The following is a 56,356-nucleotide window of genomic DNA, read 5'->3' as shown; positions in this document are numbered from 1 at the left end:
TAAATACGAGTCAATGTGGAGATTTGTAAGGTGTGCCCCACATTTACTGGATATGTTACGAGCACTTAAGATGAGAATCGCCATGAAATCGAAGGGGAGCAGAAAATCGCGCGACGTTGAGATAAGGAGGTCCTAGACGTCAAGACGATGCGACACTTTTGGCAACCGGGTAAAGTTACAATGTCGTGACAAACAGGTAGGCGATGTCACGACAAGACGATGTTTCCTGCACAAATACAGCTACGATTTTTTACTCTCAGCAAGATTTCTTTTCCCAATCGAACTCTATTTCCTACAGTGTTATTTTAGTCATATTGGACCCATGTCCCAAACCTATTTAAAGGGCCTTTGGAACCTTAGATTCAGAGAATCAGATTTGTATTAATATTTTTTGTGTGAGATTTTTTAGAGAATTTTTGGGAAAAGTTTTTTAGAGAGCTTTTGTATTTGGGATATTAGGGTTTCTTTTGGATTTTCTCTTTGTATTCGGGTTTTGGATACTCTCTATCGTTGTACTCTTTTTTTTGTTTAGTGAAAAGTCAAAGCCTCCTTTGCCTGTGGTTTTTTATCCCTCAGTGAGGGTTTTCCACTTAAATACTTGTGGTCATTCTTCTGTACTTTTACTATCTCATTGTTTATACGGGTTGATCCCCAATAAAATGAGACTTTTGATGAATAATAAAATATAAGTGTTGAAAACCATAGATTGGGTTAAACTATTATTGCGTACGTATATTTTGATTTTCTTTTTATGTCAAAGATATAAAATGACAAAACACACACAAAATAATATTATTTACATTGTAAAGTAAGGGTACTTTCATCATTACCCAATCGAGTTGGTGCCCGGTTGACTTATGACACCAACTCAGTCAAGTGTTTAACATATAGTACAAATATAAATAGATAATAGAGATACTATTTACTACCTAACTAAATTGATATCATGAGCAAGGAAGTCAATTTCATACTGATACCATCATACTTGCCTTAATGTCCTATTATGGTAGTAAAGTGGAGCAACAAACTCCAATTTCAATTCCAGTGTAAATTTTAGTTGGTATTGGTTGTACTAGTGCGTCTCGGTCCATTTTCAATTTGTACGAGTGTGTACCATCTCGTGCCAATCTATACCAATTGGTAGAAAACATTATTATTTTAAATTAAGTTTAATATTTTTATCTTAATTATTTTTAATTTTTTATAATTACAATTAAAAATAAAAAATCATTTAATTAAGTTATTGAACATGACTAGAGCTATGCAAAGACCAAGCTATCTGTCGAAGTCCGAAATCCCATCCGAAATATGAAAGGGCTTGGACAAAAATGTAGGCCCATTTTCTATTCGGGCCAAGCTTTGGACAAATTTTTAAGCTTGAGCCCGGTCTAACCCAATTATATATATTATTTTAAATATATAAATAAAAATAATAAAACCCAATGATACAAGTATGTGTTGGAAAAAATCCGATTTAAAATGATTTTTTGTCAAAGCAAAAAAATAAAATTTTGAAAATCGAGTCGGTTTGTGATATTTATAGCAATAAAATTTTCCCAAAAAGTACCTATTCTTTTAGTGAGACAGATTCTAGATGTTCCTGACTTTCAATCGAATGACTTTCTCTGCTATCCTCTTTCCACTAATCGCTTCGAGTGTGAGCTTGAACATGTAATGACCTGATTTTTAGTGGTGTTGAAAAATACGATTTCGAAACCCCATTTTCGTAAATCAAGTCCATAAATATAAAATAGGAATATTTACGGAGTTATTATTATAATATAATAAAGTTTAGTTAAGTAATTTAACTGAGAATTCAGTTAATTAAAGTTCGAGACTAAATTGTAAAAGTCCAATCGCTATTGAGTTTTAATTAAGAAAAGACTTGGGAACCTAGATAATAATTATCCGAAGGATCAAAATGATAAATAAACCAATATTAAATAGCAGATAGTTGATGATGATGGTGTTCACACTTAGTTTAAATCATAATTAAATTATGTATATTAATATGTTATTTAAACTAATTAAACTTGATTAAATTAATTAAACTAAAGTTAATTAAGGTATAAATAACATCGTAGTGGAAAGAAAGATGATAATCTCATCTTCTTCCACAAATTCTTGAAGATAAAAAGAAAGAAAAAGCTTGAAACATCCTATACATATTTTAATAAGTGAAATATTTTAATAAGTGAAAGACGACGTCAAGTCATCGCGAGAGAAAGAAAAAGCGAGAGTCGTTGTTGAGTAGCTGAATTATCGATTTGTACTTTTATAATTCGAGTAATATATACATGCATGATTGTGGCATATCAAATATTGAAGTAAGATGATTTATTGTCTTATGACTTGATTCATGATTGGTGAAATTGAATATTGAGAAATTGGACCGAATTGAATAAAATCAAAATAAGTAAGATATAAATTGATAATTGACTTATATTATGAATTAATGATAGAAATGGTATGGAACAATAATGTGAATATGTTATGATATGAATTTGATAATAATAAGTTATATGAATTGATTTGTGTTGATAATATTGAATGATATTAAATATTGGGAATTTAGATTGAATTGAATATAGTATAAAACAGTGTGATATTATTGATATATGATATGTTATATGAATTATGCTATATAATATTGAATATATATGTATGAATTGCTGATGAAATGAAATGAGATTATGATATATGAATGGTTAATTCCGATGTGAACTAAGTAAAAGGCTAGGATACAGTTGGCATGCCAATAGGGTCATATGCGCGTGTATGTATAGGGTAGCTGATGATGTTGAAATTATGATATGTTATTTCCAGATCTAGCATATGTTGCAGATCATAGAGTATTTAGTGTCTCTCAGGAGACCTTGGTGTGGTGGAAAGATGTATTTGAATACGTATATGCATATGATGCCCACGAGCTTTGCACTTCAGAGCCCTGGTGTGGTGTAGTTTATTCTCAGATGAGTTATCTTAGTGTGGTGTAGTTCATTCGCATGTTCAAGTCTTTTTTTTACTAAGATTGCACTAGGCGAAATTTTAAATTAAATTTTGAAATTGTATTATAAAATGTGAGTTAGTTAAATGATATTTGAAATGATTTGATAGTACGAAATGATATTAAAAATGCATATATGCAATATAAGACTATCAATAGCATGTGAAAAACATGCGAATTGGTTTAAAATAAGCCCTAGGGGCTGGTTTGAATATGTACAAGTCAAAAGACTTGAGAGAGAATAAGATAGTAAAATGAGTTGGGTATCAAATTGGCATATATTATATACATGAATAATGAATTGAATTGACATGAATTCCAAATGAAAGTGATTATATTTTGTTGTTAGAAAGTATAGCATGAAATGTATACATTGAGTTACCAATTGAGATAATATATGAAATTGGCATATGAATTATGAATATATGAATTGAAATGGTAATGTATGCATCATTGAAGGTATAATGTTAATATGATATGTCCATTTTATTTGCTAATTGTGGCAATGTATATGTAACAACTCGATTTTCAATGGCGTTAGAAAAGACGGTTTCAAAATCTCATTTCTATAAACTAAATCTGTAAATATTAAATATAAATATTTATGGAGATAGTATAAAAGTTTATTCCTTCAATTTTGCCTATTAATTGCTTAATTAAGGTATAAGGACTAAATTGTAAAAGTCTTATCGCTATAGACTTTTAAATAGCTAAAGGTTCCAAATGGCAAATAAACCATTTTATTTTATGAGATAGTGGAAAATGATGTTTTCATCCACTAAGTTAAGTTAATTATGATTCATGTTAATTAATTAAGGTTAATTAACTTTTAATTTAAGTATATAAGACAAAATAAAAATAAAAAAGATGACATGTTTTCTTCATCTTCTTCATTCTTGTTGAAAGGAAGAAAACCCTTTTGAATTTCAAAACATTCAACCCTTGATTGGTAAGAAATTTTAAGTCATTTTCTTGTAATTTATTTGTTTTTGAGGTCACGAGAGCTTGATTTAACTAGCCCATGTACCAATTTGCAAAACTGTTGAAGTTTTTGAAAGTTTTCACTTTTTATTTCTTGATGAAATTGGTGTTAAATTGATAGATTTTAAACATGGATGTGAAAAACGACTAGATTGTAATGTTTAACTGTTAGTTTTATACAAAAAGGACTAAAGTGAATAAATTATGAAATTGATGTGAAATTTCAGTAATACTAGATAGTAGGGAGTCCCTAATGGATGTGATTGATATTGATTTTGAAATAAAAGCTCAAAATTGAAAGATATTTCTATTTCGAATTTAGGGACTAAATTAAATAACATGCAAAACTTAAGAGCCATTCAAAAAATGGAATTAAATAGGTTCATGCATATCATGGAATGATAAAAAAATGTTTGGTATTGATGAATTGTCTAAAATAATTGTTTAGATCAAGAATTGAATCAAACTAGAGATAATCAAGGAAAAGCCAAAATTGTTGAATAGTCCCTGAGGATTCAACTTGCTTGCTATTTTGACCAGGTAAGTTCATATGATATTTATGTGTTTAAATAATTATTTGTTTGATTTGTATAAGTATAATTGATTGTGAATTAATTGGTGGTAAATTGATATGAAAGGTAAGATTTGGACTAAATTGTAAAAAAAGGTCAATTTGTGTAATAGATGCCCATTTGAACTTAGTAAAGGTTAGGAGACGAATGACATGCAAATAGGTGTTTATGTGCGCTTGTATGAGATTGGTTACAGATGTTACCAAGATCCAACATTAGTTGCGGATTCGAAGATACATGTGACATAAGTTTAGCTTGGACTAATAACCTGATGTCATTTTAAAGGTTTAGCCCGAAAGGGTAACCTGACATGTGTATTTTTAGCTTGGACAAGAAATTGAATGTGTTGTTATAAAGTTTTAGCCCGGATTGGTAACTTGACATGAATATACTTAGCTTGTACGAGCAACTCTGTGAGGTAGATACTCATGTATCCGAGTCCGTTTACGAGGGTTCATCAGGCGAAAATGTTTACAAGAATTGAGAGATTGAAATGAGATATAATGTTCTTGATATTCACTTGGGAAAATGTTAAATCTGAGCTTGAACAAGGCATTGAAATTTTAAAATTTGGTATATATGCAATTGTGTTATTTCATGATTGACTAAGCTTTGAACTTTGTTAAGCAAAATGACATGAAGTGGTATGATATGTGATTGTGGTATCATATGTTTTAATTACAAGTTAATACTCACCTTATTGATCTGTGATTTGCCATGCCTAGCCAATCTATGCCATGCTTAAGATCTTAGTGTATCTAATTGAATGATAAGGTAAGTTTTTGTATTTTGCTTATAAACTTACTAAGCGTTTTATATGCTTACCTAGTTGTTTTTGTTTTTCCTTGTAGATCGTTACCTTATGGAACATGTCAAACTGTGTAACACCCTCTACCCTACCCGAATCACCAAAATCGAATAGCGAATGTTACACTACAAAAACACTTAACCAAAATTTTACAACTAGCGTATAATATTCTAAACATACCTCTTATTCGATTATTTACTGTTTTATAATAGGAAAGAGGATGTTTAATAATTACATTCCAATATTAAATAGAATACAAAGTTACAACATAAAAATTTATTAAAATAGACTATTCATAGCGTAGTGTACTATACGTTATACTCCTATGATGCCCTTTGTATGCATAATATCGCAACTCACAATACTACTATGGCGACATCCTGGCTTGGCCCCTCTTGGTATATCCACTATGATAACAATAACCTAAAACGTGAAAAAACACCTATAATTTCAAGCGAACTTAGTGAGTCTTAACCCAGATTACCTTGAAGCATTTCTAGTTGAAATCCTCATCATGAAGGTTTCAGATTTCATCTCTATCCTTGGTGGATACTTTCCTAAATCAACATATACATATTCACCAATTTCCATACCTGACCAATCTATTCACAAGTCTCTCTTTGGATTGATGCTAGTTTTCACCAATCACTACAGATCTCATTTCTTTTCTAGAAAAAAAATGTCCTTTTCAGCAGAAAATCCATAGAGAGCCTACGTTCAACGAATTCTCCTTCAAATAGACATTAAATACATTTCCCCAGGACGACTACTCTCATATACCATTCTTGGAAAATAACTAACTTACTGATCTTTTATAAAGAACTCCATATTGATCTTACCTTTGGCGGATTCTCATACTGGCTTTGGTAACTATAAGGATACTAGACAGATCCTCAATTAACCCAAACCACAACTTATTTTGATAGGTGACACAATCTAAAATTTTCAGACAAACTTGTAATATGTCATGAGTACGCCCATCTTGGTGGATAGCTTAGACTCCAAACAACACCATTTGTAATATTATGTATAATGCTCAGATTTGAGGGATACCATTTAATTTTAATACTTCCTTTCATAGTGTAAATAAACCTGGATTTAACAAATACATAAACCATCCATATCTAAGATTATACCAAGTTCTCTATACTTACAAAATATTATGGCGGATTCCCTCTTTAGAAACACTGATGCAAACTCTTTCAGAGGATATGCCATATGGGCTTTACTGAATACGCCATAAAGGCCTTACACAGAATTATGACAGCCCGTTTTCAGTGGTGTCAGAGACAGTGGTTTTAGGACTACAATTTCGACAAGTGAGTTATTATTTCATTATTTATTCAATGTCTGCGAGATTATATTAAGGTTGTAATAAAATTTCGTTAAGAAATTTTGAAGTTTAAATGGTTAATTAAGTAAAAAGGACTAAATCATAAAAGGTGTAAAAGTTGAGTTCTATTAGTTAAAAGGGCTAAATGGCTATGGAAATGAAATTTAATGGACTTGAGTGGTAAATATACCATATTTAAAGTTAGTGGATGTGCATGGATAGGTTTTATTGAAGTTTTGATTAATAATAAGGTTAAAGTAGTAAATTGGTAAATAAAAGAAAAACTAAGTAAATAAAAAACAAAATAAAGATGATATCTTCTTCATTTTTGTTTCAAACCCTAAAATAGCCATTAGAGAAGAAGAAATATTCGGCCAAGCTCCTTTTGATGCATGTAAGTGAATTCAAGCTCCATTTTTAATGATTTTTATGTTTTTGAGTTCGTTTTAGCTTAATCTATCTAGCCTGGGGGTTAATTTGCAAAATTGTTAAATGTTGAAGGACTTTCCATGGATGCTTCTGAATTTTTTTTGATGTTAGTTGATAGATTATTAATCTTTGTTTTAAAATAAACATGTTTTGTTAAGTGATTTTTGATAAATTTTGAAAATAGGGATTAAATTGTTAAAAGTATAAATCCATGGGTTTTGTTGTGAATTTTTGGTAATTATGGGTTGTTTCAAGGTCCTTTGTAACATTAGTTAAGTTGGATTTAGGCTAAAATGTGTTATATTCTAGTTATGAGCTTAAGGACTAAATTGTAAAAATTTAAAACGTTATGGGTAATTTTGTAATTTTATAGAAAAATGAATTATGAATTAAATTATTTATTTAGATCAAGAAAAACCATAATCGGATTTAAATTGAGGAAAAGCTAAAGCTTCGGATTAGTTCGACTCTACTACTACGACTCTAGTTATCGAGGTAAGTTCGTATGAACTATAATCGTTATAATGTTAGTTAAACTGACTATTTGCTATGTTGTTTTAATATAAATGAATTTGAATATAAGTGTATCAATGCTATGATGGATTGAAGGATAACGAAACCCATTTGAACCTTAAGAATTCTTAGGAAACTAATGACATGTCATTAGGGATTTTATGTTCCAGGTGCTGGTCTTGAATGTCCTATCGATGGATGAGGTTCTGCATTTGTTGCAAATTCTCCACAACTCGTGTGAGCAGCATCGTATAGCTTACATTTCGACCCATAGCTCATGTGAGCATTAATGTAAAAGAAAGGTTACGGTTATATAGAAAGGCACACTATGTGTGAACATTCTCGAGTATCCGGTGTAATTCTAAATGGTTCAATGGGTAAGAAAAAGGAAATGAAATGGTAAGTATGCAAATGGTAAGTATGCAAAATCTTATGAACATATTGATGAGTCAAATGATGTGTTGATTTATAGAAATCTACTTATCTTATGGTTGAATTCATTTGTATCATGGACAAGTATACTAACTTGTGAGTTTGATGATGTTGTATAGGCTTATCCTAAGCTTATGGCATTGGTAATGATTTATACTTAATCTATGATTTGTATAAATTAAATGGTAAGTTATTTTTAAGTTTATTCAAGCTCACTAAGCACTCGTTGCTTACGTAGTTACTTTCCTTTGTTTTATAGAAAATCAAAAGCTCGATTGGTTGGAAGCTCGTTGGAGACCTATTACCCTATCTAGCAACCATTTCGTAGTATTTGAGTATTTTGGACAAGGTTAATAATGACATGTATAGGTCATTTTGTAATGGTAGTTCATGGATATATAATGGTTGATTTAGTATGTTTATGCCATTGAAGTTTATGTTTGGTTGATGGACTTGTAATGCTTGTTAAGTTAGGTCATCTTGACCACTTTTAGGTAATTGAAATGCATGGTATTTTGGTATGTTTGTGATAACTTGATTTTAGGTCAATTTTTGGGATCATATAGCTTGGGACATGAACTGTCACACAACCATGTGTCATTTGAAAATTCTTAGTGTTTCAAGCCAGTGAGTTATACGGCCTAATAGACGGGCATGTGACCCTACTCAATGAGTTACACGGGTGAAGACACGGGCTGAGACACAACCATGTGCCCCTTTGTTTGAATTTTACATGGCTTAGGCTATATCATACGGCCATGTGACCCTTATTTTTAAATTTTTACATATTTTTCTTAAAACTTATGTTTTGTTTCGATTTTGTCTCAATTCCTATGTCTTGGCTTGGAAAGGCAAGTATAAATATACACAAACTAAATGCACACGGCTAGAAGAGGAGCATAATTTGCTAAAAGATAGAGAGTCCTCTTAGGAGGAGAAGTTTAAGTCCCAAGAACAACGCCACAAAGCAGAGTTAGAAAGTCTACACCAATCCAATGAAGAAGATTTAAGGAAATACCAAGAGGATACCAAGAAGAATCTAACTGAGGCTTTGCTAAAACTAAAGTCTAACATGGTTCTCCATGCCCAAGTAACTGTTGTCCCTCTGAATCTGAGTCAGGTAGATTTTAAATTTCTTTAAAATATCTCTACTGAGTCCCTGAAGTTCAACGTCTATAACCATGAGGGTAAAGACTGGGAAAATTTCCAGAAGGAATGGAAACAATCACCTGGCTTTTTCATTCCTATTGCGCAAGAAGTAGAGGACAATGAGGAGGACTTAGAAGACTCAATAGATTTGAAGGAAGACCTTGAAGAGTGTCCCCAAATAGGGGAAGCCCATACTGAAACAACTAATCAACTAGTTAAGGGAGGGGATTGAGAATTTTGCTTCTCCTTGTACTAGCACTTTTATTTCCCCTTTTGTAATATCAATGAACTTATCATTTTCTTCCCACTTGTCTTTCTCACTATAATTCCAACAATATTCCAAAGTCTGTCATAAACAAAAGTATTTAACTTACTTTAGGGACTAATCCAGGTCTGACATATTATACATACATGGCTGACTTTCACTTATCTTCTAGAGGATTGGCTAAACTGAAAGCTCTGATACAAATTCATTGTAACACCTTCTACTCGACCCAAATCACTAGATTTGGATATTAGATGTTACATCACAAAAACACTTAGCCAAAATTTTACAACCAACGTATAATATTCTAAACATACTTCTTATTTGATTATTTATTGTTCTTTAATATGAAAGAGGATGTTTAATAATTACATTCCAGTATTATACATAATACAACGTTACAACATAAAACCTTATTAAAAACATACACTTCATAGCGTAGTGTACTATATGCCATACTTCTATGATGCCCTCTATCACAACTCACACTACTACTCTGGCGACATCCTCGCTTAGCCCCTCCTGGCGTATCCATTTTAACAACAGAGCCTGAAACATGAACAAACAATTGTAAGTTCAAGTAAACTTAGTAAGTCTTAAACCAGATTAACTTAAAGTATTTCTAGTTGAATTCTTCATCATGAAGGTTTCAGATTCATTTCTATCCTTAACTTCCTAAACCAGTGTATACATATTCACCACCTTCCATACCTGACCAATCTATTCACAAGTCCCTTTTTGGATTGATTCCAGATTTCACTAATCATGACAAATCTCATTTATTTTTCAAAAAAGAAATGTACTTCTCAATATAATATCCATATAGAGCCGACGTTCAACAAATTTTCCTTCAACTAGACACTGAATACCTCTCCCCTAGGATGGGAACTCACAAATATTGTTCTTGGCAAATAACTAACTAACTGATCTTTTATAAAGAACTCTATACTGATCTTACCTTTGGCAGATTCTTATATTGACTTTGGTAACTATAAGGATACCAGACAGATCCTCAATTAACCCAAACCACAGCTTATTTTGATAGGTGACATAATTCCAATTTTTCAGAAAAACTTGTAATATGTCATGAGTACGCCCATCTTGGCAGATAGCTCAGACTCCAGACAACCCCATTTGTAATATTACGTATAATGCTCAGATTTGACGGATACCGAATAATTTTTAATACTTCTTTTCATAACGTAAATAAACCTAGATTTAACAAATACATAAATCATCCATATCTACGATTATACCAAATTATCTGTACTGATGAATTGTTATGGTGGATTCTCTCTTTAGAAACACTGTTGCAAACTCTTTCAGAAGTTTTCCTGTTAGGTCATTTTCAAAATTCTACCATAAGACTAACCAAATAGAGATATTATCAACTTACCAGTTCTTTCTCATAACATCAATCAACAAAGAAGTCTCAAGCTTACAGAGATCACGACACAGAAGCATTTAACCAAACTTCGCCTCAAGGATGTTACAAAATACATCACACAAATATCACAGAATACGCCACACGGGCTTCACTAAATATGCCATAAAGGCCCTATAAAGTAACATTTCAATGTCGCAATGTCGATCGACAGTGAGTCACGTCGTAATGTCGAGTGGCTGTAGGTCACAACGTGACATACTATTTTGGTGAAGTTCTGACGTGGAATAAATGACATCACGATGTTGTCCTTAAACTTTTAAAACTTTTCAATTTGGTCCTATTTCGTACTTGGGTTGACAAAAGAGCTTTTGTAAGCTCAATTAAGACCCAAGACTGATGTATTATTATAATATAGTCATGATTGATGTTTGAATGCTTGTGAAAATGATTATTTTACTATGGATTTAACTGTAGTTGTGTCATTCTATAGTTTAGACCTAGATATCAGGTGGGCAATGGGTGTTACATTTAGTGGTATTAGAGCTACAGTTTAATCAATTCTAGGATTGAAATGTATTGCATATTAAGTCTAGAAATACATGTCACAATAACATGTGATAGTGTAATGTCTTTTTTCCAAATTGACTCTATTTTCTTATATAGATAAACCATATCATCCGTATCCAATCGAACTGTATCTGATAGCAGTGAGCAAAATTCGATTCGACTCAAAAAAACTGATTTTTTTTCAAATTTTGAATTATTCGAATCGAGTTAATTGAATCAACTTGAATTGTTTTAAAATTTTGAGCTCGAATCGAGTAAATTTTTGAATTCGAATAAATCAAATATTAATCTATATTATTTTAAATTTCAAATTTATATTATTATTTAGTTTAAAAACTACGCCGTTTCAATTTTTTCCCTTTTAAACACTTTCGCTTTACCACCCATCACCCCACCATTTCCCCAAATCAAAAATTTAAAATCTCTAAATCAATTATAAAACCCCTTAAAATTTTATCTTATTGGCCTTCTTTCTATTTCTCTAGGGCTTTGCTTTAATGGCTCCAATTCTAAGTAGAAGCTTAGTTACTTCATCTTTAGTCTCTCTCCCTTTGATAAACCCCAACAAGGCCTTCAATATTAGAAACACTTTTGTACCTCTCAATACCCTCAACAAGGCCTTATCTTGCTCTAGATTGAGGTGGAAACTTAAGAAGAGAAACAACCAGATAGTGGTTTAATGTGAGGCTTCAGTTGTAACTGAGAAAGAGGCTGAAATGTCCTCCAGGGAGAAATTTGAGTACCAAGTAGAGGTGTGTTTCTTCTGCTTTTCCTAGTTTTGCTCTTCTAATTATGCTTTTAGTGGAATATTTAGGGATTGACCTACTGGTTTTATGAGAAAATTAAGGAAAAAATTATGTTTGGAAATTACACTAATTATTATTGGATAAAGCTTTGGTTAGATAAAAGTAAATGCTTGTTTATATTGAAAGTTTTTATCCTATATTTTCTATTCCAAAATTAATAGTTTACAAATGGTTGCAGGTTAGTTGACAGTTGGATTTGATTGTTCACAGTCTATACAGTCATAAAAAGGTCTTTTTGAGAGAGCTTGTGAGGTGAGCATATTTTTTCTTGCTAAAACCATGCTCTTTTTAAATGAAGAATTACATTACTTTTAGTTTAGTTGGTTTCCTGTGCGAACGATTGAAAAAGTTTTATTTTTTTTCTAGTAATGCAAGTGATGCTTTAGATAAGCTTAGATTCTTAAGTGTGGCTGAACCCTCTCTGCTTGAAGATTCGAGTGAACTAGAGATACACATTAAACCTGATTCAGATAATGGGACTATCACTATAATGTATTTTTTTATCACCTTCTTGGAAAAATTGATACGAATAGGATTCATTAAAATAAATAAATAAATTTATTTTAAAAGATATGAGGATTGGAATTACCAAAGAAAAGCTTATTGACTGTCTTGGAACAATTGCTCAAAGTGGTATTTCCAAATTTCTTAAGGCTCTTAAGGGAAATTCTTTTGTATTTTGTAAGTAACTCTCTCCGTTTAGAATAAAGGAAAAAAAGTGTCTTGGCCACTTACTTAGCATCTCATTATTTGTAGGAAAATAAGGATTTAAGGGCATACAATGGTTTGATTGGGCAATTTGGTGTTGGATTCTATTATGCTTTTCTTGTTGCTGAAAAGGTAACATGTTGTCAGCTTAATGATAACCTACATTCTCATCTTCTGCTTCATGTATGAAGCATTTTCATTCAATAATTTTCAAGCTAATTGGGTTGTTTCTTTATATGTTTCTTGAATAGGTTGTTGTGTCCACAAAGAGTCCAAAGTCAAACAAGCAATACGTTTGGGAAGCTATAGCACACAGTAGCTCCTATGTGATTAGGTAGAAAACTGATCTAGAAAATCTTCCAGTTCCCGGTACACAAATTACACTTTAAGGGTACAATATCTGTTCATTCTTTTTCCTCTTTTACACTCTATTTGAATGGATTTGTATTTGTATGTTTAAAAATATTAAAGGAAGATAATAAATATCATTAAGATTTTAATGTAGTGTTTCGTGTTACAAATACAATTGCCTTAGAAATTTTTGGTCCTTCAAATGTACAATTCTTTTGAGTGCCAAATGTCTAAGATATTGTTCTCCTACAGTCAGATTACAAGTACGAATTCTTAGATCCCACCAAAATTCCAACTCACTCGAACAAATACATTCGATTCGGTTTGAATTCCATATCACTTGACTTCATTCAAGAAAATTTTAAATCGAGTTAGTATGATAAAATAGGATTCGTCAATTCGATTAACTCGAAATTTTTTCATTTGATTCAATCAAACGCTCACCCTTAGTATTTGACGAAGTAGAAAGTAATGTTCATGCATCCAAATAGGGAGCTACTTAAAGTTTTCCCATTCCTTAAGGGCTAGGGAGTGAGGCAAGAGATGCCTTCTTCCAAATGATGAACCAGTGGTTCATCTAATACATGAGAGCTACCCCTTCAACTCCGCAACCTCAAATGCACCCTCCTCCCTCGATTATGCCTCCTGTGGCACCCCCATCCTCAAGGTCCTAATCTGATAATCATTAACCGTCCTCTGATTTATAAACTTCGTAAACGTGGAATGAAAGAGTTTAAAGGCAAGAAAGATGGCGATCCTACGAGAGCCGAACATTAGCTAGAAAATACCCTACGAGTCCTTGATGAATTGATGAGTACTCTAGAAGATTGTTTGAGATGTTTAGTATCTTTGCTGTAAAAGGAAGCCTATCAGTGGTGGGTAACTCTGACATTTGAGACTCCTAAAGATTGGGTAATATGGAAATTCATTCAGATCGAATTTGAAAAGAAATATATCAGTTGGTTATACCTAGAGAAGAAGAAACAAGAATTCATAGAATTGAAATAGGGGGACATGATAGTGGTAGAATATAAGCAGAAATTTGTTCGCCTTAGCAAGTATGCCAGAAAACTTGTATTTACCGAAGCTAAAATGTAATATCCCGTTTTTTAGTAGTGTCAGAAACAGTGGTTTTGGGACCACAATTTCAACATGTGAAGTCATATTTTATTAGGTAATCAATGTTTATGGAATTACATTATGGTCGTATTAAATTTTGACAAAGAAATTTTAATATTTACTTGGTTAATGTAAGAAAAAGGATCAAATTGAAATAGATGAAAAATTGGTCATAATTGGATTTTTAATGATTAGTTAATTAAATATGGAAAGGGGAAGGGGACATAGGGTGTAATTAGGCCTTATATGCTTTAGTAAATGGTTAGAAAGGTTTATTGTTAAATGTTTTATATGTTAATTATATGACATTAACCAAAATATTATAATAATAAACAAATAAAAGAAAGAAAGAAAAAAGTTTCCATCATCTTTATTTTCTCTTAAACAACTGAAAACTCCATGGAAGCAATCTCCACGCATTTGGTCTTCTCTTGGGAGCTTGCATTGTATGATATTTGACTTTATTTTTAGTAATTTTTATGTTTTTGGGATCGTTGCAACTAGGTCCAACTAATCCATAGCTTCGTTTTAGAAATTTTTAAGAATTTTGAAAAGTACCATTGATGAATTCATGATATTATAGATGTTAATTGATGAGATGGAAGCTATAGTTGTTGATTTGAATTAGTTTATTAAGTGATTTTTGTTAGTTTTTAGTTCAAGGGTTAAATTGTTGAAATGTTAAAACCTCATGTTATAATTGTGAAATAGTGATATTTTAGGGACTATTTTGAAGTTCTAAATGTTAATTTGGATGTAGTGTTTTTCATAGTGGTTAATTTAATGATAATCGGGTTAATGGACTAAATTGTATAAAGTGTAAAAGTTAGGGTAATTGTGTAATTTTTATAAATATAGATGTACAAATTTTAAAAGTTATTAATATATGAAATTAAGCTAATAAATGAAATAAATTATATTTTATATCAAAATTCTATTGATTTACGAGGAAAAAGAAGGTAGTAGAATAGCCCTTGAACTTCGCAATTACGTAATTTAGCCTAAGTAAGTCCATAGTATTTCACTGTAAACTTAATTTGCTAGTGAATTATATTAATGTTCCTAGTTAATTGATGTATATATGCATATAGTTGAAATTACTTTGGATAATTATAAAACTGTGAGAGTTACAAATATTTTTGTATCTATGAAATTGATAAATATTATTAGTAGTGTTTTCCTTGTAATTGTAATAAAATTATGTGAGAATGAAATGAATTTAAGTATGTATACATAAATGAAGAAAGTATTACTAATACGCACATTTGTGCCCCTGAATGCACGTACATGCCTCTATTTGTACTTTGGTACCCCTGTTTGTACTTCGATACCCCTGAATGCACATATGTGCCCCTGTTTGTACTTCGGTGCCCCTGTTTGTACTCCGGTACCCCTGAATGCACATAAGTGCCCCTGGTTGTACTTTGGTACCCCTGAACGGACATCTGTGCTTTGAATACACTCTAGTGCCTTGATATTGCATCATTGATACCCTTGAAAGTGGAATATTGACCTACTGTATAATTCGAGTTCAATTAATTTAAAGAAAAAGTTATATTATGTCGTTACAAAGCTGTGTAAGCTTACGATTTTCTTTCTGTTGTTTTTTTGTAGACAATCATTGCTGACCGTTCAGAAGGATCGACCACAAAGCTCGCATTATCACATATATCTTGGTAGCTTTTGCATTTTATTTTGGGTTGTGACATGTATATAGTTTTTTTATTTGAAAAAGAGTTGGTATTAATGGTTATGGATGTTATAAAAAAAATTAAGTAGTTATTTGAAAGTGTCATGTAGTTTTGCAATATGAAATCTATATGTATATATTGATGATTATCAGGTGGTGTGTTTGGTTTAGAAATGCTTGTATGTGAAGTTAAGATGGTTGATATGATTATGCTTGTATTCATGCAAATCTTGGTTAAAGTATAATATTAATTTGATTATGAATTGAGGTACCTATGAGCAGTACATTGGTGAGAATATTAGGTTCTTAAGTTTGATATATTCTAAGTGTGTGTTTTGGTTGATTTGGTCATGGGATGGTTTGTGTTTAAAGTGTACTTTAGTGGGAAATTATTGGCTTGATTTTAGCTTGGCTCAGGGGTTGATTTGGAAGCACACGACCTGGTACACGGGCTGTCACATGGCCTTGTGCCACACACGGTCACTCCACATAGTCGTGTGTGCTCTATTAGCTTTAGTGCAGGTTTCACACGGTCTGAGATATGGGCTAAGCAACGGCCGTGTGTCTCAAGTCAGTAGGTTACATAGGCTAGCACACAGCCTGGGACACGACCGTGTGAGTCAAGTCAGTGAGTTACATGGTCTATGACATGGGTTGGGACATGGTCATGTGTCCCTACTTTGAATGCTCACACAGTCTGATCTGAGTCACATGACCTGGCTACACAGCCGTGTGACCCTTGTTTTCCAAATTTTCAAGTTTTTTTCCAAAAACTTATGTTTTGATACAATTTGATCCCTGAATACTTTCAATCTAACTTTAGGGCTCCGTAAACCTAAAATAAGGCCCATATGAATAATTATTCTATGAATTATTATATGTTTATATTTTAATTGCATATTTGTTCTAAATTAAAATAATTTGTTCCATTTGTTTCTGTAACACTCCGATCCTTATTCTAGCAACAGAGCCGGGATATAGGTGTTACATAAAATGTGTACTTGATTCGAGTGGAGATTGAATGAAGATATACGTATGGTTGTGGGGGCATTAGAGTTGAAAGAATTTGTTGTACTATCAGAATGAGCCCAGAAAATGGAAGATATGTGGAATGAAAAGAAACAAGCGAAGTAAAAAAGTTGAGACACCGGAAAGCGCAGTATGGCCAGATTTTTCCTGACTCCTCCATCTAAAAAGTCAAGAGATTTTTGAAGTCACTCCTTCACTTCAACAAGAAATTCAAGAAGAGAAATGATTAGAAAGAGCTATTACAAGAAGTGTTTGAAACACGAATAAACTAGTTTGCAAGCACTATGGTAAAAATTAGTTTGATGAGTGTAGACTGAAAAAGAGAGCCTGCTTCAAATGTGGTTCCAATGATCATTACCTAAAAAACTATCCAAATAAATTTGAGATTAGTTCGGATCAAGTTATGAAGCTAGTGATAAATCCACAGAGGCTTAGAAAGACCAGTAACTGGTGGTACTATTGGTGTCAGTTGAGGTGGAACCAGAGATACATCAGTGAGATCCGAGGCTTATGCACCTGCTAGAGCTTATGTTATTCGAGCTAGAGAGGAGGTTATTGCTCCTGATGTTATTGCTAGTACTTTTTCTCTATTTGATAATCTTGTGCATGTATTGATTGACCTTGGGCCAACGCATTCATACATTTGCACTTCATTAGTAGTAGAAAGAAATATACCAATAGAATTGACAAAGTTTGACGTTTGGGTAACAAACCCATTAGGACAGAAAGTTGTCATTAATAAAATTTGTATGAACTATCCACTAAAAATTTGAGACCGTGAGCTTCTAGCTAATTTAATGTTATTGTCGTTTGATGTGTAACACCCCTTACCAGAGACCATTGCCGGAATCGAGCACGAGGCGTTATTTGACTTAACTTACTAGTTCGGAGCACACAAATTTTCTTTTAAAATTAATTTGCTCATGTTCAATCAATATGTCCCTAAAAAGGACCCTCGAGACCCTAAAACATGCAACGGAAACGGTTCGGGTCCAAACCGGAAACTTTAAAAATTTTCCGAATACTTAAACAAATCAAAATAAATTATTTTACTATTCACAATAAAAATGTCCACTCGCGTAATAGTCACTAATTTAATTATAACTCGAGTTACAAAAATCAAAATTTAGATCCATAAATTTTTCCTGAAACTAGACTCATATATCTTCTTACCATAAAATTTCCAAAATTTTTGTTTAGCCAAATAGTACATTTTATTCATTAAAGTCTCCCTATTTCACTACCCGATAGTTCTAACCTCTATTCACTAAAATTAATTATCTCATTGTAAAAATTTAGATAATGTTCTTGTTTGTTTCTTTAGAAAATAAACTCACTAAGTAATCTAGACTTATAAATTATGACTCATAATTCCTTTTATACAATTTTAATGATTTTCTAAAGTCAAAATAGGGACTTCAAAACCATTCTAACCCCGTCTCACTAAAATTCAAATATATCACAATATATAATTTCTTTTCCTACACCGTTTCTTTTATGTGAAAATAGACTCGATAAGCTTTAATTATATATCTTATTCACTCTCTAATTCTATTTCTAATATTTTTGGTGATTTTTCAAAATCACATCCTGCTCCATTGCAAATTTTTACTCTTTTATAATTTCTTTGTTTTAACTATCATTTAGGCATACATAACACCAAAACATGTTCTTAAATAGTCATTTCAATAGCTAATCATTATCGAGCATTTACATGTTATTCATTAGCCATATCATAAAGACACATACAAAATGACTAAGTCCCTATACATGTCATAACTTAAAACGTTTCAAACCACAAAATACCGAGTTGACCTGTTGATAGTGTGAAACGATCTCCGACGCCCTTAAGATCCCTGAATTGGCTTGGCGATACTATAAGAAAAGAAAAATAAAGGGAGTAATCATAAAGCTTAGTAAGTTTGCAAGCAAATAAATAACAACATTTATCATAAATAATTATACTCATAAATTATCATAAAGTATCATGTCTTTGCTTCTTCCTTACTTACTCTCTTACTTGTTCACTTACTTGTTTACTTAAATAACTCATGATTATAATTTCTCCTCCCTTACTGAAATTTCTTTCTCAAGATAACTGAAATATTCTTAACCCTTATAACTCACCTAAATCTATTTATTATGCTTTTACCTGAACTTTCTTGTAACATAGTCTATTTACTAGCCTGTTGAACCACTTGGAATACTAAGGATACTCGGGTCTCCTATCTGATAATAACATGCCAAAGCCATATCCTAGACATGGTCTTACATGGGATGTTTCCTGTACTGCAAATTTCATATCCCAGATATGGTCTTACATAAGAGTTCTCATATCGATGCCCATGCCATGTCCCAAACATGGTCTTACAGGAGACCTCTCATCTCGGTGCCAACACCATGTCCCAGACATGGTCTTACATGGGACCTCTCATAACCTCAATAATTCCAATGCCATGTTCCAGACATGGTCTTACATGGGATCTCATTCCTTTAATGTCATGACATTTGTATTAGATACATTCCTAATGTTTCAACGGGACTTTTTAACACTGATTCTCTATCATCTCGTGCTTGAGTCAACATTCATGAAATAAATATATAATTTCTGGAAAATAACAACATTAATAAAAATTATTGAAATATTGCATTTATTTACTGTAAACTTACCTCGGTACGAAATACGATCAAATCTAGCAAACTTATTCCTCAACCTTTTTCTTTCCCCAGTCTAACTTCAAATTTCGTTCCTCTTGATCTATAATATCAAATTTAGTTTATTTAATACTCACATTCATCAAAACAGTCCTTGACTCGAAATTTGGCAAAATTATGATTTTACCCCTAAATTTTTGCATATTTACACTTTTTCCCCAAAGCTCGGAAATAAACTTCATCCCTTATTCTTATGTTTTATGACATGTTGAACATCTTTCCCTTCTATGGCAATATCAAATTCCCACTCTAACATTTACTTATGAACATTAGGTATTTTTACCGATTCTGTCGTTTTACTCGTTTTCACTTAAAATCGCCTAGCAAAAGTTGTTTAACATAATTTCAAGCTTCATATTCTATCATAAAAATCAAAATAAACACATTTCACCTATGGGTATTTTTCCAAATGTGAACCCTAGCATGAATTAATGGTAGAATAAGCTAAATCGAGCTACAATGATCTTAAAAATGTAAAGTACATTAAAAACGGGGCAAAGATGGACTTACTATGAAGCTTGGAAGCTTGAAAAAAACCCTAGCCATGGCTTCCATGACATATTCGACCATATGGAGAAGGTTGACAAGAAATTTGGCTTTTATTTTGTCTTTTAGTCCATTTAATTACCAATTTACCAAAATGCCCCTAACTTAAAATTATCCTATTTCACTTTTCTCATGTCCATTCTTGTCCACAATTTAACCAATGGTATAATTACCATTTAAGGACCTCCAATTTAAAATTTCATAACAATTGGGCACCTCTAGCTTCTAGAACTCAAGTTTTGCACTTTTTACAATTTAGTCCTTTTGACTAAATTGAGTGCCCAAACGTCGAAATTTTTGAACTAAATTTTCACGAAATCATTCCTTGAAATTTTAGACCATAAATATATAATAAAAATAAATTTTTCCTTGTCGGACTTGTGGTCCCGAAACCACTGTTCCGACTAGGCCCTATTTCGGGATGTTACATGATGAGTTTGATATAATTCTCGATATAGATTGGTTAACTTTACTTAATGTTGTGGTTAATTGTAAATAGAAGAGAACCTCACTACAATATAAGGATGGTGAATTGATAAATGTTAAGGCCTACAAATCTAACTGTTCGACTAATATAATATCAGCTATGTCAGTTCGAGAATTGATCAGAAAAGGGTGTGAAATGTTCTTAACTTATACTCTGGATACTAGAGTGTCGCAATCCAAAATAGGTCAAGTTCTGACAGTTTGAGAATTCACATATGTGTTTCTCAAAGAGTTGTCAGGTTTATCGCCTAAAAGAAAGGTTGAATTTGTGATTGAAGTAGCACTCAGTACTACTTTGATTTCTATTGCACCATATTGAATGGTTTCGATTGAATTGAAAAAATTAAAAGTTCAGTTGCAAGAACTTTTAGATTGTGAATTTATTCGGCTGAGTGTGTCACCTTGGGGAGCTCAAGTGCTGTTTGTGAAAAAGAAAGACAGAACCTTAAGATTGTGTACTAACTACTGATAGTTGAATAAATTCACCATAAAGAACAAATATTCGTTACCCCAAATCGATAATTTGTTTGATCAGCTGAAATGAGCAGCCGTGTTTTCTAAAATTGATCTTTGATCTAGTCATTACCATCATAAAGTTAAAGAACCAAATGTGTCAAAAATTGTCTTTCAAACTTGATACGGACATTATGAGTTTCTAGTAATGTCGTTTGGGATTACTAATGCTCCAACCACTTTTATGGATTTGATGAATAGAATTTTTTAGTCGTACCTGGATTGGTTTGTAGTTGTGTTTATTGATGCTATATTGATTTATTTGAATAATGAAGATGATCACGGCCAACATTTGAGAACAGTGTTACAGACTTTGCAAGAAAAACAGTTATATGTGAAGTTCAGCAAATGTGAATTGTAAAAGGATTATCACTTAAAGGTTTCTGAGTAAAATCTCAACTATTGTGAACTAGAAACCTTCGAAGAATTCCATTAAAGTACGAAGTTTTTTGGGATTGGCCGGATATTATCGATGATTTGTAAAAGGATTCTCGATGATAGCTTTTCCATTAACAAAGTTACTACAAATGAATGTTAGTTTTGTTTGGTCTGAAAAATGCCAACAGAGTGTTGAACAGTTGAAAACAATGTTAACTGCGATTTTAACTCGGCCTGAATCTGGAAAAGAATTTGTGTGTTCAGCAATACTTCATTTAACGGTTTGGGTTGTGTATTGATGCAAGAAGGAAAAGTGATTGCTTATGCTTCTCAGCAGCTTAAGCTACATGAGAAGAATTATTCTACATATGATCTGGAACTTGCAGCAATGGTTTTTTCTTTGAAGATTTGGAGACACTACTTGTACGAGGAAAAATGTCATATTTTTACATATCACAAAAGCCTAAAATACTTGCTGACATAGAAAGAATTGAATTTGAGACAACGTAGATGACTTGAATTGCTTAAAGACTATGATTTGATTATAGATTATCATCCTAGAAAAGTTAATGTTGTAGCCGATGCCCTGAGTCGAAAGTTCTTGTTTTCTTTAAAGGTGATGAATACCTGTTTGACTTTGGAGCAAGACGATTTTATTTTAGCTGAATTGAGAGCTAAACTTGTTTTTTTTTCAGAAGATCCAAGAGTTGCAAAAAGATGATTCTAAGTTCCAAGCAAAACGAAAACTTGTTGAAAATAATCAGACCACCAAGTTCAGTGCTAATGATAATGGGAGCCTATACTTTTGGAACCGTTTGTGTGTAACGAAGAATTCAGAGTTGAAACGAGACATTCTGCACGAAGCTCACAATAGTGCTTACACGATACATCTGAACAACAATAAGATGTATAATGATTTGTAACTGTTGTACTAGTGGCCAGGAATGAAAAGAGAGATCATTGAGTACGTGGAAAAATGTTTAGCATGTCAGTAAGTTAAGGCAGAACATCAGGTCCCATCAGGTTTATTGTAGCCTATAATGATTCCAAAATGGAAATGGGAGCGAATCACTATGGTCTTCGTATCCAGTTTGTCGTTAATGCTGAAAAAGAAAGATATGGTTTGGGTGATAGTTGACAGGTTAACTAAAACTAATTCATTGGACTAACCAAACATAGAACATTAGCTTCAAAACAATAAAATCAAAGTCGAAGCCAGATGCATTTATTGTGAATAGAATTTATCAATTTACCAAATGCACACAAACAAATATTTTCTTTGCATAGATATATGTACAAAATTAAGCAAAGTGTATGAGCATACCATAAAGACACAACAATTAAAAGTAGAAGCATAGGATGAAACTATTAATTTAAATTTCAACATCAATCTTATTATCCGTCTTCGCATTATCTTCATTTTCCACTTTTGTGGTGAGAAGAATTATTATGATCACCCCTTTTTACTAATATAGAACCACTTACCACATCCACATCCAAGATTATGCCTTTCAAATTTATTATATATTGTTGCATTCGCTTCAAGGAATGGAGTAGATCAAGTAAGATGGGCATAATGATTTTTCATTTAGTAGCTCGTTATTTTATTCAACCACAAGTAAACAAGATAGTAATTCAAAATATATATTAAGACCTTTTTCAAATATTGCTACTGTAAAAACACATTTGAAGCATGAAAAGTTAGAAAAGTCTTCACCAATCGGTCTTTATTAGTAATATTCTCCCAACATAATATTAATTGAGAACTTATCCTAAATACTAAAAAATTACACTCCCTTCCAGTTTTAAAATCCAACCATAATGAGCTTTAGATAGATTATCATATTTCGATAGTCATATCTTTCTTTTAAAATTATTCCAAAATTCAAGTGAATGCTACACGGTCAAATATTCTGCTTTCAACCCTTCATGGGGATGATGGCAAAGGAAGATCATGGCAGATAATCATAGCCAACTTAATTTTTCATATAAGACTTGCCACAACTATCATTCTAACATGTAAAAGTATCATGAAGGCTTCTATACTAGAAGCCAGATTGCATTTTGGCCCTTTTACTTAACAAATGGGCAAATTAATCCATGTACATTAGATCAAATAGCAAACTAGTCATTTTGTTAAAAATTTCATCCATTTTTACTGTTAAAAAACTGGTCACTATACTTCAGCACAAGGTACAAGTGGCATGCCATGTGTCATTGTTTAGCTATTTTGTTAGCCATGCCAATTTTAATAGTACAAATGGATGAATTTTTTAACAAATGACCAGTTTGCTCTTTGATCTAACATACATGGACTAATTTGCCCATTTTTTGAGTAGATAAGGCAAAATGCAATCTGACTCTTAGTATAGAGACCGCCAGTATACTTTTTACCTATACTAACATGCATGTTTGCAAAATTGGAAACATCATAATTTATCTAGATAATATAATAGAATTCCAATATATATCAACCAATAAATTATAAAATAAATCAAATTTCAATTTACCACAAGATTTTATATGACTAAAGTTTAACACCCATATTTGATAACTTAAAACATAAATTACAACAAATTTAAATAAAAATAATGATAATTATTACTTAAAATAATAAAATTGCATAGATATTAAATTTTATACTATTTTCTTTACCAATCAAATTCATTATCATAAGTTAAATTTCATCCCAATAAAACAAACTTCACATATAATTTTAATCAAGAATTAAACATATTTAATAATCAAGAATTCAATAATCAAATCTTTAATTTTTCAAATAGTATGTATGACATAACTTAATAAAAATACTAATTTAAAGAAACCTTAAAATAATAATTTTTTTTTCTTTCGTACATGAATATAAGAACAATTTTACCAAAAATAAAAAATAGTGGAGAAAACATATTAGATATAGATATCTTTTTATATAAATTTAATGGCATAAAAGGTCTAGAAGCTTTGGAGTAGATGAGTGGTTGAAGGCGGTGAGGGATAGTAGAGGGCGCAAGTTTGAATACTTCTTCTTGTGGCCTTCTTTTTCTTTTCTTCTCTTTGGTGCCAATAAGTTTTATATGTTTCTTAACACAAAATAGTAAATCTTTGGGTAGTTGGACCATGAGGGAAGGATTGTGAGAGCCTTAAGGTGTTAGTTCGATTCCCACTAGGTATATGATTTCTTATTGAATTCAGTTGCAGTTTGCTTTTATAGATTTTCTTTGTGCATAAAATCTAAAATCCCAAGCTAGGTGCGCAGTTATGGAACTTTAAGAGCGTGCTTGGCTAGGTAGAAAAGTAGAAAGATGGGAGGAGGAGGGAATAGAAAAGTGGAAGGAAAATAAATTTTGAGAATGCTTGGTAGAGAAGAAAAGTGAGAGGAAAGAAAATAGGAGGGATGATAATTTTTCATATTAATGCATGGAAATCAATCATTCTAAATTAGAATGATGAGAGGAGAGAAAATGAGAGAGATGTGTATGTTAGTTCAAAATTATGCATTTTGCAAATATTTTATTTTCATTCCTTTCATTTTTTTAATTCTGCTAAGCAATGGATGGAAAGGAAATTACTTTTTCTTTCTATTTTTCCATCATCCCTACCAAGCTCATCTATAAAAAGAAAAATTATATTTTCTATCCCTTCAATTTTCCATCTTTCTAATCTTCTTTCACTCTACCAAGCAAAGTCTATAAAAGTAATGGAGACATTGGTCCAAGCCGTAGGTTTTGGAGGGAGTTCTATGTTTTTCTTCTTTCGAGATTTTGTTCAGAATTTTTATTTTCAACATTGTCTAATGTAATCTTGTTTATAACTTAAGAAGAAGAAAACTTAGAAAAAGAATCATGCCAATAACATATTATAAAATAAAGAGTAAAGAACAAGAGAAATAGAAGAACAAAAGATAAATAATTATTTTATTCATCAATAGAAATATTTACAATGCTTTTCTAAAGTTTATATTTATAAACATAAAAAATATAAATGATATAAAAGTTTATTCCTAATTGACATTAGAGTATTAAAGTACATCAAACTTCTTACTATAATGGACAACCATTTCATAATAAAATATTTATAAAAATTAAAATTTTAATAATTTTAAATTAGGTTTCTAAAGAAGTAGAACAAATTTTAAAAATTAAAGTATTTTATTATAAGTAGATTTCATAAATAAAATTTTAATGAATTTGATAAACACTTTTCATATATATATATATATATATATGTGGTTAATTTAGGAAATTGTATATATCATATACATACAAAAATGATTTAAGGCATTATTTTTATAAAAGATTGTTGAATTACAAAATATATAAAATTTTAAAATGTTTGAAACTTATTTATAATATCAATCATAAAATTTATACAAATAAGTTTAATATATTTTAATTAATACATATAGTTAAATATGTACATCACACAAGTGTTTTATATGTTGAATAACATTTAAGGTCATAAATATTTTTCTCAATAATATTATCTCGAAAGCTTAATCCTATGTTTTTTTTAGGAATACAATATGCACCGACAATTATGGTAACTAGGTTCATTTATAATAGGGCCATTTAGACTTGATCATGAGCCGAGTCAATGCAAAACTTTAGGCCCGATCTTTTGCTCAGGCTTGGCTTAGCTTGAAAAATGGGCTTAAAAGTTTATCCAAGCCCGACCCAAATAAAAATACTAAACCTGAGTCTAACTCGATCCACTTATTTTTTAAAAAAAATTATATTATTTTTTATATAAAAAAATTTAAAAATATAACATCAAATACACTAAAAACATTAAAATAAATGTCTCCCAACAAATTAAAAATACATTAAAAAAGTCTATTATAAAAATAGTAATAAGATAATAACAAAATAGTTGTAAAACAACATTAAAAGTGAGAACAAAACAATAAAGAAAAAATGTAGACAAATTTAGGTCGGGTTGAATCAAAAAATTTATCCAAAATTTAACCCGTTTAGACAATAAGTATTATTTTTATTTTTATCTAAACTCTTTGTTTAAGTATATATTTTTATCTAAACATTTTCACTTTACAAACGATTTTTCGGACCGAGTCAGCCAACAATCTCAATATGTTTTAAAAATAAATAAATGTAAGTCATATATCATATTAAAGAAACGTGTTGATTTTTGTTTTTTCTAAGAAAAAGGGAGAAGGTGAAAATTAGTGGTCAAATAAGAAATAGTGGTCCAAATAAAAGGCAGCCATAGATTGGACCGGCGCAATCAGTCCACGTCCGCTTCCACTTTCACATATATTTATTTATTTATTTTACTTAATTACCTTTTTAAAAATAAAAACAAAAACCCATGCGCCGCGGCCAACAGACTATTTCATAGCCGTCAGATCAAATTAAGAAGCCTCACAACACAAAAATCTTGGCCATCCATTTCCACGTGTTCCAAGAGCCAAAACAAGGGGAAGGGTTTTCCCTTCCGACCAAATAATTTAAGAAAGAACAAACAGAGGGATTACAGAGGGAGGCGGCGGTGTTTTGGTTTTATTGTTGGCGCTTCCTTCACTCTCCCTCTCAAAGGATCGCCTCTTATTTTATAATATGAAAATATATCCTTTTGTTTTTCTCTTTTGAATTGAGAGAGTCATCTTCTTTCTTCCCGCTGTCTACAGGTATGCATTTTTTCCTTTTTAATTTCCGTTTCGCTTATTCCTACAGCCACTGATTGTTATTTTCTATGGTTTTCCAATCAGATCTTTGGGAAATATTTATATTTTCCGTTCATTACTCGTCGAAACAACTAGTTACTGAGTTTTCTTTTTTTTGCTACGATGGCGGCTTCTTTACAAATTTCCGGCGTAAAAACCGCCCCGTCTCATTCATTTCCAAAGCAGACTTCTTTCCACTGCCGTTCTGCATTTTTGAGCCAGCTTAATTTCGGGTCATTCCGGTCTACGGATTCTTATAGGAGGCTAAGGCATTGCTGTAAAAGTAGAGTGTTTAAGGTTAGTTGTGAGGGAGGGAATGTGGATGTGATCGAAAGGAATGAGGTTGAGAAATCAACGTTGGGAGAAGCAAAGAATGAATTGACGTGTGTGATGAAGTTCGGTGGATCATCAGTGGCTTCCGCTGAGCGAATTAGAGAGGTTGCTGACCTTATACTTAGTTTCCCCAATGAAAGGCCAGTCGTTGTTCTTTCTGCCATGGGAAAGACAACCAATAAGCTTTTGCTGGTAACCATTTTATTTGATCTGTCAATATTATCCGTTAGTGTCTTTGAAACTAGAGCTGCAAGGGTTTACTAAGAAGTAGGTTTTGATCTGATGGTTAGGCTGGTGAAAAGGCTGTCAGCTGTGGTGTCACTAAGGTGGATACCATTGAAGAGTTGGGCTTCATAAAAGAGCTGCATCATAGGTAACATCAAGAGTTGTAAACATGTAGAGTTGTAATATTTGTTGTATCTTATCTTCAATTTGAATACTCAGGACGGTTGATGAACTAGGAGTGGAGAGGTGGATTGTTGATGGTGAGTTATAATCTGCTGCTTCATTCAGTTTTACATTGAAGCCTCTTATGTTTTTTAAGTTTAGGCTTTCCTTATTATAGTTTCTGTCTTGATTGATTACCTGTAGGGCACCTGGAAGAACTGGAGCAGCTCTTAAAAGGAATTGCTATGATGAAAGAGTTAACATTGCGTACAAAAGACTATATAGTTTCATTTGGGGAGTGCATGTCTACAAGGATTTTTGCTGCATATTTGGATAAAATTGGGGTTAAGGCCCGTCAGGTATGTTTTTGTTACTCTAAAAGTTGATTTTATGTATATTTTGTGGTTCTAAAATCAAATCAGCATTGAGTAGGATACTCGAATATCCATGCTTCATTTTTAATCACATTTATCCATTGTACTGTATGCTCTGCATTTCGTTGTAAGTACCATCACATGGAGTGGACCTTGTAAGTCATTTTCTGGTTTTGCAGTATGATGCCTTCGAAATTGGTTTCATTACCACTGATGACTTCACAAATGCGGATATTCTGGAAGCAACTTACACAGCTGTTGCAAAAAGATTAAATGATGATTGGAACAGTAATCCAGCAATCCCAATTGTGACTGGTTTCCTTGGAAAGGTAGAACAGCTGCTGATATCTTTTCAAAATGATTTAATTCTAAAACAAGAGTTTGGTGTGGGAATCTTTTGGTAATGTTTTTTATCTTGTTAATGTTGTAGGGCTGGAGATCTTGTGCAATTACTACTTTAGGTAGGGGTGGTAGTGATTTGACAGCCACAACCATTGGAAAAGCATTGGGATTGCGAGAAATTCAGGTCAGTGCATTTGTTCAAGGTCTGAACTTGTTTAAGTCGTAAACCTATATATGCATGACTATAGTGAGTACCATCTTTTATTATCTTTTGCTTGAATGGAAACCATCTATTTCACAATCAACAAGCATCTAAATCTGCAAATGTACCATGCTCCAAAAGTGTAACAAAAAACAAATACTCACAAAAGTACAACCTTTGTCCTACATGTGTTCCTTTTTTAAGGTACAACTGTATTTTTTTCTTCATTGCAGGTATGGAAAGATGTTGATGGTGTTTTGACCTGTGATCCTAACATATATTCTGGGGCTCAACCTGTACCATACCTGACATTTGAAGAGGCAGCAGAACTTGCTTACTTTGGTGCTCAGGTAATATTGTCCATTCCTTTTAATAACTATCAAGTGCTTCCCTCTGATGAAAAATGCATGTCTTCGTGTTTGGGTTCTATTCTTGTCGATAGCGTAATGATCATTTAATTGATCTAAGCATGGCTAACTGAGTGAATTTGTATATTCATCAACCCCTTTTTCAGGTTCTGCATCCACAATCCATGAGACCAGCTAGGGAGGGTGATATTCCTGTTAGGGTTAAGAATTCTTACAATCCTAATGCTCCAGGAACTCTCATCACTGGAAATAGAGATATGAGTAAGGTTTGTAGTGGCTGGCTAGTAGTTCATGTAGCTTTCTATCATGAAATCAGAACGGGTTTAATCATTTTTGTCCTAACTGCAGGCAGTACTCACCAGCATTGTTTTGAAACGGAATGTCACCATGTTGGATATTGTTAGCACACGAATGCTTGGTCAATTTGGCTTTCTAGCGAAGGTTTGAAGTCCATTTTTTTAATTTAATGTTCTCTGTTCATTTGGATCTTTTTATTGTGTGATTGATCTGTATCTTCTTTATCTCTGCAGGTATTTTCTATCTTCGAAGATTTAGGCATCTCTGTGGATGTTGTAGCTACCAGTGAAGTTAGTATTTCGTTGACTTTGGATCCGTCAAAACTTTGGAGCAGAGAATTAATTCAGCAGGCAAGGAATATTCTTCATGCTTTTATTAATCATATCATGTTATAAATCTTATACTTGTTCTGCAGAAGAATTCTGATCCATTTCCACTGCATATTTTGGTCTTGACAGGAACTAGACCATGTTGTAGAAGAACTTGAAAAAATCGCTGTTGTCAATTTGCTTCAACACAGATCTATCATTTCTCTCATTGGGAATGTCCAGAGATCCTCACTTATACTGGAGAAGGTACTGCATCATCTTGTGTCATACCACTCATACACAAGATCATAACTTTTAAATAATCTTTGGATTTGATGGAATAGGGTTTGATTTTACTGCTAGTTCCATTGATGGTTGAATATTTGTGACAGGCATTTAATGTTCTTAGGACCAATGGAGTCAATGTTCAAATGATCTCTCAGGGTGCATCTAAGGTATTTTCTGCACAACCCAATTTCTCTTACAGTTTCTCTCTACCCTCCAAGCTGCCACCTTTTGGAGTTGACACCTGACATGTTATTTAGTGCCCTCCTGGGACATGATGACCGTTCTTTGTAACCAATCTTAATGTGAAACTGGATGTTTCTTCTCACTGAGGGTGTTGTTTAACCTTTGTAGGTTAATATATCATTGGTTGTAAATGACAACGAAGCAGAAGAGTGCGTGAGGGCACTTCATTCATCATTTTTTGAAAGTGAGCTTCCTGGGTTAGATAAATGTGGTTCTGCCAATTGATGAGATGAGAAATTTATGGATTCATTTGATATAATGAGCTTAGGAGATTAAATTCTTCTTCCTTTGCTTGCTGCTGTTGCAATTTAGAAAGAAATATTAACAAATTGGTATGATAATGTAACATTATATAAACATATAAATGTAGGGGCAGATGATGGGGATGATTTACTATTTATTTCCCTGGGTATCTGGATGATTGATGCCTGCTTAATTTCCTGTATGCAATTTAATTGATAGAAAAAAAGAAGAGGAAATGCAGGCCACAATTGTCTCATATCCTGTTAATTTCCTGTATGCAATTTAATTTCCTGCTTAATTTCCTGTATGCAATTTAATATACAAACTTGCTTGTCCAGCCCCACCTTAGCTACCTGCAAATGCCTCTTTTAAGCTTAATTAAATGAGCAAATTTGAATTTCTTCTTTTCTTTTTTTTGGAATGTTAATTGTCATAAATAATGAGTATTGGGAAGGTTATTTTTCCATGTAAACGGAAAGTCGGAAAAGAAAATTGCAAGGCAAAATTACCTTTGTTTTAATTTGGGTTATTAATTTTTTTGGCTTAAAAGAAAAATGAGGTTACTTTCTAATCCTCTAATACTCTCTTTCATCATCGTATCATAAGATGCATTATCGAAATTAATCAATCCTCTCACTCTTCAAGATGTATCGTTTTAGAAAATAAACATTTATATGTATTTGGAATATATATATAGTTATATTTTTAAAAATATATGGAAAATGAAATGACAAATAAAAGTTAGACTAAACAATTTAATTGCCAAGAAAAGATTTGAAAATTTTCATCATCAATTAAAAATATAAATCAAACTGAAAATTTTAAAATTATCAATTGGAATATTATTATTACAAATTTAATGTAAATATTTTGATAAAAATAATTGAAAATATTAAAATACATAATGTTATCTTTTAATTAATAAACAAAAGATAAAATGATCTTTTAGTTCCTCTCAATTTTGATATTAAGTAAATTGATCATTAAAAAATTCAATTTTAAAAGTAAACAATTAAAGACAATTAATCATGATGTTCATTTCTTTGGCCAATTTATCCTACTTTTGAAAGCTATAATAACCCTCAATGTTTATACATTCATCAATTTTGTCATAATAAATTCAATTAATTTAGTTCTTAACATTTACTCGTTCTATCAATTTGGTCATTGATTCTAAATTTGTTGACAAGGATTAAATTTGTTGACTTTTTTAGAATCAAAACCAAAATGAAAAAATTGTAAACATTGAAAATTAAATTTATTAATATATCGATCCAAAAGTAAGATGAATTGATATAAAAGAAATCATTATTAATTATTATTCAAATGATACTCCAATTTTTTAGAGAGGTAAACTTAGTAACAAGAGATACTTTTACCAAACATAATTTGTCATCATATCATATTTTCCAAAAAGTGTTCGGATTAATCATCATATTTAGAAAACCAAATGTCGTAATGCAACTTTGTCAGGACACTAATCAATATTTTTCAAGATATACTAAGCATTATAGAGCAACTTGGCTATCAATCACATTGAAAGCACCAAATGCCGTGCTAGTGTTTTCTACGAGTTTTAGAGTCACCAACGCAACACTAAACCCCATGTATGGCAGTAAGTTAATGAATATGTGATTGTAGCAACCGTCAAAGTGTGATGCAGATGTCAGTGGATAACTTTGGCTGAAGGTAGTCGTGAGAGCGAGTTGCACTTGCACATACAAACACAGCTTGAGCCCCATTACATTAAGTTTGAGTAGATGAAGATTTATTTAGTACATACAGAAACCACATTTTGGTGCGTCTTTCAACCACCCACCATTTGGATGTAATCTACATCAATCAGGAAAGTTCGGATCTCCATTGGAGCAAGTTCAACGAGCAGCTTAGCAGGATCAACTGCTCCTCCCCTTACCACCTTTGATTCCCCGCCCCCACCTTCTACTTTCCAAGCTAACCTTCTCTTTTCCATTTCACCTCTTTCTTGATTTGCAGACAAACTCATCTCTGTTACTTTTTTTATCTGGAGTGATGAAATACCACTGTAAGATAATTTATTATGCCATATACACATATCATCCATCAACCATTCTCTATTGCTGCTCTTACCTTCTTGTTTGGAAACAGCTTTTTCAGTTCTACACTTGCCATCACTGAATACTCCTTGTCCTCCCCGGTCTTTGACCAAATCAACAAAATAAATTACAATCTATTCTATTGAATATGTGGATGGAACCATCTAATAGTAAAGTTTCTATACAACCTACACAAAGGGAGGAGTTAAGAGTACCTCAAACAGATGAGCCAACCGCAGCAGCACTTTTCCATTTTCCAGCTCCTGCAATATTCAAAAGCAGGAAAACTATAAAAAAAAAAAGCTTTACTTACTATCCTAAGTAACCAACATGCATGCACAGAGCAATCTCAAAAAAAACAAAAAATCATTTTCAGGTCATAGGCATCAGGAGCTTTTAGCTAGTTCTGTGACTTGTTCTTCACCTGGAGAGTTATTATGGCAATGTTATCTGGTAATGAATAGGAGGGATCAATGCCTGAAAATGTTGGAATATGAGAGCTCATCCAATCATTGCCATCCTATAGAAAAAGGAACATCAATGACATAAGCATGGAGGGCCAATGCCACAAAAGAACCAAGTTTAGTTTATACTTCACCTGTTCGGAGAAGGCTAAAAGAAGTGGGGAATATATCTCTTGGCCAACCGTGCGACGCCACTTTGCCCCTTCTCCTATATGATCAATTCGGAGATAAAATTTCCCAAGGATCTGCAAAATCCAGAATTCCGTTACACATGGCACTTTAAGAGTCACGGACAAAGAACATGACGTGAAGCTATGCTTACAGTTAAACCATCACATCCTTCAGAGACACAAACTGTTTCATTTAATACTTCACCAACACCTCTGATATCATCGTGAATCAACCTCCTATAAATCATTATATGTTATAGACTCTGTGAATAATAAGTACTTGTAAAAATAAAATAAAAGAAAGGAAAGATGCAATGGACCTGTGAAGCATCAGCTCAATTTGTCCATCAGCTAAGCTGGATGCCCCCACTGAACGATCCACCAACACTGAGAGCTCTGTGCTATCATCTTGGACATAGATTCCAAGGTTAACCTGGAAGAAAGCATGCAAAGAAGAAATCCAATTTCAATACCACTATTTTTATTATAGAATGGAAAGAAATATTTGCAATTTTCACAGAAAGGAACATACCGGGTAGTAATTTCCAGCAATTGGTTGGTTCACTTGAAGGTCCCAGTCTTTCCTAAAATCTTGAATCTGCAAACATTGGATTTAAATACCATGGAGCAAAAGTAGACATTGTTATCAGCAATTACAGAACTAGAATTTCATTTTGGTGGATGAAACAGTAAATTAAGAGAAAAATAAGCATACAAGCATTCACCAAGTAGAAAAACAGAAGCTAGCAAAATTGCCATTCAGAAAACTTTGGAAGCTGAAGTTGGTATCTAGAAACAATTTATGCTAGAAGTTGAGTTCTGCATGGCTTTTGATAATAATTGCATGACAAGAATTTGCTAGAATGGCCAGCAGTAAGAATCAACATACCCGTTTAATGAAGTCACGTCCATTAGAATCTGTATAGAACGTTTTGTTGGTCCTCATAGTTGTTGTAATTTGAGTGATGATTTCTTTACCTATCCCATCATTCACAGGAATAGGTCCAATCTAAGATTATCCACATAAAGTGTCAGAAAATCCACCCAACCGTTCAGTCCTGCAAGCAATTTAAAAAATAACAATAGAGATTTAACTCACACTGAACTCGACCTCAGCATGCTCTTTTCCCTTGTATACCCTGGTAACCTGTTCATCAATGCAGCATTCTTTAATATAAGTTGAAGACACTAGATACTTCGGTTCAAACAAAAGCCATAAACTTCTTGTTCCGTGCAAATAGAAACTGCATTACATAACTCCAAAATTAAATATAAACATGATAGCAGAAATTCAGAAGAGTATGGAGGTGGATGTTTTTATTACGATTTATAGAGGAAAACAGACGGTAAATTGGCCGGGGTTTTAAATTTAGCCAATAGTGACTCCACAAAAACATAAATTAGACAAAAAATGAATTGGATATGCATAACCCACTTTTCCTAAGTCCAATAATTGACAATAAACTATATGCAACTGTTTCTTTACGAATCTATATCCCGTCCCAAAGCTTTACGAACTTGTGAACAATAATTTTCAGATGCAAGAATCTGAAATATGAGAGCTTCATATTAAGGTAAAAAGTTCCAGCGACAGAAGTTGGTGCATCAAACGTGTTTCTAATAGGTGAATCACCTGTGATATCCATGAATTCAGCTGTTGATGTACTTCATCCAACAAGGGACCCCGCACAACAGTTAAAGGAGTCTGCAACAAACAAATCTCCATTTTCCTTCAGATCCTCATTTTTGAAAAATATAATAAATGAATTGTAAAGGGTCATTACTGATAGACATGAAATTTGTTCAAATAAAAACAGATACCTGGTTTTCAGATTTTATGGAGAATGTACCATTTGGACGAAAAACATATGCCCCAGAAGCCTTTATAAAACATAAGTATTTTGCAATTAGTATATTATAATATAATACCTTTTCTCCAACCCCAAGCTCAATGAAAGAACAAAAATACCTGAGGATCTTTATCAGTTCCATCATTTCCCGAGTAATAACCATAGGATTGCTCAGCAAAGGCCGTAACCTTCAGCAATGAAATTAGATTACAGACTAACTGGCTTTAAATAACATTATTTTATAACACAAGAAAAAAAGATTACAAAGAATAAAGAGAATCCAAATAAAATATGAAATACTGAAAGAAATTTAAAAGACAAATAAACGAAAACTAATCCAATAATTATAATTAGAGAGACACAACCAAACTGAAGATTAGACAGAATAGTTTACCGAATTTCTGGTATTAACATAACGAGTAAGTTTTCCTTCATCTGCTGAGTAAAGAAGCTTTAAACTTCCTTGGCCAACTTCAATGGTATTGTTTTCACTTGCTTCATAGGTATTCATGGTTGAGATGGTAGGGCTACGGCCTTCTGAAAATTTAATAACAGTTCATTCTGTTAATAACTTAGAAGCATAAGTCCAAATCTTCCACTTTATTGACACATTAAAAAAAATGAAGCAATAATGCCAACCTGTCTCTTTAGTAGTTGCTACAATATAAGTGCTGAAACCTAGAGGAGGCACTGAAACTGAAAAAGCAACCCAATATTTAGCTATTTCTCTTGGTTTTTTCCCCAAATATGCTTTGATGTATTGACTTCTTATGCGTAAGGTGGAATTTGAAAGAGGGATAAGTTGTGATTCAATTTCTCTCCCTTCAGAATCCTTGACAACAACCCTTTCGGAGGAGACCTGTCACAGGTTAAATCTCACTGAAAAACAAGCAAATTTCATGCTCTAAATGATTACAGTTAGATTTTATCAGTTTTTGTAGATAAATTGCAATTCCTCATTGTGTGTCGTTGTCTCTGGTTGGATATAGATTGCAAGCATGCAGGTTGTATCATTTATTCACTCTATTGTTGTTGAAGTACTACAATATCAAAGTTTAGAGAGGTCCAACTGTCACATCACATGATCCAGAAAGGCAGAAGGGGGATACTCACAGGAATTCTTATAGTTTCCTCTCTCTTCCATCCTAGAGAATTGTAGATAATGATAACCTACATTGGAGATAAAATATTAGTTGATCTATTGCCATGAAATAAATGGGTCCAACTCAGAAACAGTATATGTATATCATTACCAAGCTTTTCCCACTGGACAAGGCAGCTTCCGATGGAGGACAAAAACTTATATTAAGTAAAGGACACTAGCAAAAGATTTGTTAAAAAAAGAGCTTCGTCAGAAAAGCCACCCAACCAACTTAATTATATTAAAAAATGCAAATTGGTCAACAAGAATAAAAAAAAAATTTATGTGCACTTTCTATACTCCTATTTTAGTTTCAGCATGCAACTAAAAATTCAAAGATGCATAAAACTAATACCAATTATATTGCATACCTGCTGAAAGCTTGTAACACTGTTCTTTTGTTCAGTACTTGACCTTGAATCTGCCAAGAAGGCAAGCGAAGAGGCAACCACCTTCTCAGCCTAAAAACAAAGTTGAAAGTATTAGATTTCTATTAAGCTGTATAACGCCAATAGTTGTACTAAATTTTAGGAAATTAAGATGTACGAACCTCCTTGTATCCTATTGACAACCGTAATGCATAGTCAGCAGCTACATGCTGTCTTTCTGTGCCACTAACTGCATCATGATGTTGAGCAATTGCCAAAGCATCAGCTAATGCTTCCGTGTTTGGTCCTGAAGCACTCCTACCTTTAAAGAATTCCAACTGCCTGGCAGCCTGTTGATAATGAAAAGAAAGCATTAAAAAAAAAAACCATCCTTAAACAGTCTGCGAGAATCTACCTTAAAAATCCACAGCCACATTTCTAGAAAGTGGCTTACCAGATAGTAAGCACTCAGCACTCTGACATAACCTTTAAAGGCTGGCCGGCTTGTGAAGTAACCTGTCCAATATGCGTTTGGCTTATCTGCATACCTAAAAATAATATATATGTTTTATTAGCATCACAGACTTACACTAAGAGCAGTACCATAAATTGAAATTAAACTCACGGGAAGAAATCATCAGTCTTGAGTGGCCACTGCACATTTTCTGCGTATTTTGCATCGGTATAGATGGAAGGAGTGGAGTATAAGGCATTGATGCGCCCATCCTATAGATTCTCCAAATAAGAAAAAGCTTTATAACATCCAAATTCAACTAGAATTCTATAGTAGTTAAAGGGAAAATCAGACATCAAATCTCATGAAAAAAGAGATCAAAACATTACCGAATGATTACAAGAAGACGTATAAGAAGTCAAAATGAAAGACGTACAAGGACATCAAGTACCTGGTTGACATAATGAATGAACTTGTCCATTTGTCTGAACCATGAATTTGCATATTGGTAACGGAAATCAGTCCCCATGGCCCACATGATATGATTTGTTCTCGTTACATTTGCCTAAAATAGAAAACTGTTACTAAGCAACTGCTGTTAACCATACTGTCGTAGAAATCTCGGAAGCAGAGTTCGTTTTGCTCTCAAGGAAATCAGTAAATAGCAACTGTAACGTCCTACCTGTGCCAGTGCAGCAGCTATGAAGTCATTGACCCGCTCTTGAACATTATAGTCAAACAGGAGAACATCGTCCTTCAGTTAAAAACTTCGTGTTAATAAATTTATAACCAAAAAGTAGAGAGAAAAGTGATAATTGAACGTTTTACAAGGTTACCTGAATGGGAGGAGACACATCATTTATCTCAAACGTGAAACCATCAGGAGGATCATAATGCCGGGGGAATATGCCAGTGAATATCTGCCATGAAATCAGAATATGAGTGATCAAAACAATGTTTCAAATATCAGCAAAATACATCAGTAAAAGGAGTAAATATAGTACTCTGTGTCTATAACAAACTTCAATGGAGTAAAGAATATCCAGTTTTTGAATTAGAAAATGAGAAAGCCATGAGAACTATAGATGTTAAGACCCGAACCTGTGAAGATGAACCAAGGGACTTAGAACCCTGCCATACTACCTCAAGAGTCTTTTCCTTTAAGCGCTTAGCTCTATCTTGATAATCAATTCGAGCAAAAAATAGAGAGTCAAATCCTAACTGCAATAAAGATAGAGGCACTCTTACAACTCGAACATAACAAATTCAATATATAGCCATGAAAACGTATTTCATACACCAAACATAAAGAAATAATCCCATTGAAGCCACATGCATACATACCTCTGCACCAAGCAAATAAGCTTGCACAGCAGAATGCCCGAAAGGATCGATCTGCCAACCAACTCTAGGAATCTGATTGAACTCATCTTTGATATACTTATGTCCTAAGGTTGTCTGATCAATCAAGTCAATGTAATGTGGGGTTGCCTCATCATGCATACACATACCTCCATTTCTATAAACACACACACATACACACACAGGAAATTAGCAATTAAGCCCTGATAAACAAACGGTAGATGCTGTGAGGATAATAAACTGCTCATAATTTTCTAATATTTACTTCTTTTCAGTCTACCAAAATGCAATTATAGGAAAAAAATGAAAACATATTACATGAACTCTAGTTGACCAGAGTTGACTAGCTCCTTCACTTTAATCTTCTTAGCATTACTCTGCTGTCTCCACCATCTTTGAAAGAAAGCCTGAAAAGAAAAATCAAACGATGCAATAGAAATCATAAATCAATCACATTTACATGGGCAAAGGAGTCGAAACCCAGAACAGAAAAGGCTTCAAATTGAAAAAGAAGAAGAAGGAAAGCAAAATTACCATCTCGACATAGATAAATTTTCTATTTTTATCATCAAATAAAGCTGAAATGACGGAATCCAAGACGTTCTGAACACAAGCTCCCTGATGAAAGTTGAAAGAAGCATCAAATCAAGTACCAAATCCCAATCGAGCAAGAACCAAATACAAAAAAAGGAGCATGCAAGAAAAGGTATACCCGAATAGAGTTGTTGCCCCCAAAGTAATACTGATCAACAGTCTTGAGCCAACCAACATCATCATGAGAATGAGGCACCAAGTGGACATTGATTTTACCAGGAACAATTCTCTGTGTGGTGTTGTATTCAATATAACTGGATTCTGCACTACTAACACCTCCAGCCAAAAGGATGGCAACCAACAGGATGATCGCCATCGGCATCATCGCCATAGGCATAGAGCAGCAAAGGGTACAGTACAACAGGAAAGATTAAGGAGTAAAATAAAGAGTGAAGACCCAAACCACTGGAATGGACTTTCCACTGCTTTCAATGGTCAGCTTGATTTTCGCACTGCAAGTTTTATTTTTTAATCTCTTTTGATCAAAGCAAAGAGTTTGCTTGTAAGGGAAGAGGCGTGTCAGTGTGAGTAGCCATTTTTGTCTCTGATAATGACTCTAGTTTTTTTTTTCCCCAACTTATTAACTAATCTTATCCTTAAGTATATGATAATTTAAGACATCACCTTAGCCCAATCTAAAGTTGCAGGTGCAGGCGCAACTCACATTTTAATTTCTAACATGTTTTTGTTTTGCATCATGATTTATTTACAGCTTTAACTTTCAGAAAACAATTATTTTAGTATTTTATTTTATTTTATTTTATTTTTAACTTTTGAATTTGTATTTATTATTAAATTAGTCTAAAATAGACGAAATGTTATTATTTTTAAAGAAGTTAAAAGATAATTTTACTTATATTAATTTAAAATTTTAAAATTTTTAAAAATAATTTTTCATTTTAAGGACCGAACCCTTATTAACTCTCTAAATACACTACTGCTGAAAATAAAATTACTTCTAACCTATTCAATATCAAAATTGAAGCATTATTTATAGACAAAGTAACTACAATAGTAATATATATTAATGACTACAAAACTCTAATCAAAATACGTAACAAAATATTAAATAGTGAAAATTTTTTAAGTATTAAATATATAGAGTGGGAAATATTACGTAAATAAAACTAAGGTTAAATAGCTACATTATAACTTGAAATAATATGAAAAAAATGAGAATTGATTAATACAAAGGGATTAAAATAAATGAAAAATAATAAGTATTGATAAAAATAAAAAGGAAAGATTAATTTTAACCTTATTTATTCTGTAAGACAACTTTAGGAGTTGGTATTATATATGTATATGTATGTTAGATTAATAATGGGATTACAGTATGTTCCAAGCGTTTAGCTATTCATCCATTAAACTGTTATATCATTTTTAAAAATATATATGTTCCAATAATTACAAATGAAAAGTTATAAGTAATTAAAAGTTATCTTACTTGATTATTAACAAATAGTCATAATTATTCACGTAGATATTTATTGAATAATTATATTTATTGCTAAATATATGACTATCCATTTGGGTAGTTATGTTCCTATGGAGAGAGATAAAGTCTCCCATAAATAGGAGTGGAATTTCATTTGTATGACACACCCAAAAACATAGAAGTAAAATTTCTTTATAATCTCCTACCATCTTTTATATTTCTAGATTGTTCCATAAATAATTTATGTAGTAATTCTTTATAGAAATTGATATCATTACTATGCTCCACTCAGTGGATTGTTTTCGTCAGTGCAAAACGTAGACAATCATTGGGCTTCATTGTATTCTCAAGGTTCATTTGCCAATAATTTTTTTGCACACCATAATATAGGTGGGTGTAACACTCGTATCCCGTCTCCATTGTAAGAATAGCAATCGGAGTGTTACAGAACTAAACAAAACAATTTATCTTAATTCTATAACAAGTATTCAATTAATTTAAGAACATATATCATATCATAGAATAAATATGCACATGGGCCTTATTTCGGGTTTACGAGGCCCTAAAATTACATTAGAAATAATCAGGGATCAAATTGAGACAAATCAGAAATTTTTGAGAAAAACATGAAAATTTGAGAATGCAGGGGTCACACGGCCGTGTGACTTAGCCCAGACCGTGTGGGCATTCGAAGTTGGGACACATGGCCGTGTCCCAGCCTGTGTCTCTACCCGTGTAACTCACTGACTTGATACACACAGCCATGTTGTAAGCCGTGTCTTAGACCGTGTACGGCACACGGTCGTGTCCTTTGCCGTGTGTACGAAAATGAACCTTAAACATCAAGTTTACCAAATCAGACTTACTTGGACACTAAGCAACCCAATTACTAGCCATTTAACATATTCAAAACACAATTAAACATGCTCAAAACATGCCAAAACAACCATATTAAGTGCCGAACCAATGTACCCTCATTGGTACCACATTTTATATTTTCCAATATTTTAACAAAACATCAAATATTCATGATTCACATTCATACCAAGTTTTGCTATATTTGAACTAGTGTTTAACTATTTAAACAACAAATCTTTAAGCTAAAGCACATACCGAAACATAGTCTCAAAAACAATAAAAAAACCTCCCTATATATGTCATTACAAATTAAAGCATCATACCACCACTCTAAACTACATCATTTAACAACTACACATCAAAGTATTCATCTATGCATTATATATATACTTGTTCCATCATCATCACAAAATGAACCCTAAGAAACCACAAATCTCACTCATTAACAACATCTTTCAACATTCATACAAATCATATATTCCTCTATATATACATGCCACTACCCATAAACAAGATGCAAAAACTATCGACTTAGATGGATAGTGTAAGCTGTTTGATTAATCCTTCCAAAAAGTCAGCAATGATTATCTACAAAATAACCCAAGAAAACCCATAAGATTACTTAGCTTTTTAAGAACATAGTATAACATCTACTCTAATATAATTAAACTTGGTTCACACATTAAGTAATTACTCAAAGTTTTAGAGCATAAATGGTGAAATGTTGAGACATTATAATGCATTCATGGAGTACCGAAGTACAAACAGGGGCATGTATGTGCATTCAGGGGTACCTAAGTACAAACATGGACACGTATGTTCATTCAGGGGTACCCAAGTACAAACAGGGGCACGTATGAGCATTCTTATATAATCTACAACAAATCAAATTCCATCATTTTAGAGTTTTTCCTCAATTTCTTACACATCCATTTACCGATCTAAACTTTTACTATAGTATATGTATATATATATCAAATTGAAAACAAATAGCAACATAATTTACAATTTAATTGCAATAAAAAGCAAGTCACTATTAATTTACCTACGATTTACTGTCGATTAACATGCAGGGACTACTCCACAATTTTCTTTTTTCCTTGGTTATTGTCTTTTTGATTCAAGTCTTGATCTATATAATAATTAAATACAATCTATTAAATTCAAATACATTTCCCACTCAATTTAATGCATATGACCCTTCACTTCTCATTAATTACACATGTTCCCTAAACTTTTACATTTAGAACAATTTAATCCCTTTTAAACTTTCCAAATTAACAACGTTTTACAATCTCTCCAAGCTAACCAAATTTTACTCTAAGCTAGGAAAGTCCACACTTATTCACTAATTATACAATTTCCATGAAATTTTAAGTATTTAATCAATTTACTCCATTTACTAAAACTATCCAAAATTAACTAATAAACTAATCAAAGTCAACAACTAACACTTTAATTCCACCATTTAACATTCAAATTAACAAAATTCATCAATGGTAACATCTCAAACCTTTAACAATTTCAAAAATAAATGTTTGGGCTATCTAGACTAAGTTGCAATAATATCAAAACACAAAAATTTCAAGAAATAAAACTAAAATAAGCTTACATACAAAGATCATAAGCTAGCCAACTTCAAGCTCCTAAAGCTTAATTTTTTTCTTTCATTTTCGATGAGCAAACAATGAGAGAATGATACAATTCTTTTGTCCTTTATTTTTTTAATTTAAATATATAATTACCATGTTACCCTTAGTTAAAACCTTAAAATTTCACAATTAAAATGCACTTAATCGTCGATCAATAAATATTATGGAAAATTTACTTCTTAAGACCTCTTTTATTTGATGGCTAAGCCATCAAATCATTATAATTCAATTATGTCCAAATTTTGAACATTTTACAACTTAGTCTTTTTTCTTAATTTAACTAAGTAAACATTAAAATTTCTTTACCAAAATTTTAATACGACCTTAATTACCTCGTAATATTATAATAATGGTATTTACGAACAGACATGCCGAAATTTATGGTCTCGAACCACTATTTTGTCACCACTGAAAAAAGGGTTATTACAACTCTCCCCCCTAAAGGAATTTTCGTCCTTGAAAATCTTACCAGAGAAAAGATTTGGATACTAAGACTTCATATTTTCTTCTGTTTCCCACGTCGCTTCTTCAATCCCATGACGTTTGTAACACCTCTAACTCGTATCCGTCGCCCGAATAAAGTTATAGAGCATTACTGGAGTTTTCAAATCAAACAAACTTAAATTTCAAACATTTCAAAATCATATCAATAATCATATTAAATACAATCCAAATGATACATATTGTCCCCTATACGAGCCTTCGAGGCTCTAAAAACATGTTAGAAACAAGTCGAGACTAAATCAAAAACTCAGAGAAATTTACAGAAAACAAGGAAAATTTTCAAAACTGCAGGGGTCACACGGCCAAGAGGCACACCCGTGTCTCAGCTGTGTGGGCATTTGAAATAGGGACACACAGTCGTGTCCCAGCCCGTGTAGCTCATTGACTTGGGTTAGACAGCCAAGCCACATGCTTGTGTGCCAGGCTGTGTACCCTTCGCAATAACCCCACACACATGTGTGCCAGGTTGTGTGCTAGGCCGTGTAATAGCTTGACTTGCAACCCTTTGAAAGCTACAAGGGACACACGGTCGTGTCGCCTGACTGTGTGTTACACACGACTGAGACACACGCCCGTGTCTCTACCAATGTGGACAAAAATAGCCCATTTTACAAGCTATTTTTCTCACCCATCTTGGCATGTACCTACAACAAAAATTTCACATATATATACAAGCCATAACAAGGCACGAAAATCATGCATATTCTAGCTATTCAAACATGATATAAGATCATACAACCAATATGCCCTTAGGAACTTTAAATGACAACATGAAAACATGTATAACCATGTACCCACTCTGGCCAAAATAATCAACTAACTTCTAAGCATAATTGCATCAATACATATCATTGAATTTACTTACCAAAACATACCAGATGGTGCAAAACATGCCATTCAACTACTAGCATTAACATTCATAAATGTCATTCACAACAAAGTACCAATTCACCATATTTCTAAACATGCCAAACACTTATCCAAATTAAGCATCATAACTACTTATAACCAAGCTAATTCGCATAGAATACTTGAAGTATTCAATCATCATCATTTGACACCAAAAGATTTATACAACTTCTTCTTACATATGTTCTAAAAGGTTTACCTAATTAAGCATACAAGTTCAATTATCTTTACTATAAACAAGCATAACAAGTTACTTCCAATATTTACATCCTTACAAAATATTCAACTACTATAGACCCTTTCCTAATACATGCCACTTAAACCAACTAGTAAGAACCAAATGACTATCGAGATGTTGATGATAGTGTGTGAGCTTTCGAGTTGTTCCAATCAAAGCAACAATTCCAAAGGTCCTACAAGAATAAATCAAACTAATAAGCATCAACAAGCTTAGTAAGCTCGACATAAGTTTCCCTTTAATAAATAACCAAAGACTATCCAGTTAATGCAAATTTTCAATACACCGACACACAGCCTGCTAGGCACATAGCCTGAATAATCACTGGCACACTACCTGCTAGGCACAAATCTTGAATAATCATCGGTACACCTTCTACTAGGCACATAGCCCAAATAATCACAAAGCTCTAATAATTAACGGTACACAGCCTGCAGACACATGCCCGAATAATCACTGGCACAAAACCTGCTAGGCACATAGCCCGAATAATCACCGGCACACAGCCTGCTAGGCACATAACCTGAATAATCACCGACATACAGCCTGCTAGGCACATAGCCCGAATAATCATCGACACACAGCCTTCTAGGCACATAGCCTGAATAATCACCGGCACACAGCCTGCTAGGCACATAGCCCGAATAATCATCGACACACAGCCTTCTAGGCACATAGCCTGAATAATCACCGGCACACAGCCTGTTAGGCACATAGCCCGAATAATCACTGTATTTCTATTTGGTTAAGCATAACTCAATAAAATCTATAATTCAACCAATAATGAAAATAGTATGGAATATTCAATAAGATTAATAGTAACCATATAACGAACTTACCTGGACTTAATCGTAGAAATTGTAGTAGTTTAGGGGTTATTCCGCTATTTTGCCTTTTCCTCTAATATCTACGGATTATTGACCTATAATGTAAAATTCTTCAATTATTAGCATATATTTCATTTCAAATTCATTTTACAATTAATACCCTTTTATTTTTTAAATTTACAAAATTACCCCAAACTTTTAAAATTTTTGCAATTTAGTCCCTTAACTCGAAATTCATCAAATTAACTAATTTTATCAAATCAATAATTTATCCAAATATACTAGGCCCTCAAACAGCCCATAATAAACATCAAATTCACTAGTAAACGTTAAAATTTTGACATTTTCATAATTTATTCCTAAAATCAAAATCTAACAAAAATCACTTTACAAATTCATCAAATAGCATAATCAAAACTCCAAATACATGGTATTCATTAAAAAAATTCAATATTCATCAATGGGAACTTCCAAAATTTTTAACAGAATAAAAAATGAAGGTACAACCTAGCTAGACCTAGTTGCAACGATCTTAAAAACATAAAAATTACTAGAAAATGATTCAATTTCCTTACCATGCAAAGATAAAAGATGAAAAAATCTTCCTAGGTCATCAATGGTGAGGTTCGGCCAAGAAGAAGATAAAAACGAGAAAATAAAGCTTTTGTTTCAATTTGTTTTCTTTAATTTTGAATAATTTACAAAATTACCATTAAACCTATTTTCTTTTAATTTTTCTTTAATTATTAATACCCATTATCACTATCCAAAATAGGGATTAATTTTCCTATTGGTCATCCCATATTTACTACTTAAGCCATTCAATCACCTAAATGTTATAATTAGCGTATTTTGTACTTTTTACAATTTAGTCATTTCTCATTAATTAACTATCTAAACGTTAAAATTTCTAAACCAAATTTTAATACAACTCTAATAACTCTATAAATATTGAAAAAATAATATTTATGAGTCAACATGACGGAAAATTGTGGTCCCGAAACCGCTGTTCTATCACCACTGAAAAATCTGGCTGTTACAAGTATCCTCTTCTTTAGAAAATTTCGTCCTCGAAATTGTTACCTAAAATTAAATTCGAATAATGTAATCTTATTGATTCCTTGATTTCCCAGGTAGCTTCTTCTGAACCATGTCGATGCCACAAGACTTTTACTAACAGTACTCGTTTATTTCGCAATTCTTTGACATTTTCGAGCTAAGATTCTCATCGGTTCTTCTGAATACGTCAAGTCCGTCTATAACTCAATTTCACTATAAGGAATCACATACGAAGGATCAAATCTGTACTTTCTCAACATCAAAACATGGAATACATTATGTATTTTCTCAAGTTCAGAGGGAAAGGCTAATTTATAAGCTACAAGGACGATTATTTCAACAATCTCATACGGTCCGATAAATCTCGGGCTCAGCTTTCTCTTCTTGCCGAAATGCAGCACTTTCTTCTACGGAGAAACTTTTAGGAATATTCGATTGCCAACCACAAATTCTATATCTTTTCTTTTCAAATTCACGTGCGATTTTTGACGATCAGATGCAGCTTTCAAACAATCCCTAATAAGTCGAACTTTGTCTTTTGTTTCTCGAATCAAATCAATTCCCATCATTTTAGATTTATTTAGTTCTGACCAATACAATGGTGTTCTACACTTTCTCCCATAAAGAGCTTCAAACGGTGCCATTTTTATACTGGATTGATAACTATTATTATATGTGAATTCAGCTAACGATAAGTACTTATCCCAGTTGCCTTCAAATTCGAATATACAACATCTCAACATATCTTCCAAAATCTGAATCATTCGTTCTGATTTCCTGTCAGTCTGAGGGTGAAATGCAATACTGAAATTAAGCTTAGTTCCTAAAGCCTCATGAAGTTTGCTCCAAAATATCTATGTAAATCTCGAATCTCGATCCAAAATAATAGATGTCGAAACTCCATGTAATCTTACGATCTCAGATACATATAGTTCTGCTAATCTCTCAAGGGTGTAGTCTGTTCTGTTTGGAATAAAATGTGTCGATTTCGTCAATCTGTCAACAATAACCCAGATTAAATCTTTTTTTCTCGGAGTTAGAAGTAAACCAAACACGAAATCTATCATGACTCGCTCCAATTTCCATTCAAGAATCATAATAGGTTGTAGTAAACCCAATGATACCTAATGTTCTGCTTTCACCTGCTAACATATCAAGCATTTAGCTACAAATTCATAAATTTCTCGTTTCATACCCGGCCACCAGTACATCTATTTCAAGTCACAATACATTTTCGTGCTATCTGAATGAATAGAATGCATACTACTGTGAGTTTTAGAGAGAATATCATGTTTCAAAACGAAATTACTCGGAACACAAATTCTGTTACGATAACGCAATATACCATTATCATCAACATTGTACTCTGAACTCAATTTATTCTGAGCCAACTGTCGTTTCATAATCAACTTCAGATCTTCATCTTGCAATTTTCGAATTCGCTAAAGGAATAGGGGTATTGTTTTCAATTCTGCTAATATAGAACAATCACCATTTAGAACTAAATGAGCGTTCAACATTCGAAGTACGAACAATGATAACTTTCGAATGAGTGCATCTGCAACTACATTAGCCTTTCCGGAATGCTAATCAATAACCAGGTTATAATCTTTCAATAGTTCTAACTACCGTTTCTGTCTCAAATTTAATTCTTTTTGAGTCATCCAATACTTTAAAATTTTGTGATCTGTGAACACATATCATTTCTTACCATATAGATAATGTCTCCAAATCTTCAAAGAAAATACAATCGCAGCCAACTCGAGATCATGAGTAGGATAATTCTTTTCATGCGACTTCAACTGCCTAGAAGCATAAGCTACTACTTTTCCTGTCTACATCAGTACACAACCCAAACCATTTAGAGATGAATCACTAAAAACAACATATGTTATCAACGATTCAGGTTGAGTCAACATTGGAGTTTCCGTCAACATCTTCTTCAGCTGATCAAAACTCTTTTGGCATTTATCGAACCAACTAAACTCAATGTTTTTTTGTAATAATTTGGTCATCAGCGAAGCAATAATCAAATTTTTTTTTAAAAAACATCGATAGTAACCTGCTAAACCCAAAAAACTTCGCACTTTAGAAACATTCTTCGGGATTTTCCAATTCATTACAACAAAAATTTTATTCGGATCAACTTAAATCCCATCAACTGATACTATGTGACCCAAAAACCCAATCTCTCAAAGCCAGAATTCATATTTACTAAATTTTGCATACAACTATTTTTCTCTCAAAATTTATAGTATGATTCTCAAATGTTAGGCATGCTCGGATTCTGACTTGGAATAGATCAATATATCATCAATAAACACAACAACCAATCTATCCAAATGAGGTTGAAAAAACCGATTCATTAAATCCATAAAAGCAGCAAGGGAGTTGGTCAAGCCAAATGACATTACCAGAAACTCATAATGACCATAACGAGTTCTGAGAGCAGTCTTTGACACATCACAATTTTTAACTCTCAGTTGATAATATCCAGATTTGAGATCTATCTTTGAGAACACTATGACACCTTTCAATTGATCAAATAAACCATCGATACGTGGCAAAGGATACTTATTTTTTATCGTGACTTTGTCCAACCATTTGCAATCTATACACAATATCAAAAAGCCATTTTTTTTAAAATAACACAGGTGCACTCCAAGGAGATACGCTTGGTCGAATAAACCCTCGATCTAGTAACTCTTGCAACTGTACTTTTAATTTTTTTAATTCCACTGGTGCCATACGGTACGGTGATATCGATATCGATGCAGATCCAGGAACCAAGTCAATCACAAACTCAACTTCACGGTCAGAGGGTATACCTAGCAACTCTTTAAGAAATACATCAGCGAAGTCACTAACAATTGGTAACTCATCTAGCTTCAATTCTGAATCTTTGGTATCAAGAATATTTGCTAGAAATGTTTCGTTACCTTTTCGTATCAATCTCTGAGTAGAAAAAGCTAAAATAATTTTAACAATATCTTTTGGACTCTCAGACTCAACCGAAATCATCTCTCATGTGTGACATTTCAAACCAATTCATTTCTGTCTACAATTTACTACAGCATCATGAAACAATAACCAATCCGTACCCAGAATGACATTAAACTCCTGAAAGGGTAACAACATCAAATTAGTAGAGAATTCATAGCCTTTAACTTTTAATGGACAATTACGACACACTGAGTTAACTATCACACTCTGACCTAGTGGATTAGTAACCTGAATATGATAATCAATAGATTCAATAGATAGTTTCTTTTCTATCACTAATGTAGTGCATATATATGAATGCGTTGACACTGGGTCAACTAAAGCATACACACTAACATTAAAGATAGAAAATGTACTCACAATAACATCAGAAGCTGATGCTTCTTCTCACGCACGAATGGCATATGTCCTTACAGGAGCCCTGGCTTCAAATTTGGTCGCTGATTCTTTAAACCCACCACTGTTGGCCCCTGTCGCTGCACTATTTCCAGGTCTTCTACCTCTGTTAGAAGTGGTCACTGATTTCTCATTATACTCTTTAATAGACTCTTTCAGACTTGGACACTCTCTTTTGAAATGATTGGGAGATCCACAATTAAAGCACGTCCTATCGTTAATCCTGCAGACACCAAAGTGAATCTGTCCACATTGCTTACACTCTGCTCTATTTGAATTCTTCACATTTCCCATACTAGCTACTGAAGGAGCTGAAGTTCTCTTACTATTCTATCTCTCTTCCTGAAAACCTTAATGGAGTAGAAAACTTATTACTGGATTCCTTCATCTTCTTCGGTAGAGAATTGGAGAAAGCTTTAGATACCTTACATTTACTAAATTCCCGCCTGTTTTCTTCGTTTTGTTTTTTACTGTCACAAATTTCTTCCATTTTCTGGGCTCTATCAGAAAACACCACAAATTCTCGGATCTCTAAAGCTCCTACTAGAATCTTAATCTCATCCCTCAATCTATCTTCAAAATGTACACATATGTCCTCTTCGGTAGGCATTATCTCACGAGCATATTTTTTAAGCTGAACGAACTGTCTCTCATACTCTACTACTAACCTACTTCCTTGCTTCAACTCAAGAAATTCCTTCTTCTTCCACTCCAAATAACGTTTGCTAACATACTTCTTTCGAAATTCAGACTTAAAGAAGTCCTAGTTAATTCTTTCTTTCTACACCTGTGCCATTAGTATGGACCGCCATTTGAATACTTCCTCTTTCAATAATGATACCGTACACCGTAAACAATATTTAGGAGAGCATAACATTTCATCTAGTACCCTTTGAGTATGTTTTAACCAATATTCTGCCTTGGTTGGGTCATCACTCACACTACTACAAAATTTAACGGCTCTACACTTTCTAACTTTATCAATAGACACTCTATGAACACATTGCTTACTTAAACTTTGAGGGTGAGAAGATTTAGGTTGTGGAACTGCAGAGTTTACCTTTAAGTACGCATCATACATGTCATGCATCATACAGAGAAATGCATCAAGTGCAACACCCCTAGATCCTTGTTATCCAGGTTTATTCCACTTTCCTCATCAGTAGGTGGAATAAAACTTTCTAATTTATCAGAACCTGCTCGATCAGATCCTGACGACATCTTGTTATCTATATAAGAACAATTCAAAATAATCAAAAGCTATCACACTATCATCGGTTAGTCAAATGGCATGTATTTCTAGACTCTGTACATGCTATGTTCAGTTCGAGAACCGACTAAATCATAGCTTTGACACCAATAAATGTAAAACCCCTAACTCGTATCTGTCGCTGGAATAGAGTTCAGAGCATTACCAAAGTTTTCAAATCAAATAAACATAAATTTCAAACATTGCAAAATCATATCAATAATCATATTAAATCCAATCCAAATCATACATATTGTCCCCTATACGAGCCTTGGAGGCCCTAAAAACACGTTAGAAATAAGTCAGGATTAAATCAAAAACTCAGAGAAATTTTCAGAAAACAAGAAAAAATTTTAAAACTGCAGGGGTCACAAGGCGTGTGACTCATACAGGCAATAGACTCGCTCGTGTCTCAGGCATTATGGGCATTCAAAATAAGGCCACACAGCCGTGTCCTAGCCCGTGTAGCTCATTGACTTAGGTTAGACGGCTAAGCCACATGCCTGTGTGCTAGGCTGTGTACCCTTTGCAATAACCCCACACGCATGTGTGTCAGGCTGTGTGCTAGGCCGTGTAATAGCCAGACTTGCAAACCTTTGAAACTATAGGGGATACATGGTCATGTTGCTTGGCCGTATGTCACACACGGCTGAGACACACGCCCGTGTCTCTGCCCATGTGGACAAAAACAATCTATTTTACAAGCCATTTTTCTCACCCATCTTGGCATGTACCTACAACAAAAATTTCAGATATATATACAAGCCATAACAAGGCACCAAAATCATACATATTCTAGATATTCAAACATGGTATAAGATCATACAACCAATATGCTCTTAAGTACCTCAAATGACAACATGAAAACATGTATAACCATGTACCCACTTTGGCCAAAATAATCAACTAACTTCTAAGCATAATTGCATCAATACATATCATTGAATTTACTTACCAAAACATACCAAATGGTGCAAAACATGCCATTCAACTACTAGCATTAACATTCATAAATGTCATTCACAAAAAAGTACCAATGCACCATATTTCCAAACATGCCAAACACTTATCAAAATTAAGCATCATAACTACTTATAACCAAGCTAATTCGCATAGCATACTTGAAGTATTCAATCATCATCATTTGACACCAAAAGATTTATACAACTTCTTCTTATATATGTTCCAAAAGGTTTACCTAATTAAGCATACAAGTTCACTTATCTTTACTAGAAACAAACATAACAAATTCCAATATTTACATCATTACAAAATATTCAAGTACTATCAACCCTTTCCTAATGCATTCCACTTAAACCAACTAGTAAGAACCAAAATGACTATCGAGATGTTGATGATAGTGTGCGAGCTTCCGAGTCGATCCAATCAAAGCAACGAATCCAAATGTCTTACAAGAATAAATCAAACTAATAAGCATCAACAAGCTTAGTAAGTTTGGTACGAGTTTCCCTTTAATAATTAACCGAAGACTATCTAATTAATGCAAATTTTTAATACACCGACATACAGCCTGCTAGGCACATAGCCCGAATAATCACCAGCACAGAGCCTGCTAGGCACAAAGCCCGAATAATTACCGACACACTACTTGCTAGGCACATAGCCTGAATAATCACCGGCACACAGCCTGCTAGGCACATGCATCGAATAATCAACGGCACACAGCCTGCTAGGCACATAGCCCAAATAATTACCGGCACACAACTTGCTAAGCACATAGCTCGAATAATCACTATATTTCTATTTCGTTAAGCATAACTCAATAAAATTAAAAATTCAACCAATAATTAAAATAGTATGGAATATTCAACATGATTAATAGTAACCACATAACGAACTTACTGGATTGAATCGTAGAAATTGTAGTAGTTCAGGGGCTATTCCACTATTTTACCTTTTCCTCTAATATTTATGGATTCTTGACCTAGAATGTAAAATTCTTCAATTACTAGCATATATTTCATTTCAAATCCATTTTACAATTAATACCCTTTTATTTTTGAATTTACAAAATTACCCAAAACTTTTACAATTTTTGCAATTTAGTCCCTTAACTCAAATTCATCAAATTAACTAATTTTCTTGAAATTCATCAATTAATACTAGTCCCTCAAACAACCCCTAATAAACATCAAATATACTAGTAAACCTTAAAATTTTGACATTTTCACAATTTATTCCTAAAATCAAAATCTAATAAAATCACTCTATAAATTCATCAAATAGAATAATCAAAACTCCAAATACATGGTATTCATTAAAAACATTCAATATTCATCAACATAAACTTCCAAAATTTTTAATGAATAAAAAAACGAAGGTATGGGTTAGCTGGACCTAGTTGCAACGATCTTAAAAACATAAAAATTACAAGAAAACGATTCAATTTCCTTACCATGCAAATAAAAAAGATGAAAAAATCTCCCTAGGTCATCAATGGTGAGGTTCGGCCAAAAAGAAGATAAAAATGAGAAAATAAAGCTTTTGTTTCAATTTGTTTTCTTTAATTTTGAATAATTTACAAAATTACCATTAAACCTATTTTCTTTTTTTTTCTTTAATTATTAATACCCATTACCGTCCACTATCCAAAATAGGAATTAATTTCTCTATTGGTCCTTCCATATTTACTACTTAGGCCATTCAATCACCTAAATGCTATAATTAGCATATTTTGCACTTTTTACAATTTAGTCCTTTCTCTTTAATTAACTATCTAAACGTTAAAATTTCTAAATAAAATTTTAATACGACTCTAATGAATCTATTAATATTCTAAAAATAATATTTACGAGTCGACACGATGGAAATTTGTTGTCCTAAAACCACTGCTCCGTCACTAATGAAAAATCGGGTTGTTATAACGTTGCCATAATACTTTAACCAACAGTATGTATTTATTTCTTAATCTTTTTGTTTTTCGAGCCAAAATATTTACAGGTTCTTCATCATAGGTCAAATCAGGCTATAATTCAATTTTTTCGTAGATAAAATATTTGACGAATCAGATCGGTATCGTCGAAGCACTAAAACATGAAAAACATTGTGAATTTTGTCAAGATCCGAAGGTAGAGCCAAACGATATGCTACCAATCCTATTCTTTCAAAAACTTCATATGGGCCGATGAATCTAGGGCTGAGCTTCCGTTTTCTACCAAATTGTAACACTTTCTTTCAGGGCGAGAAAATCAAAAATACTTTTTCATCCACAGAAAACTTGATATTTTTCCCTTTTAGATAGATTTCTGATGGTCGGATGTAGCTTTCAAGTTATCTCGAATAATCTTGACTTTTTCTTCAGTTTCTCGAACTAAATCAACCCTGGTTAACTTCTTTTCACCCAGCTTAGACCAAAATAATGGACTTCTGTATTTACGCCCAAATAAAGCAAAATTGCTCTTTAAAATTTGGCAGAGCTAGCACTGGAGCTTGGCAGATTACTCTTTTTAATTGCTCAAATGTTGTGTGTGTCTCATCATTCCATTGCCACACATTGCCTTTATTTAGTAATGTTGTTAAGGGTCTGGCTAACACCCCATAGTTCTTAATAAATTGTCGATAGTATCCTGACAACCCTAGAAACCCTTTAAGTTCCTTAACAGATTGTGGTTGAGGCCAATTCAAAACACCTTCGACCTTGGTAGCATCCATAGACACTGAACCTTGATGAATGACATGCCCAAATATTCTATCTTTGAAGTACCAAAACTACATTTACTCAACTTTGCAAAGATTTGGCTATCCCTCAAGATTTGGAGAACCTCTTTCAGATGTGCTAGATGTTCCTACCAACCAGTAGAATACACAAGTATGTCATCAAAAAATACAAGGAATGACCTTCGAATGAGCTTTTTGAATACTATGTTTATTAGTGACTGAAAATTAGAGGGGGCATTTGTGAGGCCAAATGGCATGACCACAAATTCATAGTGACCTTCATGGGTCTTGAAGGTTGTTTTATGGATGTCGTGATCCCACATTCGGATTTGGTGGTAACCAAACCTAAGGTCCAGCTTGGAGAAATGAGTTGCTTCTCCAAGTTCATTTAACAACTCCTCAATAATAAGAATACGGAACTGGTCCTTGATAGTGAGTTGATTTAACTGTCTGTAGTCAATGCAAAGTCTCCAACCACCATATTTCTTTTTGACCATGACCACTGGTGAAGCAAAAGGGCTGTTGCTATTTCTAATGACCCTAGTTTGTAGCATGTCCCCTACAAGCCTTTCAATTTATACCTTTTGAAGAGGAGGGTACCTGTATGGTCTAGTCTTCACTACTTTTGACTCATCCAACAAAGGAATTCGGTGGTCATGTAGCATGTGAGGTGGGAGTTGCTTAGGGACCTAAAAAACATCTTCGAATTCAACTAGGAGTTGTGCTAAAATCACCAGGAATTTATGGTGAAGACATTTGAATAGATGTCTGATCCCTTACAACTAATAACATGGGATTTGGTCCCTTTTCAGTCATGGTAAAACTCTTGGAAACTTGAGAACCTGTTACCAGTTGTAAAGCCCTAGAAAGGATCCCTTGCAAAGCACATGACTTCCCCTGACATTCAAACATCATAGTGAGAGTGGTAAAATTCCAGATAATTGAGCTTAAGGACAGCAACCATTGAATGCTTAACGTTAAATCACAGTCTTTCACTGATAAAACCAGGAAATCAGTTTCAAATATGTACCTCTATACTTCCCATTTGACTCCTAGGGTTGTTAAACTTGTAATATCCCTAAATCGAGTCTAGTAATTTCGGGTAAATTTTCGGGTTTCGAGTGTGAAACTAGGAATTTATAGGGTTTCTTGTAGTTTTTAACTTAAATTAGGAGGTTAATTTTATTTAAAATCGATTAAACAATAATTTGAAAAATT

At 32.9% G+C, this 56,356-nt stretch overlaps 2 protein-coding genes and 1 pseudogene across 2 annotated transcripts; 2 read left to right on the top strand and 1 right to left on the bottom strand.

The window, feature by feature from the left end:
• Nucleotides 1-11,940: 11,940 nt before the first annotated feature.
• On the top strand, nt 11,941-22,707 carry LOC105798014 (heat shock protein 90-5, chloroplastic-like; annotated as a pseudogene).
• A 4,507-nt stretch (nt 22,708-27,214) lies between these two features.
• LOC105798012 (aspartokinase 2, chloroplastic) lies at nt 27,215-31,186 on the top strand. The gene is made up of 14 exons (XM_012627880.2): nt 27,215-27,428; nt 27,510-27,989; nt 28,088-28,170; nt 28,242-28,282; nt 28,389-28,543; nt 28,738-28,887; nt 28,989-29,084; nt 29,336-29,452; nt 29,617-29,736; nt 29,819-29,911; nt 30,001-30,117; nt 30,226-30,342; nt 30,468-30,530; nt 30,715-31,186. The coding sequence occupies exons 2-14, from the start codon at nt 27,588-27,590 to the stop codon at nt 30,829-30,831; spliced, it is 1,671 nt and encodes a 556-aa protein (XP_012483334.1). The 5' UTR covers nt 27,215-27,428; nt 27,510-27,587; the 3' UTR covers nt 30,832-31,186.
• A 1,036-nt stretch (nt 31,187-32,222) lies between these two features.
• LOC105798011 (alpha-mannosidase At3g26720) lies at nt 32,223-39,896 on the bottom strand. The gene is made up of 29 exons (XM_012627878.2): nt 39,446-39,896; nt 39,268-39,351; nt 39,052-39,140; nt 38,716-38,890; nt 38,473-38,592; nt 38,208-38,291; nt 38,054-38,125; nt 37,823-37,936; nt 37,543-37,643; nt 37,372-37,465; nt 37,100-37,267; nt 36,921-37,010; nt 36,662-36,727; nt 36,522-36,578; nt 36,048-36,267; nt 35,803-35,945; nt 35,528-35,596; nt 35,380-35,439; nt 35,192-35,263; nt 34,658-34,705; nt 34,448-34,567; nt 34,091-34,156; nt 33,879-33,991; nt 33,711-33,795; nt 33,523-33,633; nt 33,349-33,444; nt 33,140-33,187; nt 32,959-33,027; nt 32,223-32,872 (listed from the first exon to the last, which is right to left on the bottom strand). The coding sequence occupies exons 1-29, from the start codon at nt 39,662-39,664 to the stop codon at nt 32,657-32,659; spliced, it is 3,069 nt and encodes a 1,022-aa protein (XP_012483332.1). The 5' UTR covers nt 39,665-39,896; the 3' UTR covers nt 32,223-32,656.
• Between the last annotated feature and the right edge of the window lie 16,460 nt (nt 39,897-56,356).

The sequence above is a fragment of the Gossypium raimondii genome, chromosome 9 (genome assembly GCF_025698545.1).
Source record: "Gossypium raimondii isolate GPD5lz chromosome 9, ASM2569854v1, whole genome shotgun sequence".
In the NCBI taxonomy this organism is placed as follows: Eukaryota; Viridiplantae; Streptophyta; class Magnoliopsida; order Malvales; family Malvaceae; genus Gossypium; species Gossypium raimondii.
The sequence above is the reverse complement of the archived record's forward strand: the minus strand, read 5'-3'. Positions and strand labels throughout refer to the sequence as shown.

Bases quoted from the DNA above. Each gene is read 5' to 3' on its own strand.
- LOC105798011 (XM_012627878.2), bottom strand. From the start codon at position 39,664: ATGCCTATGGCGATGATGCCGATGGCGATCATCCTGTTGGTTGCCATC. The intron at 37,644-37,822 runs GTACTTGATGTC...GAGAATCTATAG, and splicing joins TCATTCATTATGTCAACCAG to GATGGGCGCATCAATGCCTT. The intron at 33,796-33,878 runs GTCCATTGCATC...AATGATTTATAG, and splicing joins ATTGAGCTGATGCTTCACAG to GAGGTTGATTCACGATGATA.
- LOC105798012 (XM_012627880.2), top strand. From the start codon at position 27,588: ATGGCGGCTTCTTTACAAATTTCCGGCGTAAAAACCGCCCCGTCTCAT. The intron at 28,888-28,988 runs GTAGAACAGCTG...TTAATGTTGTAG, and splicing joins TGACTGGTTTCCTTGGAAAG to GGCTGGAGATCTTGTGCAAT. The intron at 29,085-29,335 runs GTCAGTGCATTT...TCTTCATTGCAG, and splicing joins TGGGATTGCGAGAAATTCAG to GTATGGAAAGATGTTGATGG.